The following is a 60,948-nucleotide window of genomic DNA, read 5'->3' on the forward strand; positions in this document are numbered from 1 at the left end:
AAGGAAGGAGGTCCTCCTTCAGAGAGGACGGCCCGACGATCGGTGGGCACCGATCGCGGGCCACCGAACATTTGAGGTACCCCTCGGTGCAGCATCCCCCCTCGCCCCCCCCCCCCCCCCCCCCCCCCCCCCCCCGCAGGCCGCCCCCTCAGCGTTCACGACGACAGTGATCAGGTGTGGACGGCGCCAAGGGGAACCCGCCGTTTTGGCCTGGCCGCTCGGCCCATCCGGGCCTGAGAATAGCGGGGGTGCCGGAGAATCGCCATTTTGGGTGTCTCCGGCGATTCTCCGGCCTGTGGCCCGCGAAACTCGACTGGGCTGTTCCCGCCGCTTGGGAGAATCGCGGGAGGGCGTCGGACCGGCGTCCCGGGAAATTTTACCGGCCCAGGCGATTCTCCCAACCGGCGCAGGAGTGGAGAATCTCGCCCAGTGTCTCTAATGTAGGTGTTGACACTCTGGCTCTCGGGTTCACTCTGACAAGAACCCCTCTCCCTGCGACCTAATTGTTTGGGGTTCAGCGCTCCCGCATGAAAGGCCTCACATGGACCACGAGGTCACACCCCTTAAAGGGGCCGCACGACCACATCCCTCCACCCTTATGTCCCTCAATAAACCTATGTACAAACAAGCTATATACATTAATTATACACAATATAAGGATGAGGACCAAAAGGGAAGTGAGTCCAAACAATCCATCAGAGTATTAATCGGTCAGGAGATTTCCTGGATCTTGAGGACCATCTTAATTCCCCAAATGGCTCCTCCAACCCCGAGATAGCAATGTTGTCACCCTTAGCACGATGTTCCAGAGGGTCCACCAAACCCTCAAGGTTATTCCCTTCTGTAGCTTGTTCCTGGATCAACGATGGGGTTTCATCGAGACTTCTGTGTCCCCTTTGTTCTGACTCTACGACAGTGGCACTGGTGCTGCCCACCGGCTTCAACTGTTCCGAGATTGGGGTTGTGGTCACCTAGCTTATCTCGTGGTCTAAGTGTTTCCTCACTGTCCCAAGTCCGTTACATACGGAACTGGCCCCGACTTGGACACAACCTGGCCTGGCAACCATAGTGGGACTGGAGCAAAAGTTTTTGACAAGGACCAGGTCACTGACTTGGAAAAATTTGTTCCTTTTTCGCAAAGTGTGTTGTTTCTTCTGGGAGGCCTACCGTGCCTCTACCTTCCCTGCCCAATTTGGGAAGACCAAGTCGAACCAGATCTTAAATGAAGGCCCACGGGGGGATTGTATTGTCAGACAAAAGAAAGTTGGCCAACCTAAGACGTAGTGGTCAGCTGGACGGCTTTGTCACATCTGCCTTGAAAGTTACTGAGGCTGGATTCTCTGTCGGGAAACGCGATTGGTCGGAGAATTGGTTTTGATGCCGAATTCGTGGCAGGCACCGCGGTGTTTCACACCAAATCGCAATCCTCCGGGGCCTCGACAGCGTTCCACTCCACACATACAGTAAATGCGGTTGACAGATCATTAGCGGGCCTGACCCCGTATTCTCCGGGGTCCCCACGATTCTCCGGCTCCATTGGGGGAATTCACGATGGCAAGGTTCACTTGTGCTTTTAAAAATTGTAAAACAGGCACTGTGGCCGATGAGGGAGAGAGAGGAGGTAGGACAGGGAGAGGCGTGACTGTGGGCTGCCGGGCCGGACACTAGCCGGGTTGGCTGGGGGTGAGGGGCCTTGCCAGGGCCGGAGGGTGGAGGGTGATGAGCGTGCGCCTGGGGTGACCGCCGTAAGGCCTCTACTTGAGCCGCCGAAGTCATTCCCATCTCTTGAACCTCCAACCAGATGGAATGGGTGTCAACCAAAATGAGGAACATCTTTCCCATGAAAGGTCCAGTGAAGTCCACATGTATCCTCATCCATGGGCATCAAGGCCACTCCTAAGGGTGGATGTTGGATGCAGGAGGCAGCGCCTACAGTGTCTGGTGTGGGCCCCACTAGAGTACCATGTTTTCAATGTCCTTGTCTAAGCCAGGCCACCAGATACAGCTACAAGCGAACATCTTCACCTTTCTTTGGTCTGGATGGCTACTATATAATTCTTGCTCAAGGGTTCTCGGGATGGGGGTGGTACCACTATTCGAGATCCTCAAAGTATGACTCCAACCTCACAACTGACCTTGTCCTTATGAGTAAGTTCCGGCTTTCATTGGTCCGATTTGCTGTGGTACCGGTGGGGTGCTAGGATCCTTGGAAGTGGGAGCCGACTCAATACATTTACATTTAAAATCTCTGTACCTCTATGCTGAAAAATGCAATCATTGACCAACAGAAACAAGGTTCACCATTGCACTCTGACAGAAGCGATTGGTGGTACCATCTTATCTTCACCAAGGAGTCCGTGGCCCGTTATTACTGTGAAATGACGGCCTTACACATACTGGTGATATTTCTTGAGGCCGTAGGTTATGGTAAGACCTTCCTTCTCGGCTTGTGCATATTTACGCTCAGCATGAGGCAAAGGCCTCCCTGAGCTATCTTCCATTGTATGGGATAGAACTGCCATCCCATATGGCAAAGCATCACAGGTCAGAATGATGGGTTTCCTCAGGTCAAAATGAACCAGTAGGCTCAAAGATTGCAAGATGTGTTAGAAGGCTTGCTCCTATGGTTCCTTTCAATGCCAATGCTGGTGTTTCCTTGAGATGTAGGCAATGGTGCCAATGTCATTGCAAGATTTGTAATAAAATGACCATAATAGTTTACCATTCCTAAGAAGGACTCTAACTCTGCCACGTTCTTAGGTGCTGGGGCAACTCTTATAGCCCTCACCTTGTCTTCAGGTTTCTGGAGTCCACTCCAAACCCTAGGTAAGTGGCCTCACGAGCTTGGAAAGTGCACTTTGCACGTTTGAGTTGGATTCCCGCATGCCTGTACCTTCTCCACATCTCTCCTAAACTTGCTCGGTGCTCCCCGTGTGATGTTCCTGATATTAGGACATCATCCAGATGGACCACAATCTTTGGGATGCCTTGAAGGGCATTCTCCATTGGACGCTGGAATATCACATAGGCCGAGGAGATGCCAAAAGGTAATCTGGTGTATTGAAACAGGCCTGTGTGTGTGTTAATTGTTGTAAACTATCAGGAATCTTCATCTACCTCCAGTTGCAAGTATGTATGACAAAGACAGAGTTTGGAGTATGTGAGGTCTCCTGCCAACTTGACATAAAGGTCTTCAATTTGTGGAATTTGGTATTTATCTGCTTAGACTGGCTGGTTTATTTTAAGCTTGTAGTCCCTGCATATCCTAACAGGGTGGTCCAGCTTCAATACAGGAACAGTGTGGGCTGCCCACTCTGAAAACTGCACGGGTTTGATGATTCTCAGATCTTCCAGGCGGTTAAGTTGGCTTCCAACTTCTGGTGAAAGGCAGTCTTGCTCCAAAAGCCTTTACTCCTTTTATTCAACCCAACCCATTCTAAAACACACCTTTGTATGTGTTCAAGACTTAGATATGGCTAAGATATTATAGATGTCCAACCAGTTCAATTTGATTTGGCGGAAATAATCTCACCCCATCAGGCTTAGTCAATGTGCCTCAACAATGATCATCGGTAACTGCACTTTGTTGCTGATACGACAATGGAGTCACCGTTGTTCCCAAGGTTTTTCGGCCATTCCCCGTATACGTCGCCAACTTGGCTTTTTTCTCACTCAAGACTAAAGACTAACCACCTCCTCGAAGATATTTAAAACTGTAAACTGACAACCGGTGTCCAACTCCATTTTAAGTGATCTTCCATTTTACTGTGAGGGCTATCTCAATTGGGGCTGTTTTACTCACTCTCATCATGTTTAATGTGTATGTTTCGGTCTCTTCACCTAAATTATTCTCCCCTTTGTTCACTGGTGCAGTGGTTTGATGCTTTTCCATTGAATTGGCGCGTTCTAACGGGTGTAACAACCTTCCTGCATGTGGCCCATTCTATTGCACTGAAAATAAGTCAATTCTCTGCAGCAGCACAATTCCTGGAGGTGACGCCCCCCGCACCGATAACAGACCCCCCGCACCGATTACAGCCCCCCCCGCACCGATAACAGACCCCCCGCACCGATAACAGATCCCCCGCACCGATAACAGACCCCCCTCACCGATAACAGACCCCCCGCACCGATAACAGCCCCCCTCGCACCGATAACAGCCCCCCCGCACCGATTACAGCCCCCCCGCACCGATTACAGCCCCCCCGCACCGATAACAGCCCCCCCGCACCGATAACAGCCCCCCCGCACCGATTACAGCCCCCCCGCACCGATAACAGACCCCCCGCACCGATAACAGATCCCCCGCACCGATAACAGACCCCCCTCACCGATAACAGACCCCCCGCACCGATAACAGCCCCCCCGCACCGATTACAGCCCCCCCGCACCGATTACAGCCCCCCCGCACCGATTACAGCCCCCCCGCACCGATAACAGCCCCCCCCGCACCGATAACAGCCCCCCCGCACCGATTACAGCCCCCCCGCACCGATTACAGCCCCCCCGCACCGATAACAGCCCCCCCGCACCGATAACAGCCCCCCCGCACCGATTACAGCCCCCCCGCACCGATTACAGCCCCCCTGCACCGATAACAGCCCCCCTGCGCCGATAACAGCCCCCCCACTGCACCGATAACAGCCCCCCCACTGCACCGATAACAGCAGCCCCCCTGCACCGATAACAGCAGCCCCCCCACTGCACCGATAACAGCAGCCCCCCTGCACCGATAACAGCAGCCCACCTGCACCGATAACAGCCCCCCCGCACCGATTACAGCCCCCCCGCACCGATAACAGCCCCCCCCGCACCGATAACAGCCCCCCCGCACCGATTACAGCCCCCCCGCACCGATTACAGCCCCCCCGCACCGATAACAGCCCCCCCGCACCGATAACAGCCCCCCCGCACCGATTACAGCCCCCCCGCACCGATTACAGCCCCCCTGCACCGATAACAGCCCCCCTGCGCCGATAACAGCCCCCCCACTGCACCGATAACAGCCCCCCCACTGCACCGATAACAGCAGCCCCCCTGCACCGATAACAGCAGCCCACCTGCACCGATAACAGCCCCCCCGCACCGATAACAGCCTCCCTGCACCGATAACAGCCCCCCCGCACCGATAACAGCAGCCCCCCCGCACCGATAACAGCCCCCCCACCGCACCGATAACAGCCCCCCCGCACCGATAACAGCAGCCCCCCCGCACCGATAACAGCCCCCCCCACCGCACCGATAACAGCCCCCCCGCACCGATAACAGCAGCCCCCCCACACCGATAACAGCCCCCCCGCACCGATAGCAACCCCCCACCGCGCCGATAACAGCCCACCCACTGCACCGATAACACCCCCCCCACCGCACCGTTAACAGCCCCCCCGCACCGATAACACCCCCCCACCGCACCGATAACAGCCCACCCTGAACCGAAAACAGCCCCCCCCCCCAGCACTGATAACAGCCCTCCCCCAACACTGATAACAGCCCCCCCCCCAGCACCAATAACAGCACTCCCCCCCCCCCCAGCACCAATAACAGCCCTCCCACCACGCATCAATAACAGCCCCCCAGCACCTATAACAGACCCCACCCCCATCCCCACATCACCGATAACAGCCTGAACTGACTCCTGAACTGAACGCCCAATTTCTTTCCTGGCCCCTGACTACTATCCTGTTCCTGGGATTGCCATTCCACCCACAACTGGTTCACCTTGCCCTCTGGCATGCTATGAAGCTCTGGCGCGCCTCCCTCAGTGCACTTGTTTGCCTGGGCGATCTAAATCACCCCGTCCAGGATAATCTTCATTTCAGCCAGAAAGTTATTTTGCACACTTATATTGTTAATGCTGCATCACCAAACGATTACACAGCATGTCACCCAGTGTTGCACCTAACTCACAGTGCTCAGCCATTTGACTAAGTCTGACAATGAAGGCGGAGTCCCTGACAGCCGAATTGAACTTTATCACTGCAGTATGATCGAGGGTCTTGGGTTGAAATGCTCCCTGATCAGCTTCACCAACTGGTCAAATGACTTTGTGTCAGGAGCGTCTGGGGATGTCAAATTCCTTATAGGTTGTAAGTAATTGGCCCAAAAACTGTTAATAGGATAACTTCCCGTTTATCCTCCCCATTACTTCATTTGCCGTGAAGAAGTAACGGAGATGCTCACATACAGGCTCAAGGGCAGCACAGTGGCACAGTGGTCAGCACTGCTGCCTCACAGCGTCAGGGACCCGGGTTCATTTCCAACCTCGGGTGACTGTGCAGAGTCTGCACGTTCTCCCTGTGTCTGTGTGGGTTTCCTCCGGGTGCTCCGGTTTCCTCCCACAGTCCAAAAGATGTGCAGGTTAGGTGAATTGGCCATGTTAAATTGTCCTTTGTATCCGGGTGTGCGTGTTAGATGGGGTTATGGGGATAGGGCAAGGGAGTGGGCCTATGGAGAGGGTCAGTGCCGACTCGATGGGCTGAATGGCCTCCTTCTGTATTGTAGGGATTATGTGGTTCTATGGTTCTAAGCCTTTGGCTCCCTGTTCGAATAGGAATAATGTCCTAATCATGGGCATTTTTTGCTCTGGCATCGTCAACATCTTCCGACACTGCGTTCGTCTTGGAGGCTTTCCTTCCCCTTCGAATTCGATGACTGTGAACTTGCGATCGATCCGGTTTATACTCATTGCCAACGTGGTGGCTCGAGGCAATGCCAGGAGTAATGAAGAACAACGAGTTTATTGGCAACTAACAAGGGTAACATATACAAGCACAGAGCCTCTAACAAAGGTATTGATACTCAGGCTCCCGGTTCACTCTGACAAGAAACTTGCTCCCCGAGACCCGCGCTGGTTCCTTATTGGAAGGGGTTGGCGTGCTCCTACACGATAGGCCCTGAGCCAGTCCCATGAGCCATGAGGGCACACCCCTTAAAGGGGCCATGCTACCACACAACTATTTGAGGCCACAACACTGACATTCAATGGCATTTCTGAATCCCCCTTGATTAACTCCTGGGAGTTATCATTGACTAGAAACTTAACTTGACTAGCCTTAAAAATACTGTGGCTACAAGAGTAGGTCAGAGGCTAGGAATCCTGCAGCAGGTAACACACCCCTAAAGCCTGTCCACAATCTACAAATCAGAAGTGCGATGGAATACTCCCCACTTGCTTGGATTAGTTCAGCTCCAACAACAAGAAGATAGACACTATTCAGGACAAAACAAACCACTTGATTGACACCCCTTCCAGAAACATTCGATCCCTCCACCACTGACTTCACCAAGATGCACGGCAGTAACTCACCAAGACTCCTAAGAAAGCACCTTCCAAATCCACGACCACTACCATCCGGAATGACAAGGACAGAGACATGGAAACACCACCAACTGGAAGTCCCGCTCCAACTCAGTCACCATCCTGACTTGGAAATATAGCATCATTCCTTCACTGTTGCTGGGTCAAAATCCTGGAACTCCCTCTCTATCAGCACTGTGGCTGTACCTACACCACAGGGACTGCAGTGATTTAAGAAGTGTTCTGATCCACTTGCTGTTATAACTGAAGGGGACGATCGCAGGTTGGGGATCCAGGCGCATATATATTGCGGCCTTCCGCGTCTGCCCGGGCCCCATGTCCTGTCCATCCTCGACCTCCCCCGCATCCTACTTATCGAGGTGTGGCGTTCATCCTCCTCCTCCAGCCTCTCTGCAATATTGTGGAGGATGCAGCAGGCCGCCACGATGTGGGAGACTATCCTAGCGCTACACTGGAGTTCCACAGAGCGGTCCAGGCACCTCAACCGCATCTTCAGGATGCCGGAGCACCACTCGATCACACCCCTGGTCGCGACCTGGCTGTTGTTGTAACGGGTTTCCGCGTCAGTCTGTCGCCCCCGGATAGTTGTCATCAGCCACAACCACAGTAGATAATCCCTGTTGCCCAATAGCCAACCACTCACCGGGGAATGCGCCTTGAAAAGGTCAGGAAGCATCGAGTGTGTAAGGATGGAGGCATCGGGCACACTGCCTGGGTATCGGGCGCAGACGTGTATGATGTCTGGGGCAGCACGGTAGCACAGTGGTTAGCAAAATTGCTTCACAGCTCCAGGGTCCCAGGTTCGATTCCGGCTTGGGTCACTGCCTGTGCGGAGTCTGCACATCCTCCCCATGTCTGCGTGGGTTTCCTCCGGGTGCTGCGGTTTCCTTCCACAGTCCAAAGATGTGCAGGTTAGGTGGATTGGCCATGCTAAATTGCCCTTAGTGTTCAAAATTGCCCTTAGTGTTGTGTGGGGTTACTGGATAGGGTGGATGTGGGCGAATTAAGTGGGGTGCTCTTTCCAAGAGCTGGTGCAGACTCGATGGGCTGAATGGCCTCCTTCTGCACTGTAAATTCTATGATTCTATGTGCATCTGTTGGTCACGTTCATCAAGTGGAACCCCTTTCAGTTTGTGAAGACTGGCCTGTCTTGTGCTGGTTATCCGAGGGTGTCATGCATCCCGTCAATCACCCCCTGGATAGGGGGCATCTTGGCTGGCAGCTGCTTGGGCATCCTGGTGGCCTTGGTCCACATTGAAATTGATGTATTGTGCCGACCAAACATACAGGGCCATCGTGAGTGCATGGATGCACATGTGCACCGAGGTCTGTGAGATTCTGGACAGGTCCCGACTTGATGCCTGGAAGGACCCTGTGGTGCAAAAGTTCAGGGTGACCATCACTTTGTTATGTTTTTGTCGGATGGCCTGATTTGTATTACAAGAACATTTGTAACTAAAGCTATAAACAATTTATTTTCATTAACTGTGCGTCAACTATGTACAAACTGGGGGCAGCACGGTGGCACAGTGGTTAGCACTGCTGCCTCATGGCACCGAGGTACCAGGTTTGATCCCGGCTCTGGGTCACTGTCCATGTGGAGATTGCACATTCTCCCCATGTTTGCATGGATTTCGCCCCCACAACTCAAAGATGTGCAGGTTGGGTGGATTGGCCACGCTAACTTGCCCCTTAATTGGTAAAAATGAATTAGGTACTCTAAATTTATTTTAAAAACTATATACAAAACAACAGATGAATAACAGTCTGAACATGCACAAGCAACCTCTCTCCCAACTCCCGAGTCAGTCTGAGGTCACCTGACTCTAACATTCACTTAATAAAAGCAAATTACTGCGGATGCTGGAATCTGAAACCAAAGAGAAAATGCTGGAAAATCTCAGCAGTGCTGACAACGTCTGTAGGGAGAGAAAAGAGCTAACGTTTTGAGTCCGATGACTCTTTGTCAAAGGTCATCTGGACTCGAAACGTTAGCTCTTTCCTCTCCCTACAGACGTTGTCAGCACTGCTGAGATTTTCCAGCATTTTCTCTTTGCTAACATTCACTTATATACTTGTTGATCCCCAAATTTCTTTCTCTGTCAGTCTGGCCTCAATAAAAGTTGAGATGGATTCGCACGTAAAAAGAAGTTATTTATTTAGCTTGCAAGCTTGATTCATTTCATAGAAACATAAGAGACATCCAGTTTCCTATATCCCAGAAAGCGAATGAACAAAGAAACAAAGGGATCTCTGCAAATCAATTCAAATGGTATCAAGTTTCACATACTCGACGGACATAGGTCAGCCTATGTCCCTCCTGACCTGTTCGATCTATTCTGATTGGCTCACTTCTAATCCCTTTCTCTGGCCCCTATCAATGCAGCATCACTCTCATAGACACACCTCTTCCTGCTTTTTCCATGCGGTCTCAAACCCCTTTGTCCCTAACTGCCAGAATCAAAGTGGCTTATTTCTACATTACATTAACTAGTATCTCTAAAGTAACTATTTTATATCACATTCGTCATACTAATGAGACTCCTAGTGGTCAGTTGGTGAATTACAACTGTGATATCATTACATCTGCTTCCATTTGACGGAATACATTAATACATTATCATCAGTATATTTTTTTAAATATAAATTTAGAGTACCCAATTAATTTTTTCCAATTAAGGGGCTATTTAGCGTGGCCAATCCACCTACCTGCACAGCTTTGGGTTGTGGAGGCGAAACCCACGCAGACCCGGGGAGAATGTGCAAACTCAACACGGACAGTGACCCAGATCATCAGTATATTTACATGTGATATCATTAGGCCTGTGAGTCTAACAGTATTAATTTTTTTCTTTAAAAATTTTAAAAACTGGTTCAACAAATATAACACAAACAGCAGGCACAGTGTGTACACATAGTCCAAATCTACAAATTGAGTTGATCAGATTTTCTTCTGATTCTGGTTGATCTTCTCAAAGTTTGACCTTGCTGCTCAGAACTTGTGGATTCAATGTTCTCCATGACATTCTCAAGCTCAGAAACTGCTGAACTATCTGACACTGCATCTGAAGTTGCTTCTGACAGAGGTTTCTCACCCATCACGTTGTTGTGAAAGTCTTCTCTGGTTTTCAAGAGGGCCCGATGATTTCTTGTTAAAACCAACCCTTCCCCTGTCTGTACAATGTAGGAATGAGGTGCTACTTCTTCAAGTACAATGGCTGAATCTACTCAGAGGTGGTAACGTTCTAGACACCCTATCATAGAATGCTTTCGTTTCTCTTTAATGTGTTGCATTTCCTGCAGAACCACCGCATTCTCCTCCTTCTTTGCCAAGTATGGAAGCATGGTAAGAAACCTTCTATTTCTGAGTAACTCTGCTGGTGATCTCCATGTGACAGTGGTGATGCTCTGTACTCAATAGTGCGAGATATGGATCAGATTGGCTGTCCATTGCTTTCTTCAACAATTGCCTAACAATATGTACACCTTTTTTGGCTTGTGGGTACAAAGGACTTGATGTGACGTGACGACTGTGAAATATCGCCACACTTTACAGATGAAGCAAGGTGCGTTGTCACTCACGACAATTTGAGGAATTCCGTGTCCACCAAAAATTGACTTGGTATGCAGAATTACACTGCTTGCCGTTATGCTTGACAGTATAGCCATTTCAGGATAGTTTGAAAAATAGTCTATGATAGTTAAATAATTTTTCCCTCGTAGATGAAAGATCCATAGCTACTTTCTGCCATGTAGGTAATTCAGATATTTGCATAGGTTCTCTTGTTTGATTGCATCTGATGATGCGTCTGGCATGTGTCACAACAACTGACTATCCTGTCAATATCCTGGTTCATACCTGGCCAGTAAACAGAGCCACGAGCTCTCCGTTTACATTTCTCAATCCCGATATGTCCTTCATGTATCCTCTTCAGTACATCCTTACGAAGAGATTGAGGTACAACTATAGTGTTCAAACGAAGTACCACTCCATTAATGATACTAGTTCAGATCTTATATTGTAGAACTCCATACATTGACCTCTGGGCCAGTGTGAGTTGATGTTCCTCATCACCTCTTGAAGAGTTTGAGTCTTCCTGGTCTCTTCTTGGATCTCACGTAGTTCCATTTATGATACTGGTAGTAGTGTGGAATTAAGATTGACATGCAGATCTACATCTTCAGCAATTTCACTACTATTATTTTGTATTGGCGCTCTTGATAATGCACCTGCTAAGAACAAATATTTGCCTGGTGTGTAGATGAGATTGGAGTCATAGCATTGTAACTTCATCATCACCTCTGAATGGAGACATTTAGTTGAGATTCTTCTTGATGATGTTAGCCAAAGGACAATGATCCATCTCAACTGTGAAAGTTGGAAGGCCATGCACGTGGCTGTGGTATTTCTCCAAGCCTACAACTTAACCCAGGCATTCCTTTTCGATTTGAGCGTACCTCTGCTCTGTTGTCATCATGGATCGGAACGCATGTGCGACTGGTTTCCAATCGTCAAGCTCGGGTTGCAGAAGATCTGCTCCCAGACCATATTTGGACGCGTCTGTTGACATTTTAATCTGCTTAGATGGGTCAAAAAATATGAGACCTGGTGTGGTGGTTCGTGAAGTCTTGAGCTTCTTCCACTCATGTTGCTCAGTCCAAGAGAAATCCGTTGTCTTGTGCAGGAGATCACGTAGATGTGTTGTTTTTGCTGACAGGTTTGGAATGAATTTCCCTATAAAATGAATCATACCCATCACTCTTAAGATGGCTTTCTTGTCGTGTGGTTTTGGCACGTTGAGAATTGCTTGGATGCTGTCCTTGTCAGTTTCAATGCCTGTTTGTCATCTAGGAATGTGACCTCAGTTACGCCAAATTGGCACTTTTGCTTGTTGAGCTTCAGCCCATTTCTCCTGATGCTCATTAGAACTTTAAGCAACCTCGTATTGTGCTCTTCTATGGTTGAACCCCAAATGATCATATCATCCACGTACACACACACACCTTCAGTGCCTTCGATGACGTGCTCCATGGCACGGTGAAACATTTCTGATGCCTAAGTCATTCTCAGACAGCAGTAGCGTCCAAATGGCGTATTAAAAGTGCAGCACTTTGCACTTTGTTCCTCTAGCTTTAGCTGGCAGACACCTTGAGATGCGTCAAGTTTCATAGAGAATTGTGCACCAGCCATCTCAGATGTGATTTCCTCATGCTTTGGTATTTGGTTGTGTTCTCTTTTAATATTCTCATTAAGATCTTTGGGATGTAGACATATGCAAATATCTCCGTTCTTTTTCTTTACAAATACCATTGGAATTTACCCAAATGGTAGGTTCTTCTATTTTTCTGATTGCTTTTAATTTTGTCATTCTGTCTAGTTCCTTTTTGAGGCGATCCTGAAGAAATGCAGGTACTCTTCTGGGTGCATGCATCCTCTTTGAGGTGTATCTTGAGGGGTGAATGATAGTGTACCAAAACCTGTGAACACATCGCTGAATTTGCTGATAATGTGCTCAGAATTGTTGGAGTGTTGATCCAATCCATTGTGGATGCTATATATTAACTGAATTGTTTGATGTCTCCAAAAATTTGCACTGCCCTCCTGCTCAGCTGGAGTTTGCGACGGCATGCTCGGTCCTCGAATGGCAAGTGTTGCTGGTACACATGAGACTGATGCGGTGCCTCCTTCCCACCTGCTCCTCAGTCTGTTGGGAGGCCGGTTCCCCATCCTCACTGGCAGTGTCCTGTTCATCTGGGTCAGGCTCAAATGCTGCAGAGTCCCCCTTCCACAGCTCCAGCTTGTACAGTCTCAGTACATTCCCCAGGGCTGTGGCAATTAGGATGAAGGCCACCATTCCTGGGTGGATTCCGAAGTACATTGTCTGCAGGGGGTGAATGTCAGACATGTTAGCATGGTGTGTACCCCCGTGCCCAACCAGGTCCAACGGGCTACACCAGGCCCTGGTCAGCATTGCAGACCCTGCCGCACATGTTCCCCCCCCCCCCCCCGCCCCCCCCAGTATCCTCTCACCCACCCCCGGCTGTTCTCCCTTGCACTCTGCCCTCTGCACCCCTGGCCTCTTCCATGCCGGGCACCGTGTGGACCTCGAGCCCTGGTGCCCATCCCTGCTGCTAGAGCTATTAGCTACCCATGCCAGTGGTATGCTCTGTGGCCCACTTGCGGTTCCCTTCTGTATGGGCTGCTATACAGCCCTTGCGTGTGCTGCGTACTGCCCTGCCAGCGGTGGTAACTGGTTGAGAGGGGGGGGTGAAGAAATGGTGGGGTGGAGGGCCTGTGGGTGTCTTTGGGAGGTGTTGGCATGGACGGTGCACAGAGAGATGGCTGCCTTGCAGGCTGCAACAATGGCGGTCTGTCCCTGGATGCCTTTGTCCTCTATCCCCTGGTCAACCCTGTCACACCCTGGTGCCACCCTGGGTCTAGCAGACTCCCCCCCCCCCTCACCAAAGCCAGCGTTTACTGTTCGAGCGGAGTAGTAGGCATTGACTCTGCTGTCGCGGCACCAGAGCATGGAATTCTGGTACATGCCGGCGCCAGCTACGATTTTGGCCTCACCACCGAGTCTCCACCCAATCGCCTTTCCTGATTTCGACATTGGCCGACGGAGAATCACGCCCAAAGAGTGGGTCCGGGAGTGATTCTGCAGTGGCTGTGAACCAGGAGTGGGTGTGGGAGTGATTGTGGAATGAGTGTGAACCAGGAGTGGGTGTGGGAGTGATTGTGGAGTGAGTGTGAACCGGGAGTGGGTGTGAGAGTGGGTGTGAACCAGGAGTGGGTGTGGGAGTGATTGTGGAGTGAGTGTGAACCGGGAGTGGGTGTGAGAGTGGGTGTGAACCAGGAGTGGGTGTGGGAGTGATTGTGGAGTGAGTGTGAACCGGGAGTATGTCTGAAAGTGATTGTGGAGTGAGTGTGAACCAGGAGTGGGTCTGAGAGTGATTGTGGAGTGAGTGTGAACCAGGAGTGGGTGTGGGAGTGATTGTAGAGTGAGTGTGAACCGGGAGTATGTCTGAAAGTGATTGTGGAGTGAGTGTGAACCGGGAGTGGGTCTGAGAATGAGTGTGAACTGGGAGTGGGTCTGAGAGAGATTGTGGAGTGAGTGTGAACCAGGAGTGGGTGTGGGAGTGATTGTGGAGTGAGTGCGAACCGGGAGTATGTCTGAAAGTGATTGTGGAGTGAGTGTGAACCGGGAGTGGGTCTGAGAGTGATTGTGGAATGAGTGTGAACCGGGAGTATGTCTGAAACTGATTGTGTAGTGAGTGTGAACCGGGAGTATGTCTGAAAGTGATTGTGGAGTGAGTGTGAACCGGGGGTGGGTCTGAGAGTGAGTGTGAACCAGGAGTGGGTCTGGGAGTTATTGTGGAATGAGTGTGAACCAGGAGTGTGTGTGGGAGTGATTGTGGAATGAGTGTGAACTGGGAGTGGGAGTGATTGTGGAGTGAGTGTGAACCGGGAGTGGGAGTGATTGTGGAGTGAGTGTGAACCGGGAGTGGGAGTGATTGTGGAGTGAGTGTGAACCAGGAGTGGGTGTGGGAGTGATTGTGGAATGAGTGTGAACCAGGAGTGGGTGTGGGAGTGATTGTGGAATGAGTGTGAACTGGGAGTGGGAGTGATTGTGGAGTGAGTGTGAACCGGGAGTGGGAGTGATTGTGGAGTGAGTGTGAATCAGGAGTGGGTGTGGGTGTAATTGTGGAGTGAGTGTGAACCAGGAGTGGGTGTGGGAGTGATTGTGGAGTGAGTGTGAACCAGGAGTGGGTGTGGGAGTAATTGTGGAGTGAGTGTGAATCAGGAGTGGGTGTGGGTGTGATTGTGGAGTGAGTGTGAACCGGGAGTATGTCTGAAAGTGATTGTGGAGTGAGTGTGAACCGGGAGTGGGTCTGAGAATGAGTGTGAACCGGGAGTGGGTCTGAGAGTGATTGTGGAGTGAGTGTGAACTGGGAGTATGTCTGAAAGTGATTGTGGAGTGAGTGTGAACCGGGAGTGGGTCTGAGTGGGTGTTAACCAGGAGTGGGTGTGGGAGTAATTGTGGAGTGAGTGTGAACCAGGAGTGGGTGTGGGAGTAATTGTGGAGTGAGTGTGAACCAGGAGTGGGTGTGGGAGTGATTGTGGAGTGAGTGTGAACCGGGAGTATGTCTGAAATTGATTGTGGAGTGAGTGTGAACCGGGAGTGGGTCTGAGAGTGGGTGTGAACCAGGAGTGGGTTTGGGAGTTATTGTGGAATGAGTGTGAACCAGGATGGGTGTGGGAGTGATTGTGGAATGAGTGTGAACCGGGAGTGGGAGTGATTGTGGAGTGAGTGTGAACCGGGAGTGGGAGTGATTGTGGAGTGAGTGTGAATCAGGAGTGGGTGTGGGTGTGATTGTGGAGTGAGTGTGAACCAGGAGTGAGTGTGGGAGTGATTGTGGAGTGAGTGTGAACCAGGAGTGGGTGTGGGAGTAATTGTGGAGTGAGTGTGAACCAGGAGTGGGCGTGGGAGTGATTGTGGAGTGAGTGTGAACCGGGAGTATGTCTGAAAGTGATTGTGGAGTGAGTGTGAACCGGGAGTATGTCTGAAAGTGATTGTGGAGTGAGTGTGAACCGGGAGTGGGTCTGAGAATGAGTGTGAACCGGGAGTGGGTCTGAGTGTGATTGTGGAGTGAGTGTGAACCAGGAGTGGGTGTGGGAGTGATTGTGGAGTGAGTGTGAACCGGGAGTATGTCTGAAAGTGATTGTGGAGTGAGTGTGAACCGGGAGTGGGTCTGAGAGTGATTGTGGAGTGAGTGTGAACTGGGAGTGGGTCTGAGAGTGGGTGTGAACCAGGAGTGGGTCTGGGAGTTATTGTGGAATGAGTGTGAACCAGGAGTGCGTGTGGGAGTGATTGTGGAATGAGTGTGAACCAGGAGTGCGTGTGGGAGTGATTGTGGAATGAGTGTGAACCGGGAGTGGGTGTGATTGTGGAGTGAGTGTGAACCAGGAGTGGGTGTGGGAGTAATTGTGGAGTGAGTGTGAACCAGGAGTGTGTGTGGGAGTGATTGTGGAGTGAGTGTGAACCAGGGGCGCGATTCTCCACTCCCACGCCGGTTGGGAGAATCGGCTGGGCCGCCAAAATTTCCGGGGACGCCGGTCCGACGCCCTCCCGCGATTCTCCCAAGCGGCGGGAACGGCCCAGTCGAGGTTCGCGGGCTGCAGGCTGGAGAATCGCCGGAGACACCGAAAATGGTGATTCTCCGGCACCCCCGCTATTCTGAGGCCTGGATGAGCCGAGCGGCCAGGCCAAAACGGCGGGTTCCCCCTGGCGCCGTCCACACCTGGTCGCTGCAGCCGTGGGCGGTGCGTGAACGCTGGGGGGGCGGCCAGTGGGGGCGGGCGGGGGGGGATCCTGCACCGGGCTTCACCTGGAATGTGGGGTGGCCCGCGATCGGTGCCTACCGGTCGTCGGGCCGTCCTCTCTGAAGGAGGACCTCCTTCCTTTCGCGGCCCTGCAAGATCCGTCCCCCATCTTCTTGCGGGGCGGATTTAGAGAGGACGGCAACCACGCATGTGCGGATGACGCCTGTTATGCGGCGCCGGCCGCGTCATCTATGCGGCGCCGCTTTTACGCGGGTGACAAGGCCTGGCGCGTGTAGATGACGCGGCCCCGATCCTGGCCCATTGTCAGGGCCTGAATCGGTCGGAACCGGGGCCGTTCCGCGCCGTCGTGGACCTCGACGGCGTTCACAACGGTGCGGCTACTTTGGCGTGGGAGTGGAGAATCCCGAGGTCCACGACGGCGCGGAACGGCCCCTATCCTGACCGATTCAGGCCCTGACAATGGGCCAGGATCGGGGCCGCGTCATCTACACGCGCCAGGCCTTGTCGCCCGCATAAAAGCATATATGACACGGCCGGCGCCGCATAACGGGCGTCATCCGCACATGCGCGGGTTGGCCGTCCTCTCTAAATCCGCCCCGCAAGAAGATGGGGGACGGATCTTGCGGGGCCGCGGAAGGAAGGAGGTCCTCCTTCAGAGAGGACGGCCCGACGATCGGTGGGCACCGATCGCGGGCCACCTCACATTTCAGGTGAAGCCCGGTGCAGGATCCCCCCCCTCCCTCGCAGGCCGCCCCCCCAGCGTTCACGCACCGCCCACGACTGCAGCGACCAGGTGTGGACGGCGCCGGGGGGAACCTGCCGTTTTGGCCTGGCCGCTCGGCCCATCCGGGCCTCAGAATATCGGGGGTGCCGGAGAATCGCCATTTCCGGTGTCTCCGGCGATTCTCCGGCCTGCGAAACTCGACCGGGCCGTTCCCGCCGCTTGGGAGAATCGCGGGAGGGCGTCGGACCGGCGTCCCTGGAAATTTTGGCGGCCCAGGCGATTCTCCCAACCGGCGTGGGAGTGGAGAATCGCGCCCAGTGTGTGTGGGAGTGATTGTGGAGTGAGTGTGAACCAGGAGTGGGTGTGGGAGTAATTGTGGAGTGAGTGTGAACTGGGAGTGGGTGTGATTGTGGAGTGAGTGTGAATCAGGAGTGGGAGTGATTGTGGAGTGAGTGTGAATCAGGAGTGGGAGTGATTGTGGGGTGAGTGTGAACTGGGAGTGATTGTGCAGTGAGTGTGAACCGGGAGTTGGTGTGGGAGTGATTGTGAACCGGGAGTGGGTGTGGGAAAGCGATGGGCGGGATTTCCCCAGGTTTGGGCGGGATCTAGTCCAGTTTCACTGCCGCCGGCTGTGTGGGTGCCGTGTAAAGTCAGACTGAGTTTCAGGGCGGGAGATGAGTCAGAGGAAGGCACGGAGCGAGGCCGGGGCCGGGGGGCCAGTAGCGAAACCCAAGGGCGCAGCTCCAGCAGCAGCTGTGCCGGCGAACGGCCCGTCTGCCAAGCGCCCCGGCTCCAGCAGGGCTGCTGGTGCCAACCCAAAGGGTCACCTGGGGAAAGGCTCCAAGGAGCGGCCGCGGCAGAACAGCTGCACCAATGGCGAAGACAGTAAATCCCAGAGCAGCCCCGCAGATCCAAGCAGGAAGAGCGACGACAATCACAAAGAAGGGATAAGAAGGAAGAACCAGGTCACCGGGTCCAGCAGGACTGCTGGTGACCAGGGCACCAGGACCAGCAGGACTGCTGGTGACCAGGGCACCAGGACCAGCAGGGCTGCTGGTGACCAGGGCACCAGGACCAGCAGGGCTGCGGGTGACCAGGGCACCAGGACCAGCAGGGCTGCGGGTGACCAGGGCACCAGGGCTGCGGGTGACCAGGGCACCAGGTCCAGCAGGGCTGCGGGTGACCAGGACACCAGGACCAGCAGGGCTGCGGGTGACCAGGGCACCAGGGCTGCGGGTGACCAGGGCACCAGGACCAGCAGGGCTGCGGGTGACCAGGGCACCAGGACCAGCAGGGCTGCGGGTGACCAGGGCACCAGGGCTGCGGGTGACCAGGGCACCAGGACCAGCAGGGCTGCGGGTGACCAGGGCACCAGGGCTGCGGGTGACCAGGGCACCAGGGCTGCGGGCGACCAGGGCACCAGGGCTGCGGGTGACCAGGGCACCAGGACTGCGGGTGACCAGGGCACCAGGTCCAGCAGGGCTCTGGGCATCAGCAGTAGTGAGAAAGACCGGAATTTGAACAAAGTATTGAGAAATGTGGTTGAAGATCTGCGGATTCGATCAGACCAGAGATCCCGAGCTTCGAAGGTGGTCAATGAGGTGGTGGATCATTTGTTGCGCTCCATCAGGAAGGATTCTGCAGGCGGTTTTGCAGCAATTGAAAAGTTAGCAAGTGGCAGCTACTACGAGAACGTGAAGGTACTTTTAATTTTGCAGGTTTCTCTGCGAATTCCCCTCCCCTTCTGCTTCTTTTTGCAAATACTTTCTGCCCTTGGATTTGGTGCTATTGGTTTAATTTTCTCAAACTTTGGGACAAATTCCACTTCATAGAATCTCTACAGTGCAGAAGGAGGCCATTCGACCCATCGTGTCTGCACCCACCCTTGGACAGACCACCCTACCTAGGTCCACGCCCCCCACTCTATCCCCGTAACCCAGTAACCTCACCTCCCCTTTACGACACTAAGGAGCAATTTTGCATGGTCAACCCACCTAACCTGCACATCTCCGGACTGTGGGAGGAAACCGAAGTACCCGGAGGAAACTCACGCAGACACGGGGAGTATGTGCAAACTCCACATCGCCATCCCAGGCCGGAATTGAACCCGGTCTCTGACACTGTGAGGCAGCAGTGCGAACTGTTTTGAGTCTGGATGACTTTGACAAAGAGTCATCCAGAATTGAAACATTAGCTCCCTTCTCGCTCCACAGAATGGCCTCCTCTGCACTGTAGGGAGTCTATGGGATGCTGTCAGACCTGCTGAGATTGTCCAGTATTTTCTATTTTTAACCGAAGTGTTTTACAGTTTTTAAAAAAAGTATTATTATTAAGGTTTTGCAGAATTTTTCGTAATAAAACAGTAGTAACAATAATAACAAAACAAACTAGAGTGAACATTAACATAGTGCAAAAAGAGAATGTACAATAACAATTAAATAGACATTACCCCACTCAACTCAGTCTTCCCACACCATCCCAATGAAGCACTCACCACCCCCCACCCCCCTACGGATTGCTGCTGCTGACATTTAAATTTTCCCCGAGAAAGTCGACGAACGGCTGCCACCTCCGAGAGAACCCTAGCGTAGACCCTCTTAAGCAAACTTTATTTTCTCAAGACTGAGAACCCAGCCATGTCACTAACCCAGGTCTCTACACTCGGGGGGCTTCGAGTCCCTCCACATTAATAAAATCCGTCTCCGGGCTACCAGGGAGGCAAAGGCCAAGACGTCGTCCTCTTTCGCCCCCTGAACTCCCGGGTCTTCTGACACTCCAAAGATCGCTATCTTTGGACTCGGCACCTTGGACATTGCCCTCGCGAACCCTCGCCAGAACTCTCTAAGCTCCGGGCATGCCCAAAACATGTGGACATGGTTTGCAGGGCTGCCCTTGCACCTCATACAACTGCCTTCTACTCCAAAAAAACTTTGCTCATTCTCGCTGCCGTCATGTGTGCCCGGTGGACCACCTTAAATTGAATTAGACTGAGCCTGGCACATGATGAGGAGGAATTAACCTTGCCCAGGACCTCTGCCCACAGACCCGCTTCCAACTCCTCACCTAGCTCCTCCTCCCACTTGCCCTTGAGCTCCTCCACCGGTGTTTCCTCCGCCTTCTGTAGTTCTTGGTAGATATCCAACACCTTCCCCTCCCCCACACAGGTGCCGGAGACCACCCTGTCCTGTATCCTCAGTGGCGGCAGTGGCGGAAAGGCCACTACCTGTTTTTTCAGGAAGGCTCGTACTTGCAGATATTTAAAGGCGTTTCCTGGCGGCAGATTAAATTTGTCCTCTAGCGCCTTCAAACTGGGAAAGCTTCCGCCTATGAACAGATCTCCCATCCTTCTGATGCCAGCTCTGGAACCCACCATCCATCCTACCCGGGACAAACCTGTGGTTGTTACATATCGGGGTCCAGACTGACGTTCCCTCCACCTTCTTGTACCTCCTCAACTGTCCCCAGATCCGCAGTGTCACCACCACCACCGGACTTGTGGAGTAACGGGTCAGCGAGAATGGCAAAGGAGCCGTTATCAAAGCTCCCAGACTAGTACATTTACATGACGCCGCCTCCAGCTGCTCCCACGCCCCCCCCCCCACCCCACCCCCGACTGCACTCCAACAGCGATCTCCTTACCCGCGGGATCTTAATCGCCCACCGAAGTGTTTTCCAGTTAATGCAGGAAATGCTGCAGCCAGTTTGCTCGCAGCCAACCATCACAGACTGCTATGTGTTAACGACCAGATAACCTGTTTGTTGTGAGGTTGATTGAGGGATCAATATTGGCCAGGGCACCGGGGAGAACCCCCCTACCCTTCTTTGAAACATTCCCTGGGGATCGTTATAAACCCATCCGAGAAGGCAGATGGGGCCTCAATTTAAGGTCTCATCCAAATGTCTCTGGCACGCCCTCAGTACCGAATTACAGTGTCTTGTGCTGAAGCTCTGAAGTGGGACTGGAACCTAGGATCACTTGACTCCGAGGAGTGTAATGGGGGGGTGGGAGGGGGGGGGGGGGGGGTGAGATTATCTATTCTATTTTGGTAAGAAGATTGGAAAAGCAGAATATTATCATAAACGGTGAGAGTGTAATAAATATTGGCATGGAGGGAGATTTGGGCGCCGCTGTACACATACCACAAAGCTAACATGTGGGTACAAGAAGCCGTTCGACAGGAAATGGTATATTGGCCTTTACTGCATGCACATTGGAAGTTTTGGGTGAAATTGTACAGGGCTTCAATGAAAGTATATCTGAAGTACTATGGACAGTTTTAGTCACCTGGCCATGGGAGGGGCATAGACACCTTTTAAAAAAATGTATTTTCTTCCAAACTTATTCAAACAGTTACAAAACATAAACAGTCTGGGGAACATACTCCCCAACCACACAATTGTACAGTTTGTACATCTTTTCCCCCCATTTTCAGCCCCCCCCCCCCCCCCCCCGCTGCGACGAACACCTCCTCAAACACGGCCACAAACATCCCCCACCTTGCCTCAAAGCCCTACGCAGAACGCCTTAACTCGTATTTGTTCTTTTCCAGATAGGGAAAGTCATTTAAGTCTCCCAGCCGATCTCCATTCCAGAAGATCCTTCTCCGGGCAATCAGAGAGGCGAAGGCCACGACATCGGCCTTCCTCCCCTCGATCAGCTCCGGCTTCTCTGATATCCCGAATATCGCCACCAAAGGGTTTGGCCCAACCTCCCTCATGATCCTCGTTAGTGCCACGAACACCCCCGCCCATTATCTCTCTAGCTTCACGCAACTCCAAAACATATATGTGTGTTTTGCTGGTCCCCGCCTACACTTCTCACACCCGTCTGCCAGTCCCTGGAAGAACCCACTCATTCTTGCCCAATTCACATGCACCCTATAGTATGGGCCAGGGTTTAGAAAACTCCAAAGTATATTATGGAGTTCACCTGACCTATAACTGTTTGTTGATTTTGGCTAGGGTGAGCACAAGAGCCTGCCTTTCAGGTGTTATTCAACAGACTTCTTAAGAGCTTTTAATAAAAAAAAACAAGCTTTATTCAAAGAACTTAGTTAACACTTGTATAAACACACACAGAAAGAACTTTTATCAATTACAAACACAAAGAACCCACACAGCTACAGTAATCTAAGTATAACCCTTAATGAATTCCCCCTTAACTGTTCCAATTCAATAACAGAAACCAAGTAAAACCACATACCCCTTTTCAAAGGGACGGCCCAGTATTCGGCATTCTCTGTTATAAGACTTGTTATTGATACTCTGTTCCCCATTTCAAACAGCAGATTTGAATTCCTTTCCAAAAGCAATTATCTCTTTTGAGTTACCAAGCAGTCTGGAAACAACTTTTAAAATGAAGATAGAGAGACGCTTCTTTCAACTTGTGCAGTTCAAACCAGTCCAAACCCAAAGCGAAAGTAAAACTCACAGCCACAGCCCAGCTCCACTCACACGGTGACATCACTGAAGCCATGTGATAAGACAAAAACATTTCTTAAAGAGACACTCACATGACAGTATGATCTTGAACTGTATCCGGCTCATCTTTGCGAGTAAGTCGAGTTTACCCTGCGTAGCGCCTCGCTCCACACTGCCCAATTTATCTCTCCCCCTAGTTCCCCCTCCCACTTCTCCTTAATCTTCAACACCTGATCACCTCCCTGCCCTCCCCTTCCATGTCCAGCAGGGCATACTTTGGTAGCTTGGGGAACTTTTACCAAACCTTGTGCGTGAAGTATCTTACCTGCAAGTATCTAAACTCACTCCCTCTCGGGAGCTCTACCCCCTCCTTCAGTTTCATTACACTGGCAAACCTCTCTTCCAGGTACAGATCCTTCACCTTAACCAGCCCCACGTCTCTCCACTTCCTGTACTGTCTGTCTCCCCCGGCTCAAAACCGTGGTTTTCACACAACGGCGTTAACACCGACATCCCCTCTGTCCTAAAGTGCCTCCTCAGCTGGTTCCACACCTTCACTGTGGACTGAACCACTGGGCTCTCCATGTATTTCCTTGGTGCCAGTGGCAACGCTGCCGTCACCATAGCCCACCGGCTGGACCCCCTCCAGGATTCTTCCTCCATCGTAACCCATTCCGCCCTCTCTCTTTCCCACCACCACCTCACATTCTCTATGTTCGGCGCCCAATAATAATGCAGCAGGTTTGGCAACGCCAACCCCGCCCCCCGCCCTTCTACCTCTGCCTCTGTAACAGGGTCCTCTCTACCCTTGGTACCTTCCCTGCCCACACAAACTCTGAGATAATCGTCTCCATCTTCCGGAATAAGGCCTTTGATACAGAAGTTGGAAGCACCTGGAAAATGAATAGAAGCCTTGGCAGGACATCGTCCTCACCAGTCGGAAGGGGCATACTTACCTGAAAGAAGGTGCAACAAAGTGTAAGAGCCCTTACTGTTGATTCCCTTGGTTCTTATTTCTTTTATTTTGACTTTAGTTTTTGGTCCATGGATTGTTAATGGAGGCATACATGCGGCATACAGTAGTTAGCGCTGTTGCTTCAATTAACTTTTATTTTAAAATACCCGAGCCCTTCGGTTGCCCAATAACTAATCACCAGGAAAGGTTTGTAAATTTACACACAATTAACTTTTATTATTCACAGTAACTATAATTAAATAGACAACAGATACAACTGTTTCTAGGTGGTTTCCTCCCACAAGTCCTGAAAGATGTGCTTGTTCGGTGAATTGGACATTCTGAACTCTCCCTCCGTGTACCTGAACAGGTGCCAGAGTGTGGCGACTAGGGGATTTTCACAGTAACTACATTGCAGTGTTAATGTAAGCCTACTTGTGACACTAATAAAGATTATTATTTAAGTCGCGCAGAGGGAGAAAGGAACTCAAAGTGTCAAAATAGTACACTGTATTATAAAGTTTTGCATTTTGGGCAGAAGAACTCAGACTATATGACACCCAAGAGATTGGAGGGGTTTGTTTTGATTGGTTGACTGGTGGCCAGCGGATTGGCCAGGTACAGTATTCTGCCCGGCAACCGACAGCGATTAGTTCCTGTCAGGTGTTTTGTTTTTGGACAGAACTCCGGAGAAGCCACTGGACCCTCCAACGTCACTCTCTCTCTCTGCTCTGCTGCCTACTGTCTGAAGTTGTTAGCTCCAAGATCCTGAAAGAAGCTGTCTCTCTCTCTCTTGAATGCTGCCTACTATTTCTGTGAGTCTGAGTGAAAACCATTACGAACTGAAAGAAAAGATAACATCCATCTAAAAGCCTCGACTGAAGAAGAAACTAACTGGAAGATGTCCATCAGAAAGAAAGACTCTTATCCTATTACTTTCATTGTTCTACATCCCTCTTTATCCTCTGTGATTGTTTGTCTCTGTGTGTGTCTGGAGTAAATGGAGGCGGAGGCAGGTTAGACATTCGATAGTCGTTAACCAGTTGTATCTATTGTCTATTTAATTATAGTTACTGTGAATAATAAAAAGTTAATTGTGTGTAAATTTACAAACCTTTCTTGGTGATTAGTTATTGGGCAGCCGAAGGGCTCGGGTATTTTAAAATAAAAGTTAATTTGAGCCGTGTTGCAACTCCGGTGGGGCTGGAATTGACTGCGCTCTGTCCCAGGGTGACGTGGCTAAAGTTTTGCTAGATTGATTTCTGGGATGAGAGTTGTCCTATGAGGAGAGATTGTATAAAGTTGACCTTTTTTCTGCTGGAGTTTAGAAGGTGAGAGGTGATGTCAGTGAAACATTAAATTCTTAAGGGACTTGACCAGGGTAGGTGCTGAAAGGTTGTTTCCCTTGGCTGGAGAGTCGAGAATTAATGATCAGAGTTTCAGGTTGACCATTTGGGACTGAGATGAGGAGGAATATCTTCCCTCGAAGAATTGTGAATTTTTGAAATTCTCTCCCTAGAGGGATGTGGATGCTCTATCATTTGGAATATTCAAGACCAAGAAGGACAGATTCTTGGGATCTTTGAGAATTAAGGGATATGTGGATTGGGCAGGAGAGTAGAGTTGAGGTAGACGTTCAGTCATTGAATAGCAGAGTAGGATCGAGGGACCAAATGGCCGACTCCTGCTATCCTTATGTCCAAATGTTCTCAACATTAAATTCACATTTGAACTATTACCAAAGGTAATTTACTAGAGATCATTTATCAGCTAGAGATGTAGAGTCAGGCAGAGAAAAGGAGAAAGAGTGCGTGAGAGAGAGCGACACACAGACAGGTAGAGAGAGAGACAGGCAGCAAGAGTGAAACTTTTAGTGAGGGAGGGAGATGGGTAGAGAGAGGGAGGAGACAAGGAGAGAGAGGGAGGGAGACTGCAGAGTGAATTAATAATAGAGGCAAGATAGAAAGAGAGAGAGAAACATATCAGCCAGTCAAGCAGGCAGAGAGAAATGAACAGATGGAGAGAGTGAGGTGGAGACACATAAAGAAAGAGATCGGGAGAGTGAGAGAGGAAACTGAGACCCAGAGGGAGTGTGGACAAGGTGACCAATTCTTATGAAACAAAATAAGAATAAGGAACAGTACAGCACAGGAACAGGCCCTTTGGCCCTCCAAGCCTGTGTCGATCATGATGCCCTAACTAAAAAACAGCCTTCTGCCCTTTCAGCTATCAAGAGAGACTGGTTAGCCTGGGGTTAGGCCTTAGAGCACAGAAGGCTGACCTGATTGAGATGTCTCAAATTATGTGGGAAATAGATAAGGTGGACAGGAAGAAACATTGCCTCTTAGTAGAGGGGTCAATAACCAGGGGGGCACAGATTTACGGTATAAGGGACACTTTGACCCTGGGACGGGTGAGGGGAGGACATGATAACATCCCTTGGTGGCCAATGGGTCCACAAAAACGGAGGCAAAGGCAGGAGCAGCACGATGGCACAGTAGTTGCCTCACACCACCAGGGACCTGGGTTTAATTCCAGGTTCGGGTGACTGGCTGTGTGGAGCTTGCACTTTCTCCCCGTGTCTGCGTCGGTTTCCTCCGGGTGCTCCGGTTTCCTCCCACAGTCCAAAGATGTGCAGGTTAAGTGGATTGGCCATGCTAAATTGCCCTTAGTGTCCAAAAGGTTAGGTAGGATTGCTGGGTTACAGGGATAGGGAGGAGGCCTGGACCTAGGTATAGTGCTCTTTCAGAGGGTCGTGCAGACTTGAAGGGCCGAATGGCCTGTTCTGCACTGTAGGGATTCTATGATTCTATGTGATTCCCAGGCACAGTCTCTCCCTGGCAGCCCCAGAAATAAGGGACAAAAGAGATTCTTTAAGGGATGAGGGACAAACAATCAAAATAGGGACAATCCCTATTTTGATTGTTTGTCCCTCATCCCTTAAAGAATCTTAAAGAGTAAAGTGTGGCAGGTAGACACAGAGGAGAGGGTCAGGGAGAAGGACACAGAGAAGAGGGGTGGGGGAAACAGACAGACAGCGAGAAAGGGGTAGCCAGAGAGGAGGAGAAAGGAGACTGCAGAACGTCTGTCTCTCTGAATGATAAAGCTGAGATTATTAAACTATGAGGGAAATGAAGGATTGTGATAAAATGGGAACTTTGTGGCATTTACCCTGCAACAGAGGCCAAGGCTGCCTACTGCAGTACTGCTGCATAGCTTTTGTACACCACCCATGGTCATACCTGCGGAGATTATACCCAGACATAGAGACACACAACATTAACATTTCTGCATGTTACACAAGATGCCAGGCAAACCTGAGGAAAGGAGACCGCACTCCTCAAGGGAAGTGGAATCCTCCTTTCCCTACGGGGAAGGGGGAGAAAGTTTTAAAGTTGGGGGGGATGTACAGTTAGATGGAGGAAATTTCTGAGGTTCAGGAGAGTGATGTGGAAGGATATCATTCCATATCCTGATCTCATGGGTAGGTGTAGGGGAGAGCAGGCAGTGGGGGCATTACAACATTTGACCACAATGTGAGAAAACGATGGCGACCTTCCATAAAAGCATAAGAAATAAGAGTTAGAGCAGGCAATAAAACCTCTTGAAGCTGAATCATTCACTAAGCTCATGGCTGAACTTTTACACATTGTTTTGTTACCTGTGTGGTAGGTAACATGTGTTACTCAATCCTTGGTTAATGATGAGGTCTTCTGAATCTCGATGAATGATAAATGATAAAATATTAAAACATGCTGCTGTGCAGAGAGACCTGGGTGTGCTAGTGCATGAGTCACAAAAGGTTGGTTTACAGGTGCAACAGGTGATTAAGAAGGTGAATTGAATTTTGTCCTTCATTGCTAGAAGGATGGAGTTTAAGACTAGGGAGGTTATGCTGCAATTGTATAAGGTGTTAGTGAGGCCACACCTGGAGTATTGTGTTTAGTTTTGGTCTCCTTACCTGAGAAAGGACGTACTGGCGTTGGAGGGTGTGAGAGGAGATTCACTAGGTTAATCCCAGAGCTGAAGGGGTTGGATTACGTGGCGAGGTTGAGTAGACTGGAACTGTACTCATTTGAATTTAGAAGGATGAGGGGTTCATATAGAAACATAAAAAATTATGAAGGGAATAGATAGGATAGATGCAGGCAGGTTGTTTCCACTGGCGGGTGAAAGCAGAACTAGGGGGCATAGCCTCAAAATAAGGGGAAGTAGATTTAGGACTGAGTTCAGGAGGAACTTCTTCACCCAAAGGGCTGTGAATCTATGGAATTCCTTGCCCAGTGAAGCAGTTGAGGCTCCTTCATTAAATGTTTTTAAGATAAAGATAGATAGTTTTTGAAGAATAAAGAGATTAAGGATTATGGTGTTTGGGTCGGAAAGTGGAACTGAGTCCACAAAAGATCAGCCATGATCTCATTGAATGGCGGAGCAGGCTCGAGGGGCCAGATGGCCTACTCCTGCTCCTAGTTCTTATGTTCTAACTCGTCCAGCAGTAACAAAAGGTTTATTGAGTAACTATAACAATAATTGCATGAGTTCTTTACTTTAACTTTGATACTAGTGATAAGGTTAACAAGATCTAACTACAGTAACTATATGTAACTCCACTAGCCATCTGAACTAATCTGATACTGCCCTGGTCACAGTGCACCCAAGAGAGAGGGAGAGACACAATGTGGTTGCTTTTTATAGCCTTGTTGGTCCGGCCCTCTAGTGATCATGTGGTGCTACTGATTACACATTAACCCCTTATGTACATGCCCCTTATGTACATGCACATACAGAGATCACTACATCCTCCTTTTTTTTCTTGTGTTACATATTTTCTGTATGTGGTAAAGAAAATTGAACAAACATAATGGATGCAGTTTGCAACTGCGTTACGTAAAATCAATGAGTTAATCAGTCAAAATGTTAATACATTTAGTCTCTTCGGTTTTTCTTCTTGTTTGCTTGAAACAGGTAGACAAATGATGCTATGTACAAGTTGTGATGATATTGATGATTATACAAAGCCAATTAATATTTATGAGTCCAATCTTAATTTAAAAAATTGTGAGTCCAAACTTTATGAATTTGTTCGGTTGAGTTGCTTTCTTCTGTTGTTGAAGTGGTGATGTTGATGTCATCATTTCTTCGTGAGCGTCGTCAGTATTCTTGCATTTGAGTGACCAACAAGTCATCATGAGGTGTTCGAATGGTCGATCACTTTGTTGTCTGATTTAGACTTTCTTTTGTTTTCTCTATGCTTGTGGTAGCGATTCTGTGTTACACTGTTGTCTGACCTGGACTTTTTCCTGTGCTTGCGGTATTGATCTAGTGTGTCATCTGCCTTAAAAGCTGGTGTGCTTGCTTGTTCTGGAGCAGATGTGAATTTGTGAGATTTTTTGCCAATGCCATGGCATGTTTGTAGTCTTGTCATTGTTTTGCAGTGTGCTGTGGCATTGTCCTTCATGTGCAGAGTTGTACCATGTTTACAGGTCGTTGTTTCATTGTTGTTGTTTCTGTCATTTCTGTCTGTTGTTTTCATTGTCGTTCTTGTTGTTGTTTTTGGCATGCTTGTTGTTTCTGTTTTTGGTGTTTTCGCTGTTGTTCTTGTTGTTTTTCTTGTCATGCGTGTTGTTTCTGTTTTTGTTGTTTTCGTCGCTGTTCTTGTTGTTTTTCTTGTCGTGCTTGTTGTTTCTGTTATGCTTCTTGTTGTCTTTGTTGTTGCTGTTGTTCTTGTTTCTGCTGTGCGTCTTGCGGTGTTCGATGTTCTTGTTGCGCTCAATGAGTGTTCCGTGTGGATGATTTGAGTCATTTTCACAGTTATTGGTGTCAGTGTCCGCTGTGGTATCTGTTACATTGAGCATTTCTTCTTGAGAATTGTGAGAATGATCTGATGTTGCATTGATGTTGGTGACATCAGTCATTTGTGGTGGATTTCATTCCTCTTCTTTGCTTCCTTGGTACTCCTCTCCTAGAGTCATTTCAGGTTCAATTGAATCATCATTGATTTCTTTGTGCTCCTCTTCTGGAGTTATTTCTGGTTCATTTGAATCACCTGTGGTTTGTTGGTGCTCCTCTTCTGGAGTCAAAATCTTCACAATTTCATTCTCTTGTGGGTCGTGGTGCTCCTCTTCTGGAGTCAAAATCTTCAAGATTTCTATTGACGTGGTTTCTCTGGACTCTTGGTGCTCCTCTTCTGGAGTCAAAATCTTCACAATTTCATTTGACGTGGTCTCACTGGACTCATGAGTAGCCCTCCTCTGATTGGTGAGTGCTTCTGTACAGACGAGCTTGGATCTGTCAGTCTCGCTGTGATCCTGCGCATCCTGTATGGGAATTGTGATTTCTTTGTCACTTGTCTCACATACAGTGGGTAGACATTCAGTGTCTTCTTGTTGGTTAAATAAGCTGGGTAGACTTTCACAGTCTTCTTCTGGTGGCTCAAATAAGCTTGATAGACCGTCATGGTCTTGTTCATGCATGGACTTCGCTATGGAGCCTTGAGTTGCTTCCATGTTGTAGTCTGTCAACGAACTCTCTGTGGAGGCTTGTATCGCTCTCTCTGTGGGATCTTTCATCGCTCTCTGTGTGGAGTTGTGCAGTAGTCTCGCTGTGGAGTTTTTCATCGCTCTCTGTCTGGAGTTGTCCTCTTGGGTATTTGACAGGTTGCTGACATCCAATGTATCGACGATCTGCCATGGCATCATGGTATTGGATTCATCTACCATGAGTAGAGTTGTGTTGAACTGTGCAACCGTGTTGCTGATGCTGTGATCAGCAGATCCGAATAACTCAGCCATGTCTGAGTAGTATTGTGTGTATTGTTCGATAGACAAATCATCTCTTTTTGATTCGGAGTTGTCATTGTGGTGTTGCAGACTGCTTGTGCCAGGGTGTTGTGAAAGTTATTTTCAACTGCTGGTGTAAGTTCAGGCATTGTTCTGTCTTTTGAGGTAAGAAAATTGGGTTTTGCAGCTTTAAATTTCTTTTGATCACTTTTTGTGCATTTCCTTTATAAGTGGGTGTGGTCCAGGTCCTCTGACATCATGCCTCTCGTGACGTCATGCGCAGGTCTCGATGCGCATGCGCAATCCAAGTTTCCTTTACTGTGTGCTCTTTTCGCAACTGCGCATGTGCGGCTTCTTGCGCATGCGCAGAACACTGTTGCGCCGGTTTGCAACCTTTAGGGTAGTGCGCATGTGCTCTCGCTCAAGATGGCTGCCAATCAAAAAGTGCTGTTGCATCGAGTGAGATTCTGCCTCTGCATGGTGGTGAGTATTCACGCTATTTTTACGGATTTTGTTTTCTAGATAATGATTCTGTCTTTGTAAAGACTCAAAGTACTGATTTTGTTTTTGTTCATCAGCAAGGCATTTTTGTATAGCGATTTCTAATGTTAAATACTTTTTTTGTGAAAGTTCTTCCCTCAAATTTTTTTCAGATAGTCCATAAATTAATTGATTCAATATCATAGCATCTCTGAAATCAGCATAATTACAGCCTTGTGCTAGTACCTGGAGGTCTGTAATAACATCAGTGATGGGCTCACCGTTTCTCTGGCATCTATGCCAAAAGATAAATCTTTCCAGCATCTCACCAGACTGACTTTTACAGTGTTCTTCAAATTTTGCGATAATCACTTTAAATTTAGTTTTGTCTTCACCTTCCAAAAAATTAAAGGAGTTATAGATCTCTATAGCTTCATGTCCTGCTCTTCTGAGTAGTATTGCTATTTTCCTTTCTTCAGAGACCGTGTTTAAATTATTAGCTGCCATATATACTTGGAACTTTTGTATAAACATTTTCCAGTTATTACTTAAGTTACCGTCAGTTTTCAGTTGCATTGATACTTGAACGTGGTTCATCGAATCATTTAGTTGTTGAGAATCCATCTGCTGCGAAGTCTTCCACAGTCGAATATCCGGTCTGAATTTTCTCTTTTTTTGTCTAACCTAATCTAATTAGTTCTGTTAAAGCCAACACACCTGGTACCATGTTTTGTTACCTGTCTGGTAGATAATATGTGCTACTCAATCCTTGGTTAATGATGAGGTCTTCTGAATCTCGATGAAGTAGTAACAAAAGGTTTATTGAGTAACTATAACAATAATTGCATGAGTTCTTTACTTTAACTTTGATACTAGTGATAAGGTTAACAAGATCTAACTATAGTAACTATACGTAATTCCACTAGCCATCTGAACTAATCTGATACTGCCCTGGTCACAGTGCACCCAAGAGAGAGGGAGAGACACAATGTGGTTGCTTTTTATACCCCTGTTGGTCCGGCCCTCTAGTGATCATGTGGTGCTACTGATTACACATTAACCCCTTATGTACATGCCCCTTATGTACATGCACATACAGAGATCACTACACACATCAACTCCCCTTTCCTGCCCTCTTCCTTGATTCCATTGGAGTCTAAAAATCTGTCAGTCCTAATCTTGAACATACTTAACTACCGAGCATTCACAGCTCGCTTTGGATAGAGCATTCCAAGAATCCACACTCATCAATGAAGAAATTTCTTGCCATTTCAGTCCAAAATGGCTGAATCATCTCACAACTGGAGAGGGGAGGGCATTTGGTGGTAGGATCATGTTGGAGGAGGTGTCATAGGGGTCTACAGCACAGAAAAGGCCGTTTGGCCCATTGCATCCATGCTGGTCAAAAACAACCATCTAACTATTCTAATCCCATTTTCCAGCACTTGGCCCATATTCTTGGCATTGCAAGTGCACATCTAAACACTGCTTAAATGTTATGAGGGCCATTGCCTCCACCGCCCTTTCAGCCAGTGAGTTCCAGACTCCCACCACCCTCTGGGTCAAAATGTTCTTCCTCACATCCCCTCTAAACCTCCTGCCTCTACCTTAGATCTATGCCCCCTGGTCATTGATCCCTCCACCAAGGGGTAGAGTTTCTTCCTGTCTACTCTATCTAATTTTTTACATCTCAATCATGAGAATGGGGATGAGAAAAATATCAGCCATGATTGAATGGCGGAGCAGACTCGATGGGCCGAGTGGCCTAATTCTGCTCCGATGTCTTATGGTCTTATGTCCCCCCTCAGTCTCCTCTGCTCCAGGGAAAACAACCCAAGACTATCCAATCTCTTTTCATAACTAAAACTCTCCAGCCCAGGCAACATCCTGGTAAATCCCTTTTCAGTGCTATCACATCCCTACTCAGTGCTATCACATCCCTGCTATACTGTGAATTGCAAAACTGCACACAATTCTCTAACTGTAGCCTAATCAATGTTTTATACAGCTTTAGGTTAATCTCCCTGCTCTTAAACTCTATGCCTCGACTAATAAAGGCAAATACTATATGTCGTCTTAACTACTTTATCCACCTGCCCTGCTGCATGAAGGGATGGGTGTACATGCACACCAAGGTCCCTCTGATCCTCGGTGTTTCCCAGGGTCCTGCCGTTCATAATGTATTCTCTTGCTTTGTTTGTCCTGTCCAAGTGCCTCACCTCACACTTATCCGGATTGAATTCCATTTGTCACTGATCAGCCCATCTGACCAGCCTGTCCATATCATCCTGTAATCTAAGGCTATTCTCCTCACTATTTACCATCCCACCAATTTTTGTACCATCCGCAAACTTACAGATCAACCCTCCTGTACGTGCAGAAGATCACTTGTTAAATACAGAGGCCAGTGGTTTGCGTGGTGACAATTTGGGTGGGGTGGGGGGGTGGGGGGGGGGGGGGGGGGGGAGGGATCAGCTTGTGATGAGATCAGCTTCATTTCAACTTTTTATTTCTGACCTCTGCAGATTTCAGAACCAAATGAATTTGACATAATGACCACAATTCGTGTTGACAGAATCAACCTTACAGACATGGATTCTAAAGGTGCTTTCTACCAAGTAGCATTTAAGAGAAATCAAGGCACCAACCCGCTCCGTCAGTTTGTTTGTGATGGAACACTATCTGCTGAAAAAATGATCGGTCACCTCAGGAAACTCATAAAAGAAGCAGTAAAAACTCTGTCAGGTTGGTGTGACGTTGCGTGAATGTATTTTACACATTACTCCCACTGCACGGTGGTTACTGTGGACGGGAAATTAATGAGTTGCCCACTTAGAAGCATGCTGGGAAATGCTTGACTATAGTTTAACACTGATTTTGAATGAAAATAAACAGGTCAGGTAACGTAAACTAAATTCTGCTTAGTATTTTGGCCTCGGCCTTATTATGATAACACATTGTCCTCCGAAAGATAACAAAATGCGTACTCGAGTTGTTTTTAGCCAAGGGCAAGAAAAACTATGTATTTCATCTTACATACTTTCCAAGGTCTATCTAATATAAATATGGCTGTTTACTTCAAGCTGTTATTTCAGACTATAAAGATATGCTTTCCTCGGTCGAATCTCAGAGTGCTGTGGAATGGCTATGCAGCCAGACCACTCCTCTCTCCGCTAATATTTGTGCAAATACATTTCTTTAAATTGAACCTCAAACAATTTGTCTTTATTATAATTTCCACGACAGTTACTCCACGGTAATTGGATAAATGTGTTTCTGTACTGAATTTGCCCTCTCTATTCCTTTCTGAAGGCACACTAGCAGGAAGATGGCTAGCTCCCCCCCCCATTTCATCAAAGAGCTTGGGCCACGTCCCTCGGTAGGCTTTTCTAGGTGAGATCGAAGCAGAGACCAACCCTGTCCTCACCTGACACGTTGGTCTGCATACCTGTCATGTGAGGGACACTTTGATGCCTCTACCCAGGTTTTAGGGACATTGTTGTGCCCACTATACCACCATGACTGGGATCTGCTATTTCAGCACACACTGAGGGACTGTGCCATGGATCTTCCTACTCTGTACAGTTCGGTGTTGCACCAGCCCTGGTCGGCTGGTTTCAGTTTTAACCAGTTTTATATCTCGTACACCACAGGGCCACACAAAGGGTAGTGGAAATCTGGAACTCTCCCTCTGCCCAAAAGGCTCTGGACATTAGGGGGTCAAGTGAAATCTTCAAGAATGAGATTGAAAGATTTTTGTCGGGGGCAAGTGCCAAAGGAAATGGATCAGTGGTGGGCAAATGGAGTTGAGGTGTGCAAATCAACCACAATCGAACTGGATGGAAGAACAAGCCTGAGGGGGTGTATGGTCTCCTCTTCTCATTTCCCTCTAAGTTAATGGGACAGGGAACTGGCCATGGTCACCAATAGTCACTTCACCTCCGGCATCCTCCTGTTCACCACCAGTGATTCACTGTGGAGGAGAAACCTTGAGTATCAGTTAACGTTCCATGTTAATGGTCTAACCTCTTGTCATGCGAGAGTACCTTTAAGAAATGGGTGTTTATAAATGGGTATGTATATAAATATCTGTAGTGAGAGTACCTTTAAGAAATGGGTGTATATTACTGAAATGATGTCAGAGTGGGTGGAGCTGGGCTGTCTGTCAGCTTCTTACTTTCGTTTTAGGCTGTTTTCTGCAGGGTGTGTTTTAGTTTCGTTTTCAGAGCCAGATAGCTGCAGTCACAGCCAGAAGGTGTATGAATCTCTGTAATCTAAAGACACGCAAATTGATCCTGGTGATTTAAAACTAATAACAGTAGTGACTTTAACCTGATGTGTTTTAAGTTTTATGGATGTTAAAAGGAAAGCTTAAAGGATTATTTAGTGTTGTATTCTTTGGGGGTTGTATTTGAATTAATGGTTGCTAAGATGTTCACTGTATGTTTTAAAAAGTTTAACTTGAGTTCATAGAATAAACTTTGTTTTGCTTTAAAAAATACTTTTCCATTTCTGCTGTACCAGAGTGGGCTGTGTGCGCCCCATACCACAATCTATTAAAAGTTGTGGGTCAGGCTAACTCTATGATACACTTTGGGTTCTCTAAACCCTGTCCCATAACAAATTGGGGGCTCGAGAGGGATAAAAGTCTATCTATTGGATTGGCTTAGTGAACTTAAAGACGGTGAGGGGTGAGCATATTGTGGTTGCTTTTCAGGTGTGGTATTTCAGTTTAAGTAGGGAGTGTGTTGTGGACAATGGCCCTTTCAGAGGCTCTGAAGTTTTTGGGGGTGGAGACGGTCACACACAGTACCTTACGGACAGAGACTAAAAGCAGACTGTTAGATTTGGCAAAAACATTGCAGTTAACATTACCTGACAAAATGCGAAAAGTTGAGGTAATTATGGCGGTGGCTAAGCATTTAAAGTTACCTGCAATACAGTTTGACTCATTGGAAATGGCAAAAATTCAGTTACAAATTAAACAAATGGAACATGAGAAATAATTAAAGCAGCTTGAATACGAAAGAGATAGAGAGGAAAAAGAGAGAGAGAGAGAGATGCAGATCAGGGAAAAAGATAAAGAGAGAGAGTTTGAACTTCAGAAAATGGCCATGAAACATGACAGTTAAAATTGGCAGACGTAAAGGGAAACGTACAGTTGGTGGCTAGTGATGAGGATAGTGAGAAAGAGCGTCATAGTCAAAGGCTTGGTGGGAATCTATTTAAATATGTACAAGTTCTGTCAAGGTTTGACGAGAAGGAGGTAGAAGCCTTTTTCATTTCATTTGAGAAGGTAGCTAAACAAATGAAATGGCCACAGGACATGTGGGTATTACTAATTCAAACAAAGCTGAAAGGTAGGGCTACTGATGTGTTTGCATCACTACCGGAGGCGGTATCTGAGACATATGAGGAGGTGAAAAAAATCCATCTTAGGTGCATATGAACTAGTGCCTGAAGCCTACAGACAAAGGTTTAGAAATTTAAAGAAAGAACCTGGTCAAACATACATGGAGTTTGAAAGGATCAAACAGAATCATTTTGATAGGTGGATAAGGGCTTTGAAAATAGACCAAACGTTTGAAGCTCTCAGAGAAATTATGGAGGAGTTTAAAAATTCAATTCCTGATGAGAACTCATGTGGAAGAACAGAGGGTTAAAACTGCGAGATTAGCAGCAGAAATGGCAGATGATTATGAATTAGTTCATAAATCAAAGCTTGGTTTCCGACATCAGTTTCAGCCTGTGAGGGATAGAAACTGGGGACATGAGAAATACTCAAGTGGTAAAGGTAAAGGTGATCTGATGGGAGATAATGAGGAGAGTGTATCTCAGATTAAAAAAGAAATCCAGGAAGGTGGAAAAGAAATGAAAATTTCAAATGTTTTCACTGTAATAAACTAAGCCATGTAAAGTCACAGTGTTGGTGGTTGAAGAAAAGCACTGGGAAGGCTGATGTGGTAAAACAGGATAAGACAGTAGGGTTTGTTAAAGTGGTAAAGGAAAGCCCAAGTGAAGGGAAGGAGGTGCAAAAGATTGTACAGCCTGATCAAGAGGTGATTGATAAGAAGGTGCCGGATCTCTTTAAAGAATTTACTTGTGTGGGGAAAGTTTACTCATGTGTATCAGGAGAAGCAGGTAAAGAAGTCACAATTTTAAGAGATACGGGAGCTCGTCAATCTTTAATGGTAAGAGATGAGGAGTTATGGTTTGGGAAGAATGTTGCCAGAAAAGGTGGTAATATGTGGAATTCAGGGTGAGAGGAGTAGTGTTCCATTATATAAGGTAAGGTTGGAAATTCCAGTGAAGAGTGGTGAAGTGGTAGTAGGAGTAATAGAGAAAATATCTTGTCCAGGAATACAGTTTATCTTGGGTAATGATATAGCTGGATCGCAGGTGGGAGTGATGCCTACCGTGGTTGACAAGCCAGTGGAAAATCAGACAACTGAAGTGTTGAAGGACGAATAGCCTGGGATTTTTCCGGATTGTGCAGTAACAAGGTCGCAAAGTCACAGGTTAAGACAAGAGGAGAAATCGACTTCCTGTTGTGGCTTTGCGGAGCTAAGCCGCACGATTCGGCAGGTCCCGCTATCACGGACTTTTGGGCTCGTTAGAGGAGCCCCAACGGAATTTTTTTCGAAGACAACCCGTGGGGAAGGGAAGAGAGAGGTCCCCCTTCAACCTTTATGGACCGGACCAGAAGTGAAACGGGCAAAAAAGCGGCATTGGAGCAGCGGGAGAAGCGAGGGAACAAAATCAAAATGGCGGCGGCCGGGGACAAAGCGGAGTGTGGGCCGGAGCTGCAGGAGTTCATCAAGCGCTGCTTCGAGGAGCTGCGGAAGGAGATGCTGGCGCCTATGTTGTCGGCAATTGAAGGACTAGGGATGACCCAGAAGGCCCACGAGGTAAAGATCCAGGAGGTACAGAAAAGAGTCAGTGAGAATGAGGACGAGATCTTGGGCCTGGCGGTGAGAGTGGAGGAGCACGAGGCGCTGCACAAGAGGTAGGCGGGAAGACTCGAAGACCTGGAGAACAGGTCGAGGAGAAAGAACCTGCGGATCCTGGGTCTCCCTGAAGGAGTGGAGGGGGCCGATGCCGGGGCATACGCGAGCACGATGCCCGGGGCGATGATGGGCGCGGAGGCCCCTTCGAGGCCGCTGGAGCTGGATGGGGCACACCGGGTGCTGGCGAGGAGGCCCAAGGCAAATGAGCCGCCAAGGGCGATGGTGGTGAGATTTCACCGGTTCACAGACCGAGAGAGGGTCCTGAAATGTGCCAAGAAGGAGCGGAGCAGCAAGTGGGACAATGCAGAGATCCGAATATACCCGGACTGGAGCACGGAGGTTGCAAAGTGGAGAGCGGGTTTCAACCGGGCCAAGGCGGTGTTGCACCGGAAAGGAGTGAGATTCGGAATGCTGCAGCCAGCGCGACTGTGGGTCACACACAAAGATCAACGCTATTACTTCGAAACGCCTGAAGAGGCGTGGACCTTCATACAAACCAAAAAATTGGACTCAAACTCAGGGTTTGTGAGGGTGGGGGGGTTGTTTGAGATTTGATGTGTGATGGTTGTTGTATATAGGGGGTCAATCACGCGCAGGAAATGTTACATGGGCTGGGGGAGAGAGACAAGGCCGCGACAGGAGCTGCGCCAGAGGGGGCGGGGTAGGCTTAGGAAAGTGCGGGGTTTTTCCCGCGCTAGGGAAGAAAGGCGGGAAGGGGAATGGAGGAACGCACACTGATTGGGAGACTCCCACACGGGGAGGTCAATGGAACGGCGGGGGAAGCCGGGGTCAGCAGGTGTCAGCTGACTTATGGGGGAGCAAAAAAGCTAGACAGGGGTCTAGCGGGGGGGAGGGGAGGAGGGGAAGAGGGGGGGAAGGGTTGCTGCTGCACTGGCCGAAAGGGAATGGGACACAGAAGAGGTGGTCGGGGCGGGGGTCTCCCGGCTGGGGGACTGGAGGGTGAGGGTGGCGCAGACACGGGACTGGCCTAGAAAAGGAGATGGCTAGTCGGGGGGAGGGGGGGTGAGAGCCCCTCCAATCCGGCTGATAACGTGGAACGTGAGGGGCCTGAATGGGCCGGTGAAGAGGGTCCGAGTGTTCGCGCACTTAAAGGGACTGAAGGCAGACGTGGCTATGCTCCAAGAGACACATCTGAAGGTGGCGGACCAGGTCAGGTTAAGAAAGGGATGGGTTGGACAGGTATTCCATTCAGGACTGGACGCGAAGAATAGAGGGGTGGCAATATTGGTGGGGAAGCGGGTGCCATTTGAGGCCAAGACTATCGCAGTGGAAAATGGAGGGTGATACGTGATGGTGAGCGGTAGGTTGCAGGGGACATGGGTGGTGTTGGTAAATGTATACGCCCCGAACTGGGATGATGCTGGATTCATGAAGCGCATGTTGGGGCGTATTCCGGACCTGGAGGTAGGAGGCCTGATAATGGGTGGGGACTTCAATACAGTGTTGGACCCAGCACTGGACCGCTCCAGATCAAGGACTGGAAAGAGGCCGGCGGCGGCCAAGGTGCTCGGGGGTTTATGGATCAGATGGGGGAATGGACCCATGGAGGTTTGCTAGGCCGCAGGCCAGGGAATTTTCTTTTTTCTCCCATGTGCACAAAGCCTACTCCCGGATAGACGTCTTTGTCCTGGGCAGGGTGCTCATCCCGAGGGTGGAGGGGACGGAGTATTCGGCCATAGCCGTTTTGGATCACGCCCCGCACTGGGTGGAACTGGAGCTGGGAGAGGAGAGGGACCAACGCCCGCTGTGGCGGCTGGATGTGGGACTGTTGCCAGATGAGGTGGTGTATGGGAAGGTGAGGGGATGCATCGAAAGGTACTTGGAGGCCAATGACAACGGGGAGGTGCGGGTGGGGGTGGTATGGGAGGCGTTGAAGGCGTTGATCAGGGGAGAGCTCATCTCCATCAGGGCGCATAGGGAGAAGACAGAGGGCATGGAAAGGGAGAGGTTAGTGGGGGAGATTTTAAGAGTGGACAGGAGATACGTAGAGGCCCCTGAGGAGAGATTACTTGGGGAAAGACAACGGCTCCAGACGGAGTTTGATCTGTTGACAACAGGGAACATAAGAACATAAGAACTAGGAGCAGGAGTAGGCCATCTGGCCCCTCAAGCCTGCTCCGCCATTCAATGAGATCATGGCTGATCTTTTGTGGACTCAGCTCCACTTTCCGGCCCGAACACCATAACCCTTAATCCCTTTATTCTTCAAAAAACTATCTATCTTTATCTTAAAAACATTGAATGAAGGAGCCTCTACTGCTTCACTGGGCAAGGAATTCCATAGATTCACAACCCTTTGGGTGAAGAAGTTCCTCCTAAACTCAGTCCTAAATATTATAGTGATAATTGGTAAATTATCACTAGTGCATTTGCAATTTCCCTAGCCATCTCTTTTAGCACTCCTAGATGCATTCCATCAGGGCCAGGAGACTTGTCTACCTTTAGCCCCATTGGCTTGCCCATCACTACCTCCTTGGTGATATCAATCCTCTCAAGGTCCTCACCTGTCATAGCCTCATTTCCATCAGTCACTGGCATGTTATTTGTGTCTTCCACTGTGAAGACCGACCCAAAAAACCTGTTCAGTTCCTCAGCCATTTCCTCATCTCCCATTATTACATCTCCCTTCTCATCCTCTAAAGGACCAATATTTACCTTAGCCACTCTTTTTTTGTTTTATGTATTTGTAGAAACTTTTACTATCTGTTTTTATATTCTGAGCAAGTTTACTCTCATAATCTATCTTACTCTTCTTTATAGCTTTTTTAGTAGCTTTCTGTTGCCCCCTAAAGATTTCCCAGTCCTCTAGTCTCCCACTGATCTTTGCTACTTTGTATGTTTTTTCCTTCAATTTGATACTCTCCCTTATTTCCTTAGATATCCACGGTCGATTGTCCCTCTTTTTACCGTCCTTCCTTTTTGTTGGTATAAACCTTTGCTGGGCACTATAAAAAATCACTTGGAAGGTTCTCCACTGTTCCTCAACTGTTTCCCCATAAAGTCTTTGCTCCCAGTCTACCTTAGCTAGTTCTTCTCTCATCCCATTGTAATCTCCTTTGTTTAAGCACAAAACACTAGTGCTTGATTTTACCTTCTCACCCTCCAGCTGTATTTTAAATTCCACCATATTGTGATCGCTCCTTCCGAGAGGATCCCTAACTATGAGATCCTGAATCAATCCTGTCTCATTATACAGGACCAGATCTAGGACCGCTTGTTCCCTCGTAGGTTCCATTACATACTGTTCGAGGAAACTATCGCGGATACATTCTATAAACTCCTCCTCAAGGCTGCCTTGACCGACCTGGTTAAACCAATCAACATGTAGATTAAAATCCCCCATGATAACTGCTGTACCATTTCTACATGCATCTGTTATTTCTTTGTTTATTGCCTGCCCCACCATAATGTTACTATTTGGTGGCCTATAGATTACTCCTATCAGTGACTTTTTCGCCTTACTATTCCTGATTTCCACCCAAATGGATTCAACCTTATCCTCCATAGCACCGATGTCATCCCTTACTGTTGCCCGGATGTCATCCTTAAATAACAGAGCTACACCACCTCCCTTACCATCCACTTTGTCCTTCCGAAAAGTTTGATACCCTCGGATATTTAACTCCCAGTCGTGACCATCCTTTAACCATGTTTCAGTAATGGCCACTAAGTCATAGTCATTCACGATGATTTGCGCCATCAACTCATTTACCTTATTCCGAATACTACGAGCATTCAGGTAAAGTACACTTATGTTGGCTTTTTTACCTCTGTTCTTAATCTTAACACCTCGATCAGTAACCTCTCCTAAGTTATATTTCCTCTTAACCTTTCTCCTAATTTTCCTTGTCGGCGAACCCACATCTTCCTGTAACAACCTGCCGCAGCGCTTACCATTAATGTTTTCACTTCCCGTTTTATTTCTTTTAGTATTCCTGGTCCTATTCACTGAGCTCCCCTCAGTCACTGTACCTTGTACTGTCGCCCTTTTTGATTTTTGACTATGGCTTCTCTGCCTTACACTTTCCCCCTTACTGCCTTTTATTTCTGTCCCTGTTTTACTACCTTCTAACTTCCTGCATCGGTTCCCATCCCCCTGCCACATTAGTTTAAACTCTCCCCAACAGCTCTAGCAAACACCCCCCGCATCGGTTCCAGTCCTGCCCAGGTGCAGACCGTCCGGTTTATACTGGTCCCACCTCCCCAGAATCGGTTCCAATGTCCCAGGAATTTGAATCCCTCCCTCTTGCACCATCTCTCGAGCCACGTATTCATCCTCTCTATCCTGACATTCCTACTCTGACTAGCTCGTGGCACTGGTAGCAATCCTGAGATTACTACCTTTGAGGTCCTACTTTTTAGTTTAACTCCTAGCTCCCTAAATTCAGCTTGTAGGACCTCGTCCCGTTTTGTACCTATATCGTTGGTGCCTATGTGCACCACGACAGCTGGCTGTTCACCCTCCCCCCCCCCCAGAATGTCCTGCAGCCGCTCCGAGACATCCTTGACCCTTGCACCAGGGAGGCAACATACCATCCTAGAGTCTGTCTATTCCCCTTACAATTGAGTCCCCTATCACTATAGCCCTGCCATTCTTCTTCCTGCCCAGCTGCGCAGCAGAGCCAACCACGGTGCCATGAACCTGGCTGCTGCTGCCTTCCCCTGGTGAGCCATCTCCCTCAACAGTATCCAAAGCGGTATATCTGTTTTGCAGGGAGATGACCGCAGAGGACACCTGCACTGCCTTCCTACTCTTGCTCTGTCTTTTGGTCACCCATTTACTATCTCCCTCAGTACCTTTCACCTGCGGTGTGACCAACTCGCTAAACGTGCTATCCACGACGTCCTCAGCATCACTCTTTGCTGTGTCTCACTCCTGCCTCTGCCTTCCCAGAGCACAGTGGAGGAAGGCGCAGGGGGCGACCTATGAGTATGGGGAAAAGGCTAGTCGGATGCTGGCACACCAGCTCCGTAAGAGGACGGCAGCGAGGGAAATAGGGGGAGTCAAAGATGGAAGGGGAGCCACGGTTCGGAGTGTGACGAAAATAAACGAGGTATTCAAGGCCTTTTATGAAGAGCTGCACAGATCCCAGCCCCCAGCGGGGGAAGAGGGGATGAGACGATTCCTAGACCAACTGGGATTCCCGAGGGTGGAGGAGCAAGAGGTGGCTGGTTTGGGGGCACCAATTGGGTTGGAGGAGCTGAGCAAGGGTTTGGGGAGCATGCAGGCGGGAAAGGCCCCGGGACCGGACGGGTTCCCGGTGGAGTTCTACAGGAAGTACGTAGACCTGTTGGCCCCGCTACTACTGAGGACCTTTAATGAGGCAAGAGAGGAGGGGACCCTGCCCCCGACAATGTCGGAAGCGACTATTTCTTTGATCCTAAAGCGGGACAAGGACCCACTGAAATGTGGATCGTACAGGCCGATCTCGCTCCTCAATGTGGATGCCAAGTTGCTGGCAAAAGTGCTGGCCAGGAGGATCGAGGACTGTGTCCCGGGGGTGATCCACGAGGACCAGACGGGATTTGTACAGGGCAGGCAATTAAACACCAATGTGCGGCGGCTCTTAAACGTGATAATGATGCCATCGGAGGAGGGAGAGGTGGAGATAGTGGCAGCTATGGGCGCGGAGAAGGCCTTTGACCGAGTAGAGTGGGAGTACCTCTGGGAGGTGCTGAGTAGGTTTGGGTTCGGGGGAGGGTTTATCAGTTGGGTTAAGCTCCTTTACAGAGCCCCGGTGGCGAGTGCAGTGACGAACCGGTGGAGGTCGGAGTACTTTCGGCTGTACCGAAGGACGAGGCAGGGGTGCCCCCTGTCCCCCCTGTTGTTTGCATTGGCGATCGAACCCTTGGCCATGTCATTGAGGGAATCTAGGAAATGGAGGGGGGTGGTTCGAGGGGGAGAAGAGCATCGGGTGTCGCTTTATGCGGATGACCTGCTGCTATACGTGGCGGACCCAATGGAGGGGATGGTGGAGGTCATGCAGACTCTAAGGGAGTTTGGGGAGTTTTCGGGCTATAAGCTCAATGTAGGGAAGAGTGAGCTTTTTGTACTGCAGGCAGGGGACCAAGAAAGAGGGATAGGGGACCTACCGCTGAGGAGGGCGGAGGGGAGCTTTCGGTATCTGGGGATCCAGATAGCCAGGAGTTGGGGGGCCCTACATAAACTGAATCTGACGAGGTTGGTGGAGCAAATGGAGGAGGACTTTAAAAGATGGGACATGTTACCGCTCTCGCTAGCGGGTAGAGTGCAGTCGGTCAAAATGGTGGCCCTTCCGAGGTTTCTGTTTGTGTTTCAGTGCCTTCCCATTGTGATCACCAAGGCCTTTTTCAAGAGAGTAGGTAGGAGCATTATGGGGTTTGTGTGGGTGAATAGGACCCCAAGGGTAAGGAGAGGGTTCCTGGAACGCAGTAGGGACCGAGGAGGGTTGGCGCTGCCAAACCTAGGGAGCTACTACTGGGCAGCAAATGTGGCGATGATCCGCAAGTGGGTGATGGAGGGAGAGGGGGCGGCATGGAAGAGGATGGAGATGGCGTCCTGTAAAGGAACGAGCCTGGGGGCGTTGGTGATGGCACCGCTGCCGCTCTCGCCGACAAGGTACACCACGAGCCCGGTGGTGGCGGCAACGCTAAGGATCTGGGGCCAGTGGAGACAACACAGGGGTACAATGGGAGCCTCGGTGTGGTCCCCGATCAGGGGGAACCACCGGTTTGTCCCGGGGAGGATGGACGGGGGGTTTCAGAGCTGGCATCGGGCGGGGATTAGAAGAATGGGGGACCTGTTCATTGACGGGACGTTTGCGAGCCTAGGAGCACTGGAGGAGAAGTTTGAGATACCCCCGGGAAATCCTTTTAGATATATGCAGGTGAGGGCATTTGTGAGGCGACAGGTGAGGGAATTCCCATTGCTCCCGGCACAAGAAATTCAAGACAGGGTGATCTCGGGTGTATGGGTCGGGGAGGGCAAGGTGTCGGCAATATACCAGGAGATGAAAGAAGAGGGGGAAGCGCTGGTAGAGGAGCTGAAAGGTAAATGGGAGGGGGAGCTGGGGGAGGAGATTGAGGAAGGTCTGTGGGCTGATGCCCAAGGTCGGGTTAATTCCTCCTCCTCATGTGCCAGGCTCAGCCTGATACAATTTAAGGTGGTCCACAGAGCGCACTTGACGGGAGCGAGGTTGAGCAGGTTCTGTGGGGTGGAGGACAGATGTGGAATGTGCTCAGGGAGCCCGGCGAAGCATGTCCATATGTTTTGGTCATGCCCGGCACTGGAGGGGCTCTGGAGAGGAGTGGCGGGAGCAATATCTCAGGTCGTGAAAGTCCGGGTCAAGCCAAGCTGGGGGCTAGCAATATTTGGAGTAGTGGACGAGCCGGGAGTGCAGGAGGCGAAAGAGGCCGGTATTCTGGCCTTTGCATCCCTAGTAGCCCGGCGACGGATCTTGCTGCTGGCGACGGATCTTGCTAATGTGGAAGGAGGCCTGGATAAACGACATGGCTGGGTTCATAAAGCTGGAGAGGATTAAGTTTGCCTTGCGAGGGTCTGCGCAGGGGTTCTACAGGCGGTGGCAACCGTTCCTAGACTATCTCGCGGAGTGTTAGAGGAAGGTCGGTCAGCAGCAGCAGCAACCTAAGCGGGGGGGGGGGGAACGTCCTGGGAGGGGGGGGGGAATGGGGGCTTACCTGGGAGGGTGGATGAGCAAGAGATAACATGAAGGATGGGGGAAACTGGAACGTGCGGGAGAGAGCCAGTGTACAAAGCTGTGTATCATATCGTTTTACCATGTATATATCTTGCTCTGTGCGATTTCTTGTTATTTTGTTACGAGGGGGGGGGTTTATTGTTTGTAAGGGTGAAAAATTGTGTTAAAAAAACTTTAATAAATATATATATTTTTTAAAAAGACAAGAGGAGAAATCAAAGAGTGAAGATGACATTGAAGTGCAATGATCAGAAATGATTTTTGATCAGATGGTTGAAAAAGAACAAGAACAGGTGGAGGATGAGGCGGATATTTTTAGTTCAGGAAAATTAGCGGAGTTACAACAGAAAGATATAGAAATAAAACGGATGTATCAGAAAGCATACACGGAAGAGGAATCTGAGTGTACACCAGAGTGTTATTACCGTTAAAGTGATGTCTTGATGAGTAAATGGAGACCTTTACATATGCAGGCGGATGAAAAGTGGGCAGACGTTCATCAAGTAGTATTGCCGGTAGGGTATAGAAAGGAGGTGTTGCGAGTTGCACATGAGGTACAAGTGGGAGGTCATTTGGGAATAAGGAAAACTCAAGCTAAAATCCAAAAGCATTTTTATTGGACTGGACTACATAACGATGTTGTTAAATTGTGTCAATCATGTCACACATGTCAAGTGATAGGGAAACCTCAAGCAGTGATAAAACCAGCATCCTTAATACCCATTCCAGCATTTGAGGAACCTTTTACAAGGGTCCAAATTGATTGCGTAGGACCGCTTCCTAAAACAAAAAGTGGGAATCAATATCTTTTGACTATAATGGATGTGTCTACTAGGTTTCCAGAGGCCATTCCAGTACGTAATATTACAGCTAAAAAGATTGTGGAGGAGTTACTTAAATTCTTTACTTGATATGGACTACCACAGAAATACAATCAGATTAAGGATCAAATTTTACCTCAAGGTTATTCAAAGAAGTTATGGATAGCTTAGGAATAAAACAATTTACGTCAACTGCGTATCATCCAGAATCGCAGGGAGCGTTAAAAAGGTGGCATCAGACATTAAAGACAATGTTGAGGGCTTATTGTCAAGATTATCCAGAGGATTGGGATAAAAGAATTCTATTTGTACTGTTTGCAATTAGTGATGCACCTTATGAATCAATCAAATTCAGTCCTTTTGAACTAATTTTTGGTCATGAGGTAAGAGGACCACTTAAATCGATTAAGGAAAATTGGTGAGTGAGAAATCGGAAATTACATTCTTGGATTACATGTCAAATTTCAGGGAACGATTAATTAGAGCAGGTGAATTGGCTCGACCACATTTAAAAGTTGCACAAAATGTGATGAAACGGGTAGCGGACAAGAAATCCAAAGTTTGTAGTTTTGCCAGTGGAGATAAAGTTTTAGTATTGTTACCAGTGGCAGGTGAACCTTTAAAAGCAAGGTTTTGTGGACCGTATCAGATTGAAAGGAAATTAAGTGACGTGAATTATGTGGTAAAAACACCAGATAGAAGGAAAACTCACCGAGTGTGTCATGTGAATATGTTTAAAAGGTACTTTGAAAGGGAAGGAGAGAAAAAGAAGGAGGTTTTAATGATTCTAACTCAAGTGACGAACCAAATCCAGATGACTAACGAGGATGTTCTTAAAAATTGGGATAAATTGTTGAGTTACCTTCCAGAGGAAAAACAAACTGACCTGAAAGAGTTATTGATATCACATGGGCATATTTGTAGAGATAAATTGGGAAGTACCAAAATGGCTATCCGTGATGTAGATGTGGGAAATGCTGTTCCAATCAAACAACATCCATACAGACTTAACCCTTTAAAATTGGTAGAGGTTAACAAAGAGATTGAGAATATGCTTAAAAATGGCATAATAGAAGTGGGTTGCAACCAATGGAGCTCACCCATAGTGATGGTACCTAAACCAGATGGTACCCAACGGTTGTGTGGACTATAGAAAGGTTAATGCAGTTACAAGAACGGACTCTTATCCTATCCCACGTTTGAAGAATTGCATTGAGAAAGCGGGACAATCAGCTTTTATTTCCAAACTGAATTTACTTAAAGGTTACTGGCAGGTACGTTTATCCGAAAGGGCGAAGGAGATTTCAGCTTTTGTGACTGCAGATGGTATATACCAATTCAAAGTTATGGCATTTGGCATGAAAAACGCCCCAGCGACATTTCAACGGTTAACTAACAAAGTTGTTTCAGGATTACCCAATTGTGTGGCATACATCGATGATCTGGTAATTTCAGCCAGACATGGAAAGAATATTTAAAACATCTGATGGAGTTATTTGATCGACTTCAGGAGGCAGGTTTGGTGATAAACCTAGCCAAAAGTGAATTTGGAAAAGCCCAAGTCACTTTCCTTGGCCACACAATTGGACAGGGTCGAATGGTCACAGGGGATGTGAAACCAACAGTTATTGAGGAATTTTCAATACCCTCGAGACAAAGGGAAATAATACGATTTCTTGTCATGAGTGGATTTGATTGAACATTTGTGCAAATTTTTGTAGCGTGATTGCTCCACTGATGGACTTGCTGAAGAACCGTTGAAAATGTAAATGGACAGCGGACTTTCAACAGGCATTTGACTGCCTGAAAGCTATGATAACCAATGCTCCTGTGTTGAAGAATTGCAAGGGACTCTGTGATCAGAATGAACTAAAGTATCTGACTTTAAAGATGTGGTAGTATGCATTAGGGGTCATGTGGGACTGTGAAGCCGTGATGTCATTGGCCGACAGATCCCGGGTCCTGGTTGGCCGTTGACCTCTAGTTCCGCCCTGAAGGCGGAGTATAAGAACCAGGAGTCCTCCCCCGCAGGCCAGTCTACTACTGAACTGCGGGGGAACAGTCACGCTTAATAAAGCCTCATCGACTTCACTCTATTCGTCTCTCGGAGTCTTTGTGCGCTACAATTTATTAAGCGTGCCTAAAGGACTATGGAGCTCAGGATCATCCCGGAATGCCTGAGGATCAGCCCCCACGCAGTGAACGCAGCAGCAGCTTTCAAGCACTGGCAGACTTGTTTCGAGGCCTACCTCAGAACGGCCCCCGGCCGGGTCACAGAAGACCAAAAACTACAGGTCCTGCACTCGAGGTTAAGCACGGAGATTTTCTCTCTCATCGAAGACGCAGAGGATTTCCAGATGGCGTTCGCAGCACTAAAAAGTCTCTATGTTCGCCCAGTAAACCAGACCTACGCTCGCTATCAACTCGCAACGAGACGGCAAAGTCCCGGAGAATCGATAGATGAATTCTACGCCGCGCTACTAATTTTGGGACGGGCCTGCAGCTGCCCGCCGGTGAACGCAAATGAACACACGGACATGTTAATGCGCGATGCTTTTGTGGCAGGTATGAACTCCTCCCAAATCCGCCAAAGACTTTTAGAAAAAGAGTCGCTAGGACTCTCAGAGGCACGGGCCCTAGCAGCCTCCTGGACGTGGCCGCGTGAAACGCCCGCGCCTACGGCCCCGACCGCGCGGCAGCCCATTGGGCTCCGTACGCACCCGTCGCGACAAACCCACCCCCCCGGACACCCCACAGGCTTGCGCGGTTCAAACGCCAAGTCGCACCGGGGGAGCCCGCTGCTATTTTTGCGGCCAGGCAAAACGCCCCCGGCAGCGCTGCCCGGCCCGCACAGCGATCTGTAAGAGCTGAGGGAAAAAGGGCCATTTCGCGGCAGTGTGCCGGTCCCGGGAGGTCGCCGCTGTCCCAGGAGAACAAGGAGCCCTGCACGCCTTTTATGCTCCCCAACCCCCCCAGCGCCCCATGTACGACCTGCAGGCGCAACCACTTTGGGTCCCGACCACCGCTCTCCCCGGAGAAGAGGGAGTTCTGCGCGTCTCTAACGCTCCCCAACTCCCCCCCCCCCCCCCCCCCCCCCCCGCGCCCCATGTATGACCCGCCGGCGCAACCACTTTGGGTCCCGGCCACCGCTGTCCCCAGAGAAGAGGGAGTCCTGCGTGTTCCTAACGCTCCCCAACCCCCCCAGCGCCCCATGTGCGACCCGCAGGTGCCGCCATTTTGGGTCCCGGCCACCACGAGGGGAGGAGGGGCGCCGCCATCTTGGACCACCCCAGACCTGTGCGATGCATGGGGGCGGCCATTTTGTCCACCCCCGCCGCCATCTTGTGACCCCCCCAGCCATGTGCGATGCATGGGGGCAGCCATCTTGTTCACCCCCGACGCCATCTTGGACGGCAACAACGGACCCCAGTGTCGACGGCTCCACGGAGTTCGAAGAAGACGCTCAACCATGACGATCACGTCTGGCTTCAATGACGCTGGACCTAGCTCGGCCCCGGACGCTCCAGACGACGACGACAACGGTGCTGATAAACGGGCACGAGACACCATGCCTGGTCGACCCCCGGGAGCATGGAGAGCTTTATCCACCCCGACACGGTAAGACGCTGTTCTTTGACCATCCGTCCCAGCGCACAAAAGATTTCCCTAGCTGCAGGATCCCACTCCGTACAGATCAAAGACTTCTGCATAGTTACCCTAACGGTGCAAGGGAGGGAGTTCAAAAACTACAGGCTCTACGTCCTTCCCCAACTCTGTGCCCCCACATTACTGGGATTAGACTTCCAGTGCAATCTGCAGAGCCTAACCTTCAAATTCGGCGGCCCAATACCCCCACTCACTATCTGCGGCCTCGCAACCCTCAAGGTTCAACCCCCATCCTTGTTTGCAAACCTCACCCCGGATTGCAAACCCGTCGCCACTAGGAGCAGACGGTACAGCGCCCAGGACCGGACCTTCATTCGGTCCGAAGTCCAGCGGCTACTGAGGGAAGGCATAATCCAGGCCAGCAATAGTCCCTGGAGAGCACAGGTGGTAGTAGTAAAGACAGGGGAGAAGCAAAGGATGGTCATAGACTATAGCCAGACCATCAACAGGCACACACAACTAGACGCGTACCCTCTCCCCCGCATATCCGACATGGTCAATCGGATTGCCCAATATAAGGTCTTCTCCACCGTGGACCTCAAGTCCGCCTACCATCAGCTCCCCATCCGCCCAAGTGACCGCAAGTACACAGCCTTCGAGGCAGACGGGCGATTATACCACTTCCTAAGGGTCCCATTTGGCGTCACAAACGAGAGATGGACCGAATGGTTGATCAACACGGGTTGCGGGCCACGTTCCCGTATCTCGACAATGTAACCATCTGCGGCCACGATCAGCAGGACCACGACGCCAACCTCCAAAAATTCCTCCAGACCGCTAAAGCCTTGAACCTCACGTACAACGAGGACAAGTGCGTTTTTAGCACAAACCGGCTAGCCATCCTGGGCTACGAAGTGCGCAATGGGATAATAGGCCCTGACCCCGAACGTATGCACTCCCTCATGGAATTTCCCCTCCCGCACTGCTCAAAAGCCCTAAAACGCTGCCTGGGGTTCTTTTCATACTACGCCCAGTGGGTCCCCCAGTATGCAGACAAGGCCCGCCCCCTAATTCAGACCACGACCTTCCCTCTGTCGACAGAGGCTTGCCAGGCCTTCAGCCGCATCAAAGCGGATATCGCAAAGGCCACGATGCGCGCCATCGACGTGTCCCTCCCCTTCCAGGTCGAGAGCGACGCCTCCGACGTAGCTCTAGCGGCCACCCTTAACCAAGCGGGCAGACCCGTGGCCTTTTTCTCCCGAACCCTCCACGCTTCAGAAATCCGCCACTCCTCAGTGGAAAAGGAAGCCCAAGCCATAGTGGAAGCGGTGCGACATTGGAGGCATTACCTGGCCGGCAGGAGATTCACTCTCCTCACGGACCAACGGTCGGTAGCCTTCATGTTCGATAATGCACAGCGGGGCAAAATCAAAAACGACAAGATCGTAAGGTGGAGGATTGAGCTCTCCACCTTCAACTACGAGATCTTGTATCGTCCCGGAAAGCTGAACGAGCCGTCCGATGCCCTATCCCGCGGCACATGTGCCAACGCACAAATTAACCGCCTCCAAACCCTCCACGAGGACCTCTGCCACCCGGGGGTCACTCGGTTCTACCACTTTATTAAGTCCCGCAACCTCCCATACTCTTTGGAGGAGGTCCGTACAGTCACAAGGAACTGCCACATCTGCGCAGAGTGCAAACCGCATTTTTTCAGGCCGGATGGTGCGCACCTGATTAAGGCTTCCCGCCCCTTTGAACGCCTCAGTCTGGATTTCAAAGGGCCCCTCCCCTCCACCGACCGCAACACATACTTCCTGAACGTGGTGGACGAGTACTCCCGCTTCCCATTCGCCATCCCCTGCCCTGACATGACCGCGGCCACAGTCATTAAAGCCCTGAACACCATATTCACACTGTTCGGTTGCCCCGCAGACGTCCACAGCGACAGGGGGTCCTCCTTCATGAGTGACGAGCTGCGCCAGTTCCTGCTCAGCAACGGTATAGCCTCGAGCAGGACGACCAGCTACAACCCCCGGGGGAACGGGCAAGTAGAGAGGGAGAACGGCACGGTCTGGAAGACCGTCCTACTGGCCCTACGGTCCAGGGACCTCCCAGTTTCACGGTGGCAGGAGGTCCTCCCGGACGCCCTCCACTCCATCCGGTCACTACTGTGTACTAGCACTAACCAAACGCCTCATGAGCGCCTCCTTGTCTTCCCCAGGAAGTCCTCCTCTGGAACGTCGCTGCCGACCTGGCTGGCGGCCCCAGGACCCATCTTGCTCCGAAAACATGTGCGGGCGCACAAGTCGGACCCGTTGGTCGAAATGGTTCACCTCCTTCACGCGAACCCGCAGTACGCTTACGTGGAGTACCCCGACGGCCGACAGGACACGGTCTCCCTGCGAGATCTGGCGCCCGCCGGCAACACACACACCCCCCCAACACCAATCACCCCCTCCCTGCCACCGGCGCACCCCGCGACCGCCACCTTCCCAGGAGGATCGGTCCTCCTCCCAGGCCCGACCAGGAGTGAAGCCCAAGCTGAAACCGTAAGGCTCCCGGAGACGACAACACCGGACAAGCACCACCACCACCACCGGGGCCGAGGCGATCGACACGGACGACCAGACCGCCCGACCGACTCGTGGCGTCGATCTAACACTACAATATGTGGGCTTTTAACGAGAACATTTTGTCTTTTTTCTCCTGACGATTACTGTAAATAGTTCGAAACAAAAACCTTGTACATACTGTAATAACATGCGAAAGTTTTCCTCCCAGGACCAGCCTTGTAAACCCTTACCACCATGCGAAGCATCACCCCGCCGGGTTCATTTTTAACAAGGGGTGAATGTGGTAGTATGCATTAGGGGTCATGTGGGACTGTGAAGCCGTGATGTCATTGGCCGACAGATCCCGGGTCCTGGTTGGCCGTTGACCTCATACTCCGCCTTCAGGGCGGAGCTAAAGAACCAGGAGTCCTCCCCCGCAGGCCAGTCTACTACTGAACTGCGGGGGAACAGTCACGCTTAATAAAGCCTCATCGACTTCACTCTATTCGTCTCTCGGAGTCTTTGTGCGCTACAAAAGAGAAATGCCGAGGCTTAGAGAAATGGACGGATCGTGCAGAGACCTTGTTCAAAGAGATTTTCAATCGATAAGGATTTCAGTTGGAGGAAGAAAAGAAAAATGGACTATATTGTTATATCTGTTTGCGTGTGTTGTCTTTGAAACAAAAAAACATATTTACTGTGTGCCTTTCTTAAAGGATAGTGAAAATGTGAAAAATGAAACCATCTTGAAGTTGATGGGGTTTTTTTCTGGGGGGGGAGGTGTCATGTGAGAGTACCTTTAAGAAATGGGTGTTTATAAATGGGTATGTATAAAGGTATCTGCAGTGTGAGTGCCTTTAAGAAATGCGTGTATATTACTGCAGTAATGTCAGAGAGTGGATGGAGCTGGGCTGTCTGTCAGCTTTTTACTTTCGTTTTAGGCTTTTTTCTGCAGGATGTGTTTTAGTTTCGTTTTCAGAGCTGGATAGCTGCAGTCACAGCCAGAACGTGTATGAATCTTTCTCTGTAATCTAAAGACTAAATCGATCCTGGTGATTTAAAACTAATAACAGTCGTGACTTTAACCTGATATATTTCTGGTAAAAGGTGTTTTAAGTATTTTTGATGTTAAAAGGAACGCTTAAAGGATTACTTAGTGTTGTATTCTTTGGGGGTTGTATTTGAATTAGAGTGGGTGGAGCTGGGCTGTCTATCAGCTTCTTACTTTCGTTTTAGGCTGTTTTCTGCAGGGTGTGTTTTAGTTTCGTTTTCAGAGCCGGATAGCTGCAGTCACAGCCAGAAAGTGTATGAATCTCTCTCTGTAATCTAAAGACACACAAATTGATCCTGGTGATTTAAAACTAATAACAGTAGTGACTTTAACCTGATGTGCTTCTGGTAAAAGGTGTTTTAAGTTTTATGGATGTTAAAAGGAAAGCTTAAAGGATTATTTAGTGTTGTATTCTTTGGGGGTTGTATTTGAATTACTGGTTGCTAAGATGTTCACTGTATGTTTTAAAAAGGTTAACTTGAGTTCATAGAATAAACATTGTTTTGCTTTATAAAATACTTTTCCATTTCTGCTGTAGAGTCGGCCGTGTGCTCCCCATACCACAATTTATTAAAAATTGTGGGTCAGGTGAACTCCATGATACACTTTGGGGTTCTCTAAACCCTGGCCCATAACATTCTTTTTGCCAAGATTATTCAGGATAGCCATTATTTACAGAACTATACAGGTTACAAAATGTAATTCTTTGAAACCCATTTTTGAAAGGACACAGCATAAAAGTGGAAAGGAAAAAGCCAGGAAGTCCTGCCGTGACCCTTCAGATTGAGGACAAGGAACTTGGGCCGATATCACTGGACATGGTTTTAGCTCTGGAGGTTCATTCACAGAGCTGGCCTAACCGCACCACCGATGGTCTGAAGATTGAAAATTGGTTGGGAAGGAAGGTCAGGAGGAATTTCAGAATGGAGCCTTTTTACCTTGTGCCAAAGCAGCCACTTGATGTGACACAAGGAGCACAAAGTCAATCACATAAAGGTATTTCTTTACCTGTTACACCCATCTCATTTTAATCTAACCGATATCAGGAAATACAGAAAAAAGTCACATATATACACACAGTACAACTGCTGTCCTACACACAGTAAGGCAATTCGCTATAAACACAATAAGGTAACATTTTCTTGAAATGAAATTAAAAAATGAAAATTGCTTATTGTCACAAGTAGGCTTCAATTGAAGTTACTGTGAAAAGCCCCTAGTCGCCACATTCCGGCGCCTGTTCGGGGAGGCTGGTACAGAATTGAATCCGCGCTGCTGGCCTTGCAAGCCAGTTGTTTAGCCCACTGTGCTAAATATACAAATAGTACCAGGTGATTAAATGTTTAAGGGGGAAAGTTTCCTCAGGTCCTCTCATACTCCCAGCTGAAACTTCACCAGAAACTATTTGGTATGCAAAGTGTTTGAACTGAAAGTTAGTGGGAAGAACTTCACCCAACATAAAACCACTCAGAACAAGTGGGTTGTGGATCTGGTATATGTCTTTCGTGAGAATATTACACCTCATGCAGGTAAGGTAAAGTCACCATAGTCCCACATGACCATAGGCTGCATTGCCCTTTGAGGGGGAGAGCTGACTGGTGGTGATTTAACCTGAGGATCACCACACCTCAGGCGAAGGGCAAGGTTGAGAAGACAGAGTTTTCATAAATAACCTCAGCCGGTGTGGGAATTGAACCCGCGGCGTTGCCCTTGCTCTGCGTCACGGACCAGCTGTCTAGCCAAGTGAGCTAAACCGGCCCCCATGCCTCATGCATATGCAGAGCTTATATAAATAAGAGTTGTCGTAGCGAGAGCTCTGTCCAGGGAGTATTGCAGAACACACTTACTGGGATTTACATCAGACTTCAGGGGAATGAATGGTGGAACAGGAAGGTTGTGAGTAGCAGAGCTAATACCACTTTGATCTGAACCTGAGCGTTTGACTATATTTTAATCATTACAGTAATGTGGCGGATTTCATTCTCACATATTGAGAAGAAGATACTCCTGAACCATGGTAACTTGAAGACTTGCTGTGAGAATGGATCATCTAAATGTTGCAGGTTAGAATTGTTGCCTACTGCTGTACCATGTAAATCCTGGTCTGCTCTCATCTACTTTCTTTCTCTCTCTCTCTGTGACACGAGTTTCATGATGTTAGCAGATAATATGCTTTACACAACCCCATGAAATTGTCTGCCCAGAGTGAATGATGGGGCGGGAGACCTCAGTATAACATGTCAGAGGATTGTCGATTAATGTCAGTTACAGAGTGGACAGCGAGGAACAGTGTCACGAAGCACGCTGAGTTTCCTATGAGGGTAACCTAATTTGGTCCACCGGTTCATAGGGGGTGCATACTTTTATTTTATTTTGGTGTGAGGAGACAAGTGAAACCCCAGTGCGAATAATCAGCTTAGTCATCGTGTAACAATTATTAAAGACTATTTATTAAAACATAGAAAAGACAAATACACATAATGTACCCCTTGTTCGAAAATATACCTACGATACCTGAACTCCGTAAACGTGCATGCCCATTTGGGTCACTGTCCGTGTGGAGTTCGTACCTTCTCTCCCTGTCTGCGTGGGTCTCACCCCACAGCCCAAAGATGTGCAGGATTGGTCACGCTAAATTGCCCCTTAATTGGAAAAAAATAATTGGAAACTCTAAATTTATTTAACATTCTTTTAAAAAAAAAAGAGTACATGCCCATTAACTCTGCTCCATTACCTGTTGCCAAGCCAGTTTCCTTTAATTTGCCTTTAATTCCATGGGCTTTAACTTTAGCTAACAGTCCCTTATGGGGAACGATATCAAGTGCCTTCTGGAATCCACATAAATAACATCCAGGTATATTCCCCTGTTCTCTACTTTAGTCACTTGGTCACAAAATTCAATCAGGCTTGTCAGGAATTCAGACAGGTTTGTCAGGTGTGAGCTGCCTTTTTCAAAACAATGTTGGCTCTCTCTGATCAATTTTCAAGGCCGTCCTATCCTCAGTTAGACTCTAGTAATTTCCCACCTGATGTCATACAAATTTGTCTACAATTCTCTGGAATTCCTCTTTCCACCTGTAGAAAGTCACAGGATAAGACTAAAGAAAGGGGCCGGGATTCTCCGAGCCGAAATCGCACTCAGCGGAGGGGGGGTGGTGGAGAATAGACCCGCGATCGGGTCCGACGCCTTCCTGCGATTCTCTGCGGACTGGAGAATCGCCGCCAGTTGACCGAGCGCAGTGCTTTAGCTGGCCATTGAAAGAGGTCCCCGCGGCGATTCTCCGCCGGCAACTGGCCGAGTTCCCGCTGGTGTGGTTCTAACATGGCTCCACCTGGCGGGCATGCGGAGTGGCGGCTGCCGCGGCTGCCCTGGTGGTGGGCGGGGGTATCTGTCACCGGATGGTCCTCCAGGACGGCCAGGGTTCCGATTGGGGGCCACCGATCGGCGGGCGCACGCAATCTGGGGGGCTCCTATATTGTTGGGGCCGGCTTGCTTTGTGGGTCCACCATGTTGCGCAGGGCCACCGCGCGCATGCGTGGACCCGTGGCCGGAAATACAGGGCCCCGTATCGGCAGCCGGAGCTGCACGGAGCACTCCGGCGCCCTGCTGGTCCCCTTCAGGCAAGTGAATCGCTGGGCCAAGGGGCCCGTTGACGCCGGCGTGAAATCCTCCGGTATTTACTCCGGCGTCAACACATAGCCGCCGTTTTGGAGAATCCCGCCCAGGGTTCCTGAATCAAGAGAACTTGGAAGATTCTAGTTAGGTTACCGGCAATGTTCTCACCCACGCACTCTTTATACCATTATCTTCTTCATTACTGAACTGGGTGAGGTTCCAAACTGGGAGCATGCATTTTTAGCTTGGTTCCCCAGCTGTGATGTCCTGTGTAGGGGTTCGGCCTCTTACACATCCCCAATTTTCAAGACTTTACCGTTAGCAGCCATGACTACACCTCTTTGACCACAGGTTTGGTTACCTGTCTTAATATTTTCTGATGTAACTTGGTGTCAAATTTTGTTCGATTATGCTTCTGTGAAGAACTTTGAGACATTTTAGTAAATTAAAGCTGTTATATAAATGTAGTTTGTTGCTGTGGAGACACTGACAGGTATAGTTTTGGACATACACACCCACACATGTTCTGACCATGCGGGTGTAGGCTTTTCAATCATGAGAATATAATAGACGAGCCTGATCCTTTACTCATCCAACATGAGCTCATACCCATCTTGATCATCAATAAGTGCCAGACAATGACTATCTTCAACAAAAGAGGATCTAACCATGGATTCTTGACATTCAATGGCATTACCATCGCTGAATCCCCCACTATCAACTTCCTGAGGGTTACCATTGATCAGAAACTTAACTGGACTAGCCATATTAATACTGTGGCTATCAGAACAGGTCAAAGGTAGGAATCCTGTGGCAAGTAACACATCTCCTGAGCTCCCAAAGCCTGTCCACCATCTACAAGGCACAAATCAGGCGGTTAATGGAATACTCTCCACTTTCCTGGATGAGTGCAGCTCTAACACCACTCAAGAACCTCAACATCATCCAGGGCAATGCTCCCCCTTCCACAAACATTCAAACTCTCCACCACTGACGAACAGTGGCAGGCATGTGTACCATCTATAAGATGCACTGCAGGAACTCATCAAGATTCCTTAGACAGCACCTTCCAAACCCACGACCACTACCATCTAGAAGGACAAGAGCAGCAGATATCTGGGAACCCCACCACCATTCTGACTTGGGAATATATTGCCAATCCTTCACTGTCACTGGGTCAAAACCCTGGAACTTCCTCCTGGAACACTCGTATGGTCAGAACATGTGTTGACATGATATGTCCAAAACTATACCTGTCAGTGCCTCTACGGCAACTTCCTCCCTAACAGCACTGTGGGTGTTCCTACAACTCAGGAACTGTAGCGGTTCAAGAAATCAACTCACCACCACCTTCTGAAGGGCAACTAGGGATGGGCAATAAATGCTGGTGTAGCCAGCGATGCCCACATCCTGTAAAGAAATAAATTTTAAAAAATACCACACTGCCTATTTACCCTCCTTGCCAGCTAAAGCACCAAATGATCCCAGATTCAATTTCATTGGATCAGTTGATGTCTACCTGAGCAGCAATAGGATGCTAATTTGGCTCTGTGCCTGGGACTGCTGGCACAGGTTACTGTCCAATTCACCTGCTGCAGTGAATGTAGACAAGGACATGATGGGGTTTAGCTTTGACCCTACGCGTGCCTAGGCTGATCTATGAAGAATGGTGCGTTGGGTGAGGGGCACAAATTGGCGCTTGTGGAACCATTATCCCCACGAGTCGGGGAAGAAGGGAACTAAGCTGCACAGAAAAAAGCAATGTGGACTGAAACCACTGTCATTTTCACAGGAAACCATGTCTGAAGCTTTTGAAAAACCTCATCCAAAAACTGAAGGCCAAGAACCCTCGCATCCTGGCAAGTGTCTGTTCATACCACGCAAAAACAACTCTACTCCATGCATGTGCCAAAAGACCCAAAGATGAAACGTGGTCCTTTGAAAACCTTGATATCTGCTTTCTTCAGCTGTTGGATGACTTTGTTGAATACCTTCAGGCCACCAACCTTCCTCATTTCTTCATCCCCACCTACAATCTCTTCCAACCTGGTTTATTTGATTCAAGATGTAGAGAAGTACTGCTGCGTCAGATTGAGACACAGAGAAACAATGGTTTCCTGATTTTCTCAGGGCCCAACTAACTGCACAAAAGTCATCCACGGTTCAGTCTGAGAGAAATATGGGTGGAAGGAGAAGTTGAGAAGGTTGTTTTGAAAAAAAAACATCCAGAATTTAGGGCAAAATTAATGAGGAATAGAGTACAAAAGCAAGGAAGTTATGATAAATATTTATAAATCCGCGACTGGAGAATTGTACTGAATTTTAGAAAGGCCTTGGTATGATGGAGATCACATTCTCTGCAGTTTTAGAATAAGGAAAGGTATAAGCAGCAGAAATTAATACATCAAGTATTTTAATTCAAAGTAGAATAAAACCACTTCAGCGAAAGGTGTTTCAAAAGTCAGCATTTGCTGCAAGAAACTTTAGCTGACCCCTGGATCATTAAGCCGTTCCAGACTAATGCGGGATAAGGAAGATCCTTGAATTGACAGCCTGTAAATTCTTTAAATTACCTTCTTGCAATTATAACCAAAAGCTTGACCGCGCGGGAAGGACCCTCTGAGATAGCAAAGAAAAATAAATTAACAAATTTCTTCCTAAGCTATATAACTTTTGACACTTAAGATAACACCATTCGGAATAGTGTCTATCTGAACATCTACATACCTAAGTAACTTGACACATTGAAAATAGACAGAAGTAGAAATATGTCCCAAACAACTCCCTGTCCAATCATATATCTTAGACACCTGACATTCAAGCAGACACTAAGATCATTAAAGCACATTGTTGATAAAACAACAAGCCTGACCATTTAGCTATAAGAAATTAGCCAGCATTAAGAGATAAGATAAGATTTCACTAAATAGGAGAAATTGTGTAAAAAGATGGGCATTTTCGCAGAACTGGTACCTCACTCTCTCTTGCTAAAGAGTGCAATCAAAGTTCTGTTATTCAGCTTGCCTCGTCAAAAAGACCATCATGGTTTTTGTAAGTGTGTTTCAATTAAACATCTTAGAAACGTATTAGAAATTGATATGAGATACTTTTGGATTTTCCATGTTTAGATATAACCTTCTCTTAGGGAAGTTAGCTTGTTAGCAGATAACAAAGGACTGTTAACTGATTTATATTTTTATTTCTGCAATTCTGTATGTATCAATTGAGAGTATTTTATAATAAAAATACTATTATTAGAAATTAAACTGCAGTTTTACTCTCAATAAGTTTTAGATCCTAGACACTCATTTAGGAAATCTTAAATGACAAGGATCCACAACCGACAGAGGTAGGAGGTTTTAGTTATGAGTGACGTATCTGAACTTCTTCCACGAGAAAGTAACTGAAATCTTGTTTGGTTTTTGAGACACAGAAAGGCAACCTCCCCCCGTGAGAACTATTCTGAGTCTTAGGAGAGAAACAGATTTCCCTCTTTTGGTGGCTTAACCTAATAATAGATTTGTAAGAAAATGCTTTCGGATCCGGAGTAC

At 48.8% G+C, this 60,948-nt stretch overlaps 1 protein-coding gene across 2 annotated transcripts; it reads left to right on the top strand.

Annotated features, from left to right (window-relative positions):
* Positions 1 to 17,971: 17,971 nt before the first annotated feature.
* On the top strand, positions 17,972 to 60,663 carry LOC140410455 (cyclic GMP-AMP synthase-like). Of its 2 annotated transcripts, XM_072498561.1 has the most exons (6): positions 17,972 to 18,550; positions 18,593 to 19,088; positions 33,549 to 33,768; positions 54,508 to 54,777; positions 55,745 to 55,844; positions 59,190 to 60,663. In XM_072498561.1, exons 1-6 carry the CDS (start codon positions 18,063 to 18,065, stop codon positions 59,536 to 59,538), a joined length of 1,923 nt encoding a protein of 640 aa, XP_072354662.1. In that variant the 5' UTR covers positions 17,972 to 18,062; the 3' UTR covers positions 59,539 to 60,663. The 2 variants fall into 2 exon arrangements, with proteins under 2 accessions (XP_072354662.1, XP_072354661.1); XM_072498560.1 differs by having other exon boundaries at positions 17,972 to 19,088.
* The last annotated feature ends 285 nt before the right edge of the window (positions 60,664 to 60,948 follow it).

Source organism: Scyliorhinus torazame, chromosome 4, assembly GCF_047496885.1.
Source record: "Scyliorhinus torazame isolate Kashiwa2021f chromosome 4, sScyTor2.1, whole genome shotgun sequence".
NCBI lineage: Eukaryota > Metazoa > Chordata > Chondrichthyes > Carcharhiniformes > Scyliorhinidae > Scyliorhinus > Scyliorhinus torazame.

Excerpts from the sequence above, each read along its gene's own strand:
- LOC140410455 (XM_072498560.1), top strand. The coding sequence starts at position 18,063 with ATGAGTCAGAGGAAGGCACGGAGCGAGGCCGGGGCCGGGGGGCCAGTA. Across the intron at positions 19,089-33,548 it reads GCTACTACGAGAACGTGAAG|ATTTCAGAACCAAATGAATT; the intron begins GTACTTTTAATT and ends TGACCTCTGCAG. Across the intron at positions 55,845-59,189 it reads GGATCATCTAAATGTTGCAG|GAAACCATGTCTGAAGCTTT; the intron begins GTTAGAATTGTT and ends TCATTTTCACAG.